Here is a 72,089-nt window from a genome sequence, read left to right on the forward strand (position 1 = left end):
CACTTAGCATGACAGTGCCTTATTATTCCTCCTCCATTCATGGGGTGAGATCGATTATTTTTCCTCCCTCTCTGGTTTACCAGTTGAGGTTGTAGATCGGATGAGTATTCATTAGCTAGCTAGCCACCTCCCTCATTGATTTCGATTAGTGGGGTTGTAGATTGCTTTGTCGTGTTGTACAACACGGCATTGATCGGAAATTTTGTGTCATGGCTTAAGTTGTGTATGAATGGGCAATACTGTGTTTATTAAATTATTTGACCCAAAAATTTAGCTGTAATGAGTTTTGATAATTGGTGAAATATAATTGTGCAACATTTAAATTGTGTTTTGTCAACGAATGATTTATGTACTGCATTTTAATTTTTATTGTGCACCACTGAGTTTTTTTATACTCAGCGATAGCTTATTTTGCTGTCGTAGATAAGAGCAAGGAGAAAGTAGCAGAGTGAGCTGCTATTGATACTGAAGACTACACTAATCTTTTTGTATAGGTATTGCTTTATACCCTTGTAGTTATTTTGATGTAAATATTGTAATGTTTTATGTATCAATGTAAAGTTGAGCAGTTGTATAATAAATTGTAATAATATTATTTTTGGATTTTCTTTTTGTAAATTAAGATTTGTATTTATGAATTTCATACTATATACACTGTGAATGAAGTTATGAAATGTTTTGAGTTGATAAAATTTTGGTTGAATTGTGGAATGAATTGAATTGTGTTGGCTTGAGATTATTTAGAGGTTGGGAGTTGTGGAAAATTTATTGGAAGTGTTTTTCTTAGGTATTTGAAGAACTGTTTTCTCAAAATACAGACGACACTCTGTCAAAATTTTTATAAAATTTATGGAAAAATAAAAATAGACAAAAATTTTTACTAGTTTTTAAGCTTTGAATAAATGATTTTAATTCCTACCAAAACGCTCACCACTTCCAAATTGTAAGAAAATGATTTTAAAATCCCTTGTTGTGTACTTAATGAATTATCGGTAGGTGAAGTTCGGTAGTTCATTAGGTATTCTATGGAATCATGTCATGCCTTACAGAGGGATAAGGTGTGACAGTTGTAATTTTGAATTCCCAGCCCAAAATCATTATTTCTCTTCTTCTAATCAATTTATATCAAATATAAATCAATTAATTAATCTCCATTAATTAATTTCTCACAATTAGATTCATATTTAAACACTTTAAATATAAATTTAATTTATACTATACATCCAATAACCTAGATTTGGTTTCAAGCCATGCTAGGGATCTTACAATCTTATTGCAAACCAAACCTATTTAATTAATCAATTAAACTCTTTAATTAATCAATTAAATCACATTTTACTTGGTGATTAACTTGTGTATGTGTGTGACTTACTAAGCTCATAACTAATTGGCAATGAGATATGATATTAACTCTTAATATCATCAGAACTCTTTCTTACCATAAATGATTTCTCTAAATCATTTTAGGCATCTCATAGACCATGGTTGACACCTGGCATAGCATGCCATGGCCACCCAATCAGTAACAAGGAATTCCTTTAAATGAACCTATAATCATATGTTACCATGCACTTGAATCTCTCTGTTACAAAATCTCAATTTGAGCTAGAGTCATGGTTTATGTCAAACCCCATTTGCTATGAATATTTTATTTTCTTTTAATTCCAGTTCTTGATTAATTAGATTTTCTTATCATAAACTCTTTTCTGACTAAATCTGTCTATCCTGGCCAGGAACTTGAAACATCAAGAACAATTAAATGAATATAGGACTTTATCCCTATTTACTTAGAGTAACAGATTCCATCTTGATAAACACCTACCTCCATATATAACTAGTAGGAGCCAACACATGTCTATATACCCATACACAGTACAAGTATGAAAGCAGTATCAAACTCAAAACACCTATATACAAGATAACTGTGTTATCTCAGGTCTAAAGATTATATACACTGATATGATATATGACAATGCATTGACAAGAGTAAACTCCATGTGCTTGTCATATGCGTCACTGGTTCGGCCTACTTATCATGTATAAGTGCCTATCATATTTGTTATATGGCATGAGACTCACCATTCCATCTTATTTATATCTCATATAAATACCTTGGGAACAAACATGATTACAATCTTTCTGGATAAGTCATATCCTTATTGTGAAGTATCCTCGATTCTGAACCAATTTATGATACTTTGTGCAAAAAAATACTGTCACTCATATTCTTAATAACTTAAGAATAGAATTTCTAACAAAATATCAATAGACCTTTTCTATTACACATAAATACATCATGTAAATGGAAAAGTGAAATTGCCTTTTATTAATAAATTATGTATAAGATACATACTAAATGATATGCTCTAGGGCATAATACTAACAATCTCCCACTAGAACTAAAGCCATTTATTACAATATCTTAGACCCATCTTATCAAGATGTCAGTCTAATTGAGCTTGTGACATAGGCTTAGTGAATGGATCAGCTGCATTTTCAGCTGATGCTATTTTTTGCATGGCTAAATTGCCTTGCCCAACTATCTCTCCGATAATGTGGTAGCGCCTTTTTATATGTTTAGATTTCTGGTGAGACCGGGGTTCCTTATATCCAAATAGCCTCTTTTGGAACATCTAATGCAGTAATATACTCAGCCTCTATAGTGGAATCAACAGTCGTACTCTGTTTGGAACTCTTCCAACTAACTGCACCTCTATTACAAATGAACACAAACCCAGAGGTAGACTTTCTATCATTGATATCTGATTGAAAATCAGAATCAGTATAACCATCCAATTGTAAGTCACCACCTCTATAAATTAAGAATAAATCCTTAGTTCTTCTCAAGTACTTAAGGATGTTCTTGATAGCTATCCAGTGTTCCAAACCTGGATTGGATTGAAACCTGCTAGTCAAACTAACAGCATGTGTGATATCCGGCCTAGTACACATCATTGCATACATCAAACTTCCAATAGCAGAAGCATATGGAATCCTAGCCATTTTATCTCTTTCTTCAGGTGTCTTTGGAGACATCTCTTTAGAAAGGTGGATACCATGTCTCACTGGTAACAATCCTCTCTTAGAATGAAGCATGTTAAACCTGTTTAACACCTTTTCCAAGTATAGACTTTGGGATAAACTAATTATTCTTTTCGCTCTATCTCTATAATGCGAATTCCAAGATTATAGGTTGCCTCCCCTATGTCTTTTATGGAGAATGTATTTGACAACCATACCTTTATAGCTGTCAACATACCTATGTCATTACCTATTAACAGAATATAATCCACATATAAGACAAGGAAAGTGATAGCACTATCACTAACCTTCTTATATACACATGGTTCATCCACATTTTTGATAAAACTAAATGACTTAATGGCTTCATCAAAACGAATATTCCAACTCCTTGAAGCTTGTTTCAACCCATAAATAGATCACTTTAGCTTGCATACCTTAGAACCATATTGGGATTCAAAACCTCTAGGTTGTTCCATGAAAATGTTTTCTTTAATGTATCCATTGAGAAAAGCTGTTTTGACATCCATATGCCAAATCTCATAATCATAGTATGCAGCTATTGCTAATAGAATTCTAATTGATTTAAGCATGGCAACAGGTGAGAAAGTCTCCTCATAGTCGATTCCTTGCCTTTGGCGAAACCCTTTCGCTACTAGCCTTGCTTTATAGGTCTCTACCTTTCCATCAGAACCAACTTTCTTCTTGAAAACCCATTTATTCCCTATAGGTACAATACCTTTAGGTGGGTCAACAAGATCCCAAACTTGATTCTTATACATGGAATCAATTTTGGATTTCATAGCTTCAATCCATTTTGAAGAGTCTATATTTGATATAGCTTCTTCATAGGTAAGTGGATCATCTCCATTATCTACTTTTTCATTTGTAAAAAACTCGTGTTCATCTTCATAAAGGAAACCATATCTCACTGGTGGGTGAGATATCCTGGTTGATCTGCGAGGAATTACTGTAGATATTTCATCAATAAGTGTAGGTTGACTAGATGGATCTATATCCATTTGATCTGTTGGTTGGTCAGAATTCTCTAATTCCAACTCTATTTGCCTTCCTTTGCCTCCTTCTTGAACAAACTATTGTTCAAGAAATGTGGCATCTCTACTTATCACAATCTTTTGTGATGTAGGCAAATAAAAATAATGTCCAAAACTCTTTTTTGAATATCCAACAAATCGATATTTTTCTGATTTGGTTTCCAATTTATCAATGTTCAGCTTTTTGATATAAGCTGGACAACCCCAAATCTTAACATGTTTATGACTTGATTTTCTTCCATGCCATATCTCATAAGGTTTGGAAGAAACTGATTTTGATGGAATCCTATTCAGAATATGCAAAGCTGATTCTAATGCAAATCTCCAAAAGGAGATTGGCATATCAGTATAGCTCATCGTATTACGTACCATATCTAATAGGGTGCGATTTCTCCTTTCAGATACACCATTCAGCTGTGGCATTCCTAGAGAAGTCAGCTGGGAAACAATGTCATGCTCTTTCAAGTATTCATCAAATTCAGTACTTAAGTATTCACCTCCACGATCTGATCGAAGAATTTTAATACTTTTTCTTGTTTGATTTCTACTTTAGATTTAAATTCTTTGAACTTTTCAAAAGATTCATGTTTGTATTTCATCAAATACAAATACACAAACCTTGATTTATCATCAGTAAAGGTAATAAAGTAATGAAAACCTCCTCTAGCCATTTCCTCAAATAGACCACATACATCACTATGTATTAGCTCTAAAATATTTTCAGCTCTTAGTCCTTATCCAACAAAGGGTATCTAGTCATTTTTCCTAGAAGGCAGGATTCACAAGTTGGAGTAGGTTCAGAATCCAATGAGGATAAAATCCCCATTTTCTCCAGTTTTGCAATCCTATCTTCTGCAACATGACCTAATCATAAGTGCCAAATATATTTTGAACTTGAGTTGATTTTCATCATGGCATTACATTCATTTAGATTGCTTGTATTAGATTTGTATTTAACATTATTATCTAAATAATAAAGTCCATCATGCATAAAACCCGAACCAACATATTTATTTCTAAAATAAATATTGCAAACATCATTTATGATCTGAAATTCATAACCATCTCTAGTCAAACTGGATATAGAAATGATGTTCTTAAAAGTATTAGGTACATGCAAAACCTTATTTAAATACAAAACATGTCCATACATATATAAAGATTTAGATCCTATGGCCAAAGCTTTAACAGTTGAGCCATTGCCAACCCAGAGTCTAATATCTCGTTACTGCAAGCTGCTACTACTAGCTATACTCTAGGCAGTTCCTATTCCAGTGCCCATCCTTCTGGCAGTGGAAACACTTTCCTTTGCCTCCATCAGCTTTGGTCTTCCCTTTCTATTTGGCTATCTTCTTGGAAGGTCCTGGAACTTGAGGTTTCCTCTTCTTATCATCCTTCTTCTTATTGGACTTTCCAGCAGAAGAAGATGCAGTCAAAGCTACCTCTTTTCCTTTATTGCCTGGCATATTCTTTTAGGCAATAACAAGCATGTTAAGTAAACCAGCTAAGGTGTATTCCTGCTTAGTCATATGGAAATTTGTCACCATATTCCCAAATAACTCAGGTAGGGACTGAAGGATCAAATCCATCTGCAGTTGGAAATCCATGTTAAAGTCAAGATGTTCCAGCTGCTTTATAAGCTGAATCATCTTGTGGACATAATCCCCAACATTCTGTCCCTCAGACATCCTCATGCGGAATAGTTGCCTAGATATCTCATACCTAGTATTCCTGCTATGCTCACCATACAACTCTTGTATGTCACACCTTACCCCTCTGTAAGGCATAACATGATCCCGTAGAATACCTAATGAACTACCGAACTTCACCTATCGATAATTCATTAAGTACACTACAAGGGATTTTAAAACTATTTTCTTGCATTTTGGAAGTGGTGAGTATTTTGGCAGGAATTAAAATCATTTATTCAAAGCTTATAAACTAGTAAAAATTTTGTCCATTTTTTTTTCTCCATAAATTTTATAAAAATTTCAGCAGAGTGCCGTCTGTATTTTGAGAAAACAGTTCTTCAAAAACCTGTAAAAAGCACTTCTAATAAATTTTTCATAACTCTCAACCTCCAAATATTCTCAAGTCAACACATCTCAAATCAATTCCATAATTTAATCCAAAATTTGTCATCTCAAAATTCTCAAAACAAACTATTTCATATCATTCCATCAATATTGTATGCACAATTTAAATTTACAGATATACAATTCAAAAATAAAATTATTACAATTTCTTATACAACTGCTCACTTTACATTGATACATACAACATCACAATATTTACATCAAAATAACTTCAAGGGTATAAAACAATACCCGTACAAAAAGATTTTAAATACAATACATAAATCATCCATTGCCAAAACTCAATTTAAATACAATACAAGCAAAAATAAATTGCCTTCAAGGTGTTTCCATGGCTGCCAAAAGTACACATCCCCATTCAACATCAAACCTCAAAAATTTCTCCATAAATCAAACACCCATAACGTCCTTACAAACTTTAATGAAGCAATAACCCAAAAATACAAACTTACCACTTTGGAAATTCTTCAAAACCTCTCCAAAACTTGGTCTTCTTGCTGCCTATCTACTGCCCATGGTGTGGTGGTTACTTTTAGTGAAGAAAGGTGCCAAGAACGAAGCTTAAATCAAGCTTGCATGAAGCTTTCAAGTGGACAACAATGGTGGATCTTCTTTTCACCACTTTTGGCTGAATTTGGGAGCTTGAAGATGAAGTTCAATCTGTTGTCCAAAGGGTGAGTTAGTGGTCCACTTAAATGACTTAGTGGAGCATTATGTCAAAATTAACTATTATTTTAATCTTAACTTTCATTTTCCCACATTTAACTCTCCATTTTTACTATTTAGATTAGGTACCACTAAATTAATTTTTTATTATATTTTCCAAGTGTAATATTATTTATTTTTAATGGAAATTTAGGTCAAAAGACAACTCGGGATGTCAAATGACCACAATGCCCCTGTTCGGGTTGCATTCCCGATTTTTCGGTAACACCGGATTTTGTCCGTTTTTCGATTTCTCACTTTTCTTTGTACTAATTATTTAATTTTTCTTTGATATTTCTAATGATATTTATACTTCAATAAATATTTATTTGAGTCCTAAAAATATTTTTCAGGGTTCCCCGCAGTCCAGGGCTAGTCAATGGTCCGCGCCGTGACTTCCCGGTGCGGTCACCCATCGCTAGGGTTCTCGGCTCGCTTAACTTGGTTACATTTCTTTGCTGTTATTTTTCCTTTGTTTTTCTTGTATTTTCTTTTCTTGCATTTTATTATTTTATATCTCCTCACTCATATCGAAGTGTAGTTCTAGGCATCCTAGCTGTCCGGACAACACTGGTCACCGGAACAGTAGAACGCACTACCGAACATAGGGGTGTTACAGGTCGCATATGCTTCCAGGCAGTTAAGGCCACATGAAAAGAATTACCCTACTCATGATTTGGAGTTAGCAGCAATTATCTTCGCATTGAAGATATGGAGGCATTACTTGTATGGAGAAAAATGCTACATGTACACAGACCATAAGAGTCTGAAGTATCTGCCAACCCAGAAGGAACTTAATTTGAGACAGAGGCGATGGATTGAATTCCTGAAAGATTATGATTGTGTGATTGACTACCACCCTAGGAAGGCAAATGTAGTCGCTGCTGCTTTAAGCAGAAAATCTATTGTAGCATTAAGATCTCTGAATGCCCAACTATCCTTAACTCATGATGGAGTTATTTTGGCTGAGTTGCAAGTGAAGCCGAATCATACAAATGTATACAGGATGGGCAGAAGACAGATGGGAAATTAATGGCTGCTATGGGCAAAATCACTGAGGGGAAGGAAACTGAATATGAAGTGAAAGAAAATGGGTGCCTGTACTATAAAGAAAGAGTATGTGTACCAGATGATAAAGAGTTGAAAACCAGTATTATGAAAGAAGCACATAACAGTGTGTATGCTATGCACCCAGGAAGCACAAAAATGTACCATGATCTGAAACTCCGATACTGGTGGCTAGGTATGAAGAAGGATATAGTTGACTATGTAACTAGATGCTTGACATGTCAGCAAGTCAAAGCAGAACATCAAGTTCCATCAAGTTTGTTACAGCCCATAAACATACCTGAATGGAAATGGGACTGAGTCACTATGGACTTTGTCAGTGGTCTACCTCTCACTCAGAAGAAGCATGATGCAGTATGGGTGATTGTGGATAGGTTAACCAAATCAGCACATTTTCTGCCAGTTAGAACTGACTACTCACTGGAACATCAGTGAGATGGTTAGACTATATGGAATTCCACTTTCCATTATATCTAATAGAGACCCGAGGTTTACATCTAGATTTTGGAAGAAATTACAAGAATCCTTGGGCACACAACTCCATTTTAGTACGGCTTTTCATCCTCAGACGGATGGACAGTCGGAAAGAATAATCCAAGTAAATTTTGAAACTCATTGAGTTATTGTAAACAATAATTGAACTGATAATGATAATAATAACCGAATATATGTGATAGGTCCTCGAGGATATGCTGAGAAGTTGTGTTATTGAGTTTGAAGGAAGTTGGGACAGATACCTTCCACTGGCAGAATTTGCATATAATAATAGCTATCAAGCTAGCATACAAATGGCACCCTATGAAGCAATCAGATGGGAGAAAATGCAGAACACCTGTATGTTGGACTGAGTTGGGTGAAGATAAGCTAGTGGGGCCAGACCTGATAAAACAGACAGAGGAAAAGGTGAAACTGATAAAGGCCAATTTGAAAGTTGCCTCAGACCGATAGAAATCTTATGCTGACTTGAAAAGAAAGGACATTGAGTATGAAGTTGGCGAGAAAGTATTTCTCAGAGTATCACCGTGGAAGAAAGTGTTGAGATTCGGGAAAAAGAGAAAATTAAGCCCTAGGTTTATTGGCCCATATGAAGTTATTGAACGTGTGGGACCAGTAGCCTACAGATTAGCCTTACCACCTGAGCTGGACAAGATACATAATGTATTCCATGTCTCGATGCTCAGAAGATACAGATCAGATCCTTCACATGTCATCTCAGCAGAAGAAATTGTGGTATGACCTGACCTGACATATGAAGAAAAACCAATTAAAATCTTGGCACGAGAGGTAAAAGAGCTAAGAAATAAGACAATTCCACTAGTGAAAATCCTATGGAGACACCACAACACGGAAGAGGCAACATGGGAGAGCGAGGAGACAATGAGACAACAGTTCCCTCAGCTCTTCACATCAGGTAAATTTCGAGGACGAAATTTTTATTTAGAGGGGAAGAGTTGTAACATCCCCATTGCACGTGTTCTGTACGTTCTGTTGCTCCAGTGGTGAAATAACAATCCAGGCAAGTCAGGATGTCTGGAACTACACTTCGGTGATGGTGAATAGACATATAATGATGAAATAAATAAAAAGAAAATACAAGAAAAATCAAACAAAAATGAAAGAGAGAAAATGAAGCTAAGTTAAACGAGCCGGCACCACAGCAATGGGTGACCGCACCGGGAAGGCCGTTGCTAACCCCAGGGCAGCAGGGAACCCTCTGAATTTAATTTTAAGACATAAATAAAGGTTTATTGAAATGTAATTGACACTAGAAATATCAAAGAAAAATTAATAGATTAGTACAAAGAAAAATGAAAAATCGAGAAACAGACAAAAATCGGTGTTACCAAAAAATCGGGAATATAACCTGAAGTGGGATATTTTGGTCATTTGACACCTAGTGTTGCCTTTGGACCTCAATGTCCATTAAAAATAAATGATATTACACTTTAGAAATGTCATGAAAAATTAAATGGTGATACATTATGTAAATAGTGAAATAATTGAGCTAAAGGTGCAATTAATGAAAGTTTAACTAATTAAACAATTAGTTTAGAGTTAGTGCTCCACTAACTCAATCCTTGGGACATTATCTAAGCCATTAGTGAGCAGAAACCACTTCTTCTTCACCAAAACACAAACCAGCCGAATTTCCACCATGGGAGGACTCCATTGCCGCACCTTGCTCCACCTCCATGCAAGCATGTTCTAGCCATCCTTTCCACTTCCTTCCTTCATTAAAGCTTGCATACTCACCTTGGGGAAGATATTGGCAGCAAGAAAAACAAGATTTGGTGAAGTTTGAAGGAAGCTTTCAAGTGGTAAGTGTCCAAAACCTGTCCCTTGCTTTAGTAAACCTTGTGTTTAGGTTGAGGTGAGTGTTTTGGTGAAGAGAAATGAAAGAAATAGTGAGAAATGGACTTGTCCATTTTTGGCAGCCATGAACCTTTGTTGAGCTTGAGTTATTTTTACTTCTAATGAATGAAAATGAAGGTTGATTGATTCAAATAAAAGTTGTAGTACATTTGTGCATAAGTATGTGCATATAGTGTTTAGATTAAAGGTGTGAAATGGAACCTTGATGCCTTGAGCAAACTTCCATGTTTGGCAGCCCCTAATAGCATGAAATTGTGTGTGAACATGTGGTTATTAATGATATATGTTATTGCTAAATTGTGGGCAGCAAGTGTAAGTAATATTGAAGTATGAATATGTTGAAGTATATGTGTAATATTAACATTGAAGTATGTTGAATTTGGGTGGATGTAAATATTGAAGTTTAATGGTGTATTGTGTGCCTTGTGTGAAGGAACGGAAGCGTGAAAAACACAAGATTATACCATTGAATTCAAAAATTTTCACCTAGGGTCACATGCACCATGCAAGATTTATTTTTATCTATTTGATTTCAATGATAAACAACATATTAAAACTCTTTTAATATGTTTTTGGATCTGTATTTGCCATTTAAGATTTTAAAATTAATCAGATTAATTTTAGAACCCTAGATTAAATCAAGAACGATTACACTAACCTCTTGATGTCTTTGCAGATATGCGCCTTTGAGATTCGTCTTCAGGACACCAGATGTTGTCCCTCTAGCTTGTCCACACCAAGAACACCTATGGCGGCCCTTGAACAGCTTCTAAAGCCTTTTCTATTAATTAGAAATTCAAGTTCTGCCATTTAAGAGATTAGAGATGTAAATAGGACACTAGAAACAATTTCTAGTGTTCTTAATTCAAGAGATTGATGGCTAATCTCTTTGAATTGATGAGAGATGAAGAGAAATAGCTGGAGAGGCTCAAAGTGGCGTGACAATTGAGAGGAGAGGCTGCTGGTTATGTTTTCTTTTCATAACCACACTTAAATAGCTAGGTTAACACATTAAAACCTAGCCACATGTCACCTTTTGATTAGCTCTAGGTTTAAGTGACCCAATCACATTGTGCCAAGTGTCAAACCTATATTTAATCTTGATTTTAATCATCTTACATGATTAAAAAAAACATTTGGCAAGCTTATGTGTTATGCCATGTGTCACCATCTCATGGTGCCACGTGTTACACTGTGAAATGACCAAAATGCCCCTGTGTCTTAATTTTGAGTTCTTAACCCAAAATAATTATTTTCTTCTTCTAATTAATTTATATCAAATATAAATTAATTAATTAAACTCTATTAATTAATTTCTCATCAATTAAATTCATATTTAAACACTTTAAATATAAATTTAATTTATACTACATACAATAATCTAGATTTGGTTTCAAGTCATGCTAGGGACTTTGCAATTTAATTGCAAACCAAATCTATTTAATTAATCAATTAAACTCTTTAATTAATTAATTAAATCATATTTAAATAGGTGATAACTTGTGTATGTGTGTGACTTACTAGGCTCATCACTAATTAGCAATGAGACATGATATCAACTCTTAATATCATCAGAACTCTTTCTTACCATAAATGATTTCTCTAAATCATTTTATGACCCTCATAGACCATGGTTAACACCTAGCATAGCATGCCATGGCCACCCAATTAGTAATAAGATTTACCTTAAATGAACCTATAATCATATGTTACCATGCACTAGAATCTCTCTGTTACAAAATCCCAACTCAAGCTGGAGTCATGGTTTATGTCAAACTTCATTTGCTATGAATATTATGTTCTCTTTTAATTCCAGTTCTTGATTAAAAGATTTTTCTCATCAGAAACTCTTTTCTGAATAAATCTATCTGTCCTGGCCAGGAACTTGAAACATCAAGAACAATTAAATGAACATAGGATTTTATCTCTATTTACTTAGAGGAACAGATTCCATCTTGATCAACACCTACCTCCATATATAACTAGAGGAGCCAACACATGCCCATATACCCATACATAGTACAAGTATGAAAGCGATATCAAACTCAAACTACCTATATACAAGATAATCGTGCTATCTCAGGTCTAAAGATTATATGCATTGATATTATTTATGACAAAACATTGACAAGAGTAAACTCCATGTGCTTGTCATAAGTGTCACGGTTCGACCTACTTATCATTTATAAGTGCCTATCATGTTTGTTATATGGCATGAGACTCACCATTCCATCTTATTTATATCTCACATAAATAACTTGGGAACAAACATGAATACAATCTTTACGGATAAGTCATGTCCTTATTATGAAGTATCCTCGATTGTGAACCTATTTATGATACTTTGTGCTAGAAATATTGTCACTCATATTCTTAACAACTTAAGAATAATATTTCTAACAAATTATCAATGGACCTTTTCTATTACACATAAATATATTATGTAAACGGAAAAGTGGAAATGCCTTTTATTATTAAAAATATGTACAAGATACATACTAAATGATATGCTCTAGGGCATACTACTAACAATCTCCCACTAGCACTAGAGCCATTCATTACAATATCTTAGACCTATCTTCTCAAGATGTCGGTCTAACTGAGTCTGTGACATAGGCTTAGTGAATAGATCAGCTGGATTTTCAGCTGATGCTATTTTCTGCATGGCTACATCGCCTCGCCCAACTATTTCTCTGATAATGTGGTAGCGCCTTTCTATGTGTTTGGATTTCTGGTGAGACCTTGGTTCCTTAGCCTGTATGACTGCTCCATTGTTGTCACAGTGTAATGGAACTGCTAACTCAATGGAAGGAACTATTGTAAGTTCTGTCACGAACTTCTTTATCCAAACAGCTTCCTTTGCAGCATCTGATGCAGCAATATACTCAGCCTCAGTAGTGGAATCTGCAGTCGTGCTCTGTTTGGAACTCTTCCAACTGACTGCACCTCCATTACAAATGAACACATATCCAGAGGTAGACTTTCTATCATCGATATCTGATTGGAAATTAGAATCAGTATAACCATCCAATTACAAGTCTCCACCTCCATAAATCAAGAATAAATCCTTAGTTCTTCTTAAGTACTTAAGAATATTCTTGACAGCTATCCAGTGTTCCAAACCTGGATTGGATTGATACCTGCTAGTCAAACTAACAGCATATGCGATATCCGGCCTAGTACACAACATTGCATACATTAAACTTCCAATAGCCGAAGCATATGGAATCCTGGCCATCTTATCTCTTTCTTCAGGTGTCTTTGGAGACATCTCTTTAGAAAGATGGATACCATGTCTCACTGGTAACAATCCTCTCTTGGAATCAAGCATGTTAAACCTCTTTAACACCTTTTCCAAGTATAGACTTTGGGATAAACCAATTATTCTTTTCGCTCTATCTCTATAGATGCGAATCCCAAGAATATAGGTTGCCTCCCCTAAGTCTTTCATGGAGAATGTATTTGACAACCATATCTTTATAGTCGTCAACATACCTGTATCATTACCCATCAACAGTATGTCATCCACATATAAGACAAGGAAAGTGATAGCACTGTCACTAACCTTCTTATATACACATGGCTCATCCTCATTTTTGATAAAACCAAAAGATTTAATGGCTTCATCAAAACCGATGTTCCAACTCCTCGAAGCTTGTTTCAACCCATAAATGGATCACTTTAGCTTGCATACCTTGGAACCATCTTGGGATTCAAATCCCCTAGGTTGTTCCATGAAAATGTTTTCTTCAATGTATCCATTGAGAAAATTGTTTGACATCCATCCGCCAAATCTCATAATCTTATTATGAATTTATTGCTAATAAAATCCTAATTGATTTAAGCATGGCAACAGGCGAGAAAGTCTCCTCATAGTCTATTCCTTGCCTTTGGTGAAACCCTTTCGCTACTAGCCTTGCCTTATAGGTCTCTACCTTTCCATCAGAACCAATTTTCTTCTTGAAAACCCATTTGTTCCCTATAGGTATAATACCTTCAGGTGGGTCAACAAGATCCCAAACTTGATTCTTATACATGGAATCAATCTCGGATTTCATAGCATCAATCCATTTTGAAGAGTCTATATCTGATATAGCTTCTTCATAGGTAAGTGGATCATCTCCATGATCTACTTCTTCATGAGTAGACAACTCTTGTTCTTCTTCATGAAGAAAACCATATCTCACTGGTGGGTGAGATACCTCGGTTGTTCTACGAGGAACAGTGTAGATGTTTCATCAATGGGTATAGGTTGACTAGATGGATCTATATCCATCGATGCATTGGTTGGTCAGAATTCTCCAATTCTAACTCTATTTGCCTTCCTTTGCCTCCTTCTTGAACAAACTGTTGTTCAAGAAATGTGGCATCTCTACTTATCACAACCTTTTGTGAAGTAGGCAAATAAAAATAATATCCAAAACTATCTTTTGGATATCCAACAAATCGACCTTTTACGATCCGGTCTCCAATTTATCGGTGTTCACTTTTTGATATAAGTGGACAACCCCAAATCTTAACATGCTTAAGACTTGGTTTTCTTCCATGCCATATCTCATAAGGTATGGAAGAAACGATTTTGATGGAATCCTATTCAGAATATATAAAGTGATTCTAATGCAAATCCCCAAAAGGAGATTGGCATATCAAGATAGCTCATCATACTATGTACCATATCCAATAGGGTACGATTTCTCCTTCAGATACACCATTCACCGTATGCGTTCTGGAGGAGTCGGTGAGAAACAATGCCATGCTCTCTCAAGTATTCATCAAATTCAGATTTCAAATATTCACCTCCACGATCTGATCGAAGAGCTTTAATATTTTTTCCTGTTTGATTTTCTACTTCAGATTTAAATTCTTTGAACTTTTCAAAGGATTCATGTTTGTATTTCATCAAATACAAATACCCAAACCTTGATGTATCATCAAGAAGGTAATAAAATAATTAAAGCCCCCTCTAGCCATTTCAATAAACGGAACACATACATCACTAGGTATAAGTTCAAAAATATTTTCAGCTCATAGCACTAGTCCAAAAAATGGTGAACTAGTCATTTAGCCTTGAAGTAAAGATTCACAAGTTGGAGTAGGCTCGAGCCCAATGAGGATAGAATCCCCATTTTCTCCAATTTTGCAATCCTATCTTCGCAACATGACATAACCTTAAGTGCCAAATATATTTTGAACTTGATTTGGTTTTCACCATGGAATTTTATTCTTTTAGATCAGTTGCATTAAATTTGTGTTTTTAATTATTATCCAAATAATAAAGACCATCATTCATATAACTAACCAACATATTTATTTCCAAAATAAATATTGCAAACATCATTTGTGAATGAAATTCATAGCCATTTCTAGTCAAACTAGATATAGAAATGATGTTCTTAAAAGCATCAGGTACATATAAAATATTATCCAAACACAAAACATGTCCAAACATGTAAAAAGATTTAGATCCTATGGCTAAAGCTTCAACAGTTGAGCCATTGCCAATCCGGACTCTAATATCTTGAGAACGCAAGTCGCCATTGTTTGCTAGTTCTGCATATCATTAGAAATGTGAAAACCGCACCAGATCTAAAACCCAAGTTGTAGATGAACTATAAGTATCATCGAATCTAAATAACAATATATGGACATACCTTCCGAAGGTGTATCCTTCTTGTCATTCAGAGAACAAAGATACTCTTGGCAGTTCCTTTTCCAGTGCGTCCTTTGGCGGTGGAAACACTTTCCTTTGCCTTCATCAGCTTTAGTCTTCCTTTTCTGCTTAGCTATTTTCTTGGAAGGACCAGGAATCTGAGGTTTCTTTTTCTTATTGCCCTTCTTCTTGTTGGACTTTCCAATAGAAGAAGATGCAACCAAAGCTACCTCTTTTCCTTTATTGCCTGGCATATTCTTTTGGGCAATAACCAGCATGTTGAGTAATTCAGCTAAGGTGCATTCCTGTTTAGTCATATGGAAATTTGTCACAAAATTCCCAAAAGACTCAGGAAGGGACTGAAGGATCAAATCCGTTTGTAGTTGGAAATCCATGTTGAAGTCAAGATGTTCCAACTGCTCAATCAGCCGAATCATCTTGTGGACATGATCCCCAACATTCATCCCTCAAACATCCTCATACGGAATAGCTGTCTAGATATCTCATACCTAGCATTCCTGCTGTGCTCACCATACAACTCTTTTAGGTGAAGGAGGATCTCACTCGCACTCTGCATGTTCTCATGTTGCTTCTGTAACTCATTACTCATAGAAGCAAGCATGTAACACTTAGCTCTCATATCATGCTCCTTCCACTTGTCCAAAGTTTCATGTTCCTCTTATGTGGCCTCTGGAGGTAAGGGACCAGGAACATTTGAATCTAGAACATATCCTATATGTTCAAGGTTCAGGACAAGTTTCAAATTTCTTAGCCAATCGCATGATTAGGTCCTGTCAACCTGTTGTGATCAAGTATGCTTGCAAGGATATTAGATGGTGGTGGTTGTTTTGTGCTCATTTTTATCAGAAAATTAACTGCAAAAAATAACCAGATTAATTAGTAAATGTATCATGTAATTAACCAAAATGATTATGGTCTTTTAATCAAATTGGTCCTCCCGCTAACTTAGCGAATCCTACACTTCCAAAGTAGAAAACGGAAATCCTAGTTGGATGGATTTCTAGTGGGTGATTGAATTCTTATAATTCTATTGATCATCCTCAGGTACATCCATTATTGGAATTACAATAAACTATAAGTGAGCAACTCCTTGCCCATCACATCTCATGTGAGGTTCAATCCTTTTGCTAGCCCCTAATGCTCAAAATCTCAGGTACATCCAATATTGACTTATCTTGCATTAGTTAAGTTGATCCCATTGAGCCAATAATTATGCAAATAATTTTAATGTCCTCAGGTACATCCAATATTGGCCACCAAACCATTTACATATTTACAACATCTCATGCTTAACAATTATTCTTAAGAAAATCTCTTAAATTAATTGCATCTCATGCAACTATTTAAAATTTCTTAAAATAATTGCCCCAATGGAGGGCTTATGTTATAATTACTTTAATTATAGCATTTCCAACTTAATCATTTGTTTGGAAGATTTTATAGCCATCCTAATTACTATTAAGGTCTCACTTTGCACATTATCCATTTAGCATGCATATATCATATAATTGTATACATACCCATACATCTCATGCATTCATGGATAAGCAGTAAATATGGTATGATCGTGGACTTTCTAAGGGATTCAATTCTGAGCCACCAAGAATTGAATCAGGGCATTCCTAGGTGCATTTCATTCATTCATTTTACAAGAGTTGCTGAAGGAGTACATAATCAACACTTGATATTGAATTCCTCCCACTGGTCCCACCAATGCTCTTGACCTCCTTGAACTTCTTGCAATCCAATATTACATAGTAATCCTTGGCATACCAAGGCGAATTTACAAGAACTTAAATAAATGAAATTACAACCCAAAAATATTACAAACTTAATAATACATGCCCAAAATAAATTAAAATAAATAAATTAATTTACAATCCCAAAGAAACATAAAAGAAATAAATCCAATCACATTGGTCTTTTATAGTCCATGATCATCCATCATGCATATCACTATTTAACAATTAAATAAAACATACATACTTAAATTAAATTGAATATCTCATATTCAACTTAAAAATCCAAATTTGAATATGATTCAAATAAATTTAAAAATTCAGATTTGAATCTCATTCAAACAAATTTAAAAATTCAGATTTGAATCACATTCAAACAACTTCAAAAATTCAGATTTGAATCACATTCAAACATTTTTTAAAAAAATCAGATTTGAATCCCATTCAAATATTTTTTAAAAAATCAGATCTGAATTTTATTGAATCAATTTTAAAAAATCAGATTTAAATATGATTCAAACAACTTTAAAAATTCATATTTGAATCACATTCAAACAACTTTTAAAATTCAGATTTGAATCACATTCAAACAATTTTTAAAATTCTGATTTGAATCATAATTTAATTGTGTGATTAAAACAACTAATTAAACACTTTAATTAGTCAAAGAATAGGCCTTAGATCATACAACAATTGCAGAATTAAAAGCCAAACCTTGAACCACCCATGGAACCATTGTTGCCGCCACCAATGGTGGCTTCACCATGTGTGCCGCCACACCTCATGATCCAACCAGCAATGAATCTCTTGATCTCATGATCAAACGCACAATTAAATTATATAATCAACAATCTAAATGGCAAATATAGTGGCTCTGATACCAATTGAAGGAACGGAAGCGTGAAAAACACAAGATTATACCATTAAATTCAAAAATTTTCACCTAGGGTCACATGCACCATGCAAGATTTATTTTTATCTATTTGATTTCAATGATAAACAACATATTAAAAGTCTTTTAATATGTTTTTGGATCTGTATTTGCCATTTAAGATTTTAAAATTAATCAGATTAATTTTAGAACCCTAGATTAAATCAAGAACGATTACACTAACCTCTTGATGTGCTGCAGCTGTCTGCGCTTTGAGATTCGTCTTGGACACCGGATGTTGTCCTCTAGCTTGTCCACACCAAGAACACCTATGGCGGCCCTTGAACAGCTTCTAAAGCCTTTTCTATTAATTAGAAATTCAAGTTCTGCCTTTTAAGAGATTAGAGATGTAAGTGACACTAGAAACAATTTCTAGTGTTCTTAATTCAAGAGATTGATGGCTAATCTCTTTGAATTGATGAGAGATGAAGAGAAATAGCTGGAGAGGCTCAAAGTGGCGTGAAAATTGATAGGAGAGGCTGCTGGTTATGTTTTCTTTTCATAACCACACTTAAATAGCTAGGTTAACACATTAAACCCTAGCCACATGTCACCTTTTGATTAGCTCTAGGTTTAAGTGACCCAATCACATTGTGCCAAGTGTCAAACCTATATTTAATCTTGATTTTAATCATCTTACATGATTAAAAAAAACATTTGGCAAGCTTATGTGTTATGCCATGTATCACCATCTCATGGTGCCACGTGTTACACTGTGAAATGACCAAAATGGCCCTGTGTCTTAATTTTGAGTTCTTAACCCAAAATAATTATTTTCTTCTTCTAATTAATTTATATCAAATATAAATTAATTAATTAATCTCTATTAATTAATTTCTCATCAATTAAATTCATATTTAAACACTTTAAATATAAATTTAATTTATACTACACATCCAATAATCTAGATTTGGTTTCAAGTCATGCTAGGGACTTTGCAATTTAATTGCAAACCAAATCTATTTAATTAATCAATTAAACTCTTTAATTAATTAATTAAATCATATTTAAATAGGTGATAACTTGTGTATGTGTGTGACTTACTAGGCTCATCACTAATTGGCAATGAGACATGATATAAACTCTTAATATCATCAGAACTCTTTCTTACCATAAATGATTTCTCTAAATCATTTTATGACCCTCATAGACCATGGTTAACACCTAGCATAGCATGCCATGGCCACCCAATTAGTAATAAGATTTACCTTAAATGAACCTATAATCATATGTTACCATGCACTAGAATCTATCTGATACAAAATCCCAACTCAAGCCGAGTCATGGTTTATGTCAAACTTCATTTGCTATGAATATTATGTTCTCTTTTAATTCCAGTTCTTGATTAAAAGATTTTTCTCATCAGAAACTCTTTTCTGAATAAATCTATCTGTCCTGGCCAGGAACTTGAAACATCAAGAACAATTAAATGAACATAGGATTTTATCTCTATTTACTTAGAGGAACAGATTCCATCTTGATCAACACCTACCTCCATATATAACTAGCAGAGCCAACACATGCCCATATACCCATACATAGTACAAGTATGAAAGCGTTATCAAACTCAAACTACCTATATACAAGATAACTGTGCTATCTCAGTCTAAAGATTATATGCATCGATATGATTTATGACAAAACATTGACAAGAGTAAACTCCATGTGCTTGTCATAAGTGTCACTGGTTCGGCCTACTTATCATTTATAAGTGCCTATCATGTTTGTTATATGGCATGAGACTCACCATTCCATCTTATTTATATCTCACATAAATAACTTGGGAACAAACATGAATACAATCTTTCTGGATAAGTCATGCCCTTATTATGAAGTATCCTCGATTGTGAACCTATTTATGATACTTTGTGCTAGAAATATTGTCACTCATATTCTTAACAACTTAAGAATAATATTTCTAACAAAATATCAATGGACCTTTTCTATTACACATAAATATATTATGTAAACGGAAAAGTGGAAATGCCTTTTATTATTAAAAATATGTACAAGATACATACTAAATGATATGCTCTAGGGCATACTACTAACATTGTGGACTTGAGTATTCTGCCTAGAATTTTTGCTGGAATTGTGTACAATATATGTATGGAAGTGTTGTTGATTGAATATTGTAGTAATGAGGAGGAGAAGGAACATCAAATTGGGAGTGTATGTGCTTTGTGCAGGTTGTGTATTGGAGACAGCACATAATTTAGGCCATAAGTGCCAAACTGTGAACCCAATTGGTATGAGGCCAATATGGGGTGAAACTAGACACCAAATAGGCCAACTTTCATGTAGAAATGTTTCCAAAATTCTGCCTAGAAACTGACCTTAAAAATGACCAAATCCAGATTAGTGCATTTAAGGCCTGAAAACTGACCATTTGGGCAGCAGTTAGTTTTTAGGCCATAACTCTCTCAAAACAGGTCCAATTGACCTGAAATTTTTACCATGAATAGTTAAGACCTATATCTACAAGTTTTATGAGGACACCCAAGCCTAGAAATCGCCAGAACCAAGTCAAATGGCTTGCACAAGTTCGGGTACAAAATCTGCCGAACCAAAAGTGACCTTAAAATTGACCAAATTTGCACTAAAAGTGCAATCTGTCCAGCTTTAGTAAATTGACCATATCTTAGTCTATACAACTCAGAATGACTTGAAATTTTGCCCCGCGTGCAATAAGACATAGAGCTACAATTTTGCTTCTTTGACCATAAGCTAAAAACCAAGGAAAATAGGACTTTAAGCTAGACCAATCTAGCACACAAAAATTGAGAATTTGACATTTTGCATACAATGATGCTTGAAGCATTTTGGCAATGAATGTCAACTTGTAAAAATGGTAAATTGCACTATATTGGAAGCATATTGAGACATAAATTGTGACATATTGATGCTAGAAACAACTTATCCATATTACCTAAAAAGGTCAACATATGTATTGACTTGTGAATTGTATAATAGTTAGTAAACTCCAAAAATTGAAGAATTAAACAATTAATTAATAATGTGCCCTAGTTTGCCTAGTTGACTAGTATGGATAGGTTGGCATGCCAATAGGATTTTGACAGCTGTTCTGTAAATGGCTTTATGCCATACTGTGTTTTTACGGCTTATTATGCCGCATTGTGACTTTAATAGCCTACGGCTATACATATTGTGTATTTATTTTTGGCTTATCGCCAGATTGACTATATGGCTTTTTAGCCACGCTATTTGCACATTAGGAGACACTTTGTGACTGATGGTGTGACGGCCCGAGGTACTAGGTACCCAGTGCCAGTATATCCGTTTATCCAGTCTGGTCAGTATATAGGCTACACGGGCAGTAATTCAAGTACTATTAAATTCAAATACCTAAATCCAGTCTACTGACATACAGCACCACCAAAAATTTGTAAACACTTTATTTACTTTATTTTAGTATATATTTCTTTATATTTGGCACCACTAAGCAAAATTTCTTAGCGCGTTGCTTTTGTAACGCGTAGGTATTAGAGATACAGCTGGGGAGCCCAGCTGACCTACGACCGGGTGAGACATCAGATCTGCACAGGAGTCCAGAGTCATCTGCTCTGCATTGCATACATGGTAGGACTTAGGATATCTTATATTTTGTACTTTTGTTGTATATTTGAAATTCAACCCTATATTTTATAATGTTATGAAAGCTCTAAGGTTTGTAATATTTTGTACATATTAAATAACATGGAAATTTTCTGTATATATTTAAATTATTATGGACTGTATTATGGAACTGTTTAATGACTGTAAAAGTCTATTGACTTTACTGAGAAATAGAGACTGTGAAATATTTGAGATTTTGATATCATAATATTAAACTGTTTTCAACAGGTTTGGAAGGACAGTTTGTCCTAAATATAGACGGCACCTTGCCAAATTTTTATTACCAGTCTTGAAACACTGATTTTAACAGAGTATGACAATAGTATCAACATGATATGAATATTACATAAATGACTTCTTAAAATCAAATTGAGTTTAAGAAATGAGATAATCACAGACTAGGTGTTCCGGCATGCCGTGTAGCATGCCTTGCTCGGCTATACTGTAGACGGGTAAGAGGTGTTACATTTAGTGGTATCAGAGCACGGTTTAGGCGTTTCTGGACCTAGATAGATTGCACATTATGCATTGCATTGTAAGTGTTAAGATAACTCTAATGCAGATCTTTTGATTTGTTTTGTTATTTTGATCAGAATATAGACTCCACATCACAGAGAGCGGTCGATGAGGAAGTGGAAAGTCATGCTCCATCTATGACTGAACCAGGAGAGAGGAGGGAACCTGCTCCACTAGTACCAAATGCACCAGCCACATTTCAGCAAATGGCTGAGTTCTTTAGACAGATGGCAGGAGTTATGCCACCACCACCACCTCCACATCAAAAATCTCATATGGAGAGACTCAGGAAGTTTGGAGCTGTGGATTTTATGGGCAAAAGGGAAGATGATTCTGTCACAGCTGAAAACTAGTTGGACAGAACTGGAAGAGTCTTAAAACAACTTCATTGTACTCCAGAGCAGAATTTGGAAGTCACAGATTACCATCAGAGGATGATGCATACCAGTGGTGGGATACAGTAACTAGTGAGGTGCCACCAGAACAGATAACTTGGGATTTCTTTCTCACTGAGTTTAGAAAGAAGTATGTGGGCAGTGTATACTTGGAAGAGAAGAGAAGAGAGTTTATTACCCTACGCCAGAGACAGCTGGCAGTGGCTGAATATGAAAGAGAATTTGTCAGACTGAGCCGCTATGGGCGGGAAATAGTCCCTAATGAGGCAGAGAGATGCAAGAGATTTGAGGAAGGACTCAATGATAACATTAAAGTAATGATTACAGCCTTGGGGATTACAGAGTTTGCCAAGTTAGTGAAAGCTGCACTGAAGGTTGAAAAAGTTAGAATGAATGAGCAGAACAGAAGGGACAGATAAAGAGAAAGAGGTCGTGGTCGACGGTACATCTTACGCCCCTAGTAAGAAATTTAGAGGTTCACCTACTCGAGTTTTAGTAGAGCACCAAGTCGTGGTCACCACGAGGCCCAAATCTCGGTTGCACCAAGGAGAGGCCACCCACCTTCAATGGCTAGCTCTCCGGGGGACAGTGCAGGGACCAGCCCCAACGGTATCTGTTGCTTGCCCACATTGCCAAAAATGGCATAAGGGTGAATGTTGGAGGATGACAGGTGCTTGTTTACGGTGTGGATCTACAGACCACCTAGTACAAGATTGTCCACACAGAACTGCTACATCCACTCCGGTATCAATCGATAGGCCCCCTCGGCTCCAAGGGTAGAAGGCGGGTAAGGCCGAGGCGGCGGTACTTCACGTAAACACGTGTCGAGTGCGTGGAGAGAGCAGAAGGCAGAAAACCAGCCAAAGCATATGCTATAAGGGCACAAGAGGAGCAGGATGCTCCAGATGTTATCTAGGGTACGTTCCTCCTTTATAATACTTCTGTGCATGTATTAGTGGATCCTGGATCTACTCATTCATATATTTGTATCAAGCTGCCCGTAGAAAAGGGAATACCAGTGGAGGAAAGTGACTAAGACATCCTGGTCACAAATCCGCTAAGCCACAGTGTGGTAGTAAACAAGGTGTATAAGGGCTATCCATTAAAGATTCAAGGGAAAGAGTTCTCAGCAGACTTAATCGAATTGCCCTTCCATGAGTTTGATGTGATTTTGGGAATGGACTGGTTATCCGATCATCAGGCAATAGTAGATTGTAAATTGAAGAGAATCTCTCTGAAAACTGCTGAGAACGAAGAAATAATAGTAGTGGGTGAAAAGACAGATTTCTTGTCCAATGTCATCTCAGCTACAGTTGCAAGGTGATGGCTGAGAAAGGGGTGTGAAGCCTATCTGGCACATGTGGTTGACACTAGGCAGGGTAAACTTGACTTGTTTGACATACCCACAGTAAGAGATTTCTTTGAGGTATTTCCTGAGGAATTGCCTAGTTTACCACCAGAAAGGGAAGTTGACTTTGCCATTGAGATTATGCCCGGTACAGAGCTCCGATTTCAATTGCTCCGTATAGGATGGCACCTGCTGAATTGAAAGAGTTAAAAATCCAGTTGCAAGAATTACTAGACAAGGGGTTTATACGCCCTAGTGTGTCACCTTGGGGAGCTCCGGTACTGTTTGTAAAGAAGAAAGATGGGACACTGAGGTTATGTGTTGACTACCGGCAGTTAAACAGAGTAACAGTGAAGAATAAGTATTCATTGCCTAGAATTGACGATCTGTTTGATCAGTTGAAGGGAGCCAGTGTGTTTTCTAAGATTTATCTCAGATCAGGGTATCATCAGCTAAGGGTTAAGGATGCAGATGTGCCTAAGACTGCATTTAGAACCCGGTATGGGCATTATGAATTCCTGGTGATGCCATTTGGGTTAACAAACGCTCCAGCAGCATTCATGGACCTTATGAACCGTATCTTCCATCCATACTTAGATCGGTTAGTAGTGGTCTTCATTCATGACATCCTGGTGTATTCCAAGGATAAAGCAGAACATGATGAGCATTTGAGAATTGTTTTGCAGACTCTAAAAGAGAAGAAACTATATGCTAAATTTTCCAAGTGTGAGTTCTGGTTAAATGAGATTTCATTCCTTGGACATGTAGTATCAGTTGAAGGGATTAGAGTGGATCCCAAGAAGATTGAAGCAATGATGGAATGGAAGCCTCCCAGAAATACAACTGAGATCAGAATTTTCTTGGGGTTAGCTGGATATTATAGAAGATTTGTAAAGGGATTTTCCCTGATAGCTGCTCGAATGACCAAATTACTACACAAGAATATGAAATTTGACTGGAATGACAAGTGTCAAGCCAGTTTTGAGAGGCTAAAGGCTATGTTGACAGAGGCACCAGTGTTAACACAGCCAATGTCTGGAAAAGACTTTGTAGTCTACAGTGATGCCTCACACAATGGGTTAGGGTGTGTACTCATGCAAGAAGGGAAAGTGGTCGTGTCACACCTTACCCCTCTGTAAGGCATAACATGATCCCGTAGTATACCTAATGAATTACCAACTTCGTGTACTGATAACCCATTAAATACACTACAAGGTATTTTAAAACTTTTCTTACTTCATTTTACAGTGGTGAGCACTATTTACAGGTGTTAAAAACTTTTTGTGAACTGACTTGAAACAGTTAACACATTAAGACTATTAGTAATTTCTGTAAAAATTTTGGCAGAGTGCCATCTGTATTTTGGATAAAATAGTTCTTCAGAAAACCTGTAAAAGCACTTCAATATAATTCTCAATCTCCACTTCAACAGTCAAACAACACAATTTCTTTTTCAACTCAAATCCACAATAATTTTTCAAAGACTGAGATAAAAGAAAGATAATACAATTTTTACAAGTCAAAATACTCATAATTTACTTTACAACTTCAATGTACAATTTTAATTTACAACTGCTCAAAACCAAGAACAATATATACATATAGTGAACATACATTACAGTACAAAATGCAAAATGTGGTATACTCAATATACCCAATAGTCTCTCGCTGGATGTACTAGCAGCCTAGTCACGCCTGCTTCGTCTGTCACTGTGATAAAGAATGGAAAGCTATCGCTGAGACAATGTCTCAGTGGTGCACAACATTAACAAATACAACTTTAAATCAAATTTCATAAATCATATAAATGATGGATACATAAAACCATAGTTAAATTCAAGACAATGAGTGTCATAAGGAATTTAACACAATATCACATTAAATCTCAGTAATCAAAACATAGTTAAATTCAAAAGACAGTGAATGTCAATAAGAATTTAAACTCTAATTCACAATATCACAATAAATCTCAATAGTCAAAACATGGTTAAATTCAAAAGACAGTGAATATCAATAAGAATTTAAACTCCAATTCACAATATCACAATAAATCTCAATAGTCAAAACATGGTTAAATTCAAAAGACAGTGAATGTCAATAAGAATTTAAACTCCAATTCACAATATCACAATAAATCTCAATAGTCAAAACATGGTTAAATTCAAAAGACAGTGAATGTCAATAAGAATTTAAACTCCATTTCACAAATTATCAAATCACATAATAATACAATTTAGTCGAATAATTTAAGAATACAGTGTTGCCAATTCATTCACAACTTAAGCCATGACACAAAATTTCCGATCAATGCCGCGTTGTACACCACGACAAAGCAATCACAACCCCACTAATCGAAATCTATGAGGAAGGGAGCTAGCTATATAATGAGTACTCATCCGATCACCTCAACTGGTAAACTAGAGAGGGAGAAAAATAAACGATCACGACTCCATAAATGGAGAAGGAAAATAAACGATCACAACCCCATAAATGGAGAAGGAATGATATGATACTGTCATGCTAAGTGTGAACACAAAATCAATTCCAAACATTTTATTCAAATGATTCGTGAGAATCCAATAAATTTCTAAAGTCATAAATTCATTCACAAAATGGCAACACAATTCATAAGTAACTTCAATTTTCACAAATCACACTAAATAATTTTTTCCACAGTTTCAAACCATTTACAATGCTTTTCAAGCAATAAGTATCCATTCAAACACATTTCCATAATTAAAAACAATAATATACAAATAGTCATAATTTATTTCAATTGAAAAATTCAAAAGAAATAACTGTTGTGCACAAACCTTTGATATCTGTCTCCTGGTCTTGACTCAGTGTTTCCTTCCCTTTCCCTGAGTCTTTGCTAACTGAGAAACACAATTTGAAGTGTTTCAGTACTTAATTAAATTGTCTCTAACGATAGCTTGATAATTAATTTACTGAATTCTATTATTTGCTTAGTCAACCTAATATGTCGACCCTCGATGCATTCTAGGTGAATTAGGTTTTAAGGTTACCAATATGTCACATTCGATAGTCTTTTAGGGTTGGTACATGTTACCAAATTCATTTCCATGTATCTTGCATTTTCTTGCAATTTGTTGGATTCCGGGATACGAGTTTGACCTAGCCGGACGACCTAGTTCCCTTGGTTTTTGGGTTTCGGTCAAAACTACAAACTTGTAGATCTATGTCTTATGGAATGCGGAGCAAAATTTCAGGTCATTCTGAGTTATTTAGACCAAGTTATGGTCATTTTACTATTGCTGGTCAAATTGCATCAAAATTGGTCACTTTAGGTCACTTTAGGTCATTTTAGATTCGGCCAGTTTTTGGACCCGAACTTGTGCAAGCTGTTTGACTTGCTTATGGTCATTTCTGGGCTTTGGTTTCTTCATAAGACATGTAGAGATGGGTCTTAACTATTCATGGTCAAAATTTGAGGTCAATTGGACTTGTTGTGAGTGAGTTATGGCCTAAACGCTAACTGCTGCCCAAATGGTCAATTTTCAGGCCTCAATTGCACTTAATCCGGATTTGGTCATTTTTCAAGCTACCTTGCAAGCAGAATTTTGGCAAGCTTTCTTCATGAAAGTTGGCACACTTTGCGCCTAGTTTCACCTCCAATTGGTCTCCTACCAATTGGAGCCACACACTTAAAGTTATAGGCCTAAAACACAAACTACCTTATTGCATTTTTTGCATACACATCAAGGATCACTTTTAACACTTACCAAACTCAACATTCAAACCAATTCTGGTTGTACCACAACTTAAACATAATTTACAACATATTATAGGTCATTTTGGCAGCTTACAATAACATTCAATGTGCACCAACAAGTGCAGAATTTGCCCAACTCAATTTACAACAATTCAATTACCAATTCATGCTCATTTCCATGTCCAACTTCACACCATCATACATGCACTCAAACTGCCATAACCCCTATCACAAATTAACATCATTATTCCATAAACCAAGCATGAATTCCAGCATTCTTCAAGAGCTAACAAACTGCCACAATGGTACATTTACATTCCATTAATTTCCAAGCTTTAAATTTCATTTCACATTTACATATACTAAGTATACATCACCCAAACAATTTCCTACACAATATACATTTAATCAATCATTTAATTCACCATTTACAAGCAAAAATAAACTGCCTTCAAGGTGTTTCCATGGTTGCCAAAAGTACACATCCCCATTCAGCATCAAACCTTAAAAATTTCTCCATAAATCAAACAGCCATAACATCCTTACAAACTTTAATGAAGCAACAACCCAAAAATACAAACTTACCACTTTGGAAATTCTTCAAAACCTCTCCAAAACTTGGTCTTCTTGCTGCCTATCAACTGCCCATGGTGTGGTGGTTACTTTTAGTGAAGAAAGGTGCCAAGAACGAAGCTTAAATCAAGCTTGCATGAAGCTTTCAAGTGGACAACAATGGTGGATATTCTTTTCACCACTTTTGGCTAAATTTGGGAGCTTGAAGATGAAGTTCAATCTGCTGTCCAAAGGGTGAGTTAGTGGTCCACTTAAATGACTTAGCAGAGCACTATGTCAAAATTAATTATTATTTTAATCTTAACTTTCATTTTCCCACATTTAACTCTCCATTTTTACTATTTACATTAGGTACCACTAAATTAACTTTTCATTATATTTTCTGTAACACCCCTATTGGTATAGCCTGGTATATTTCACTGTTCCGGTGACCGGTGTCGGTCCGGACAATTAATGGGATTAGGGCCACACTTAAGACAACTTGAGAAGCCATAAACACAAATAATTAGAAATGTTTAATTAGTTAAGTATAAGCAAGAAAAACAGAACATAAGAAGTTAAACGAGCCGAGAGTCACAGCGATGGGTGACCTCCTCGGGAACGACTGCGAAGTCATTTTAAACTCAAATTTCGAACCGTAAAAAGTGACGTTGCTGTCCTTAGGACCCTTATGAACACAGTGAAAAAGAGAAAATCATGAAAAAGAACTGTTAAGCCAGTCAAATAATTAGGTCAGGGAGCTAGAAGAAATATGGAATTAATGGCAAACTGGGATGAACCGGCGAGGGGCAATTTGGTCAATTGACCCTGAGAGCTGACTCCTGACCTAACTGTCAAATAAAAATGGAGAAAAGAAAATTTCATAATCGAGAATTAAATTAAAGAACTAATAGAAAAATAAATAGAAAAAAAAGAGAGAAAGAAGTTAGAAAAGTCAAAGGTGATGACATCATGAATGATGTCATAAAAGATTAATTAAATTATTTTATTAATTAGGGAATTTTGGTCTTCAAAAAGGGATAAGACTAAAGAAAATAAAACAAAAAAAAAAAATTAGAAAAGTCTCTACTTCCTTCCATATTGCCGCCCCATCTTCCCCAAATTCCCTCCATGAAAATTTCTTCCTTTAAGCTTACATTTAAGCTTAATTCTCTTCATTTAACCTACATAACTCCCTTAAATACCTCACTAGACCTTGCAATCTCAACTTAAACACAAGAAAGAAAGAGGAAAGAAAGAGAACAATTGAAGGCTTGGCATTTAAATTGAGGTTAGTATGCTAAACTCTTTATTTATCCATTCAAATGCATATGTGATGGTTGAAAGTGAGCTTAGAACTTGATTAAATGAAACAAACATGGGAGAAGGACTAAACTGATATTTTGACCTAGTTTAAGGGAGTATGAATTTCATAAATTAAATGAGATAGAATGAGTTTAAAAGTCTTAATTAGTTGATTGATTATAGTTTAAAGTTTTGAATTTAGTTAATTGCACAATTTAAGTGAATTAGGGTTTTGAATGCTAGGGTTTGGAACCAAATTTTGGAGAAATTCATAAATGATAACTTTGGTCTATTGTGAGATGAAAAATGGTCAATAATGACCAAAAGAGGTGTGTAGGAATTATTGGAATGAAAACCAAATTCGTAGGTCCAATGGTCATGCTGCTGACAGCATGACCAAACCCACTTTGAAGGACCAAAACTCAAATTTTACAAGTCCAATTGATATGCCACAAATTGAGGATGAAAATAGACATAAAAGAGCACAATTTTCATTAAGGAACCATGCCCAAAAACTGACCAAAACTGGGTGAACAAATTGACCAAAGTGAAATGAGAGCAGGCTGCCACTGCACCAAACTGACCAAATGAACAGTAACTGTTCATTTGGTCATAACTCGAGCTAGGAAGGTCAAATTGACCTGAAATTTTACCAGAAATTAGATAAGGTATAGATCTAAAACTGTTATGAAGAACACCACCCAAAATTATGCCATTAACCCATTCAAATTATTGAGCAAAGTTGAGTTACCAAACCTGCAACTCTGCAGAATTTATATTGAGCAGTAAGGTTTGAAGGGTTATAACTCTCTCTACAAAACTCCGATTTAGGCGATTCTTGAACCGATGGAAACCTAAGACATAGTAGAACATTTCATATGAAGAAATTTAGACCAAATTATGAACTTAACTTAATCAAATTACTGACCAAAGTTGGATCAAAATCTGCCAGAACCCAAAATCTCAGCATGAACAGTGTACGTGAACAGTAATTTTATTTTGGCCATAACTTGAGCTACAAAACTCCGATTGAGGTGATCCAAAAATGAGAATACACTTAAGACAACAAGGAACATTTTCTATGAAGGAAGTTTTATCAAATTTTAACAGTAGATTGACCAATGAAATAGTGCAACTTAGAACTCCAAAACCGAAAATTGGCAATTTTGCCAAAATGACCTAAGCTTTGAGAAAACGACCAAAACCAACAAGTTTAATGACCAAAATGTGGTATGTGGGTGAATTTGGAGTTCTCATACCTATTAAGCCTTAGAAAGTCAACTATTTGACTTGAATAGTGCAGTGAATAGTAACTCAAAACACAAAATTTCAAGAACGTCGAATTTAACACGTTAGAGCTAGGTATAAGTGAAGCTAAATTTATTTTGGATTTATGTTAAGTTCTAGTGCTGAAACATTGTAAAATTGTGTGTTTCAGTTGAAAAGAATATCGGGAAGGAACCCGAGGAACCGAGTCGAGGCTAAAGGCGACTCATTTGAGGTTTGTGCACAACACTACTATGCCTTAAAAGTTATTGATAAAGTGAATGAAATATGCATTTTTACTCTTGCTTTGAATTGTTGAAAGTTTATTGTGATCTTATTCAGGATGTTTGATTTAAATTGTGAAAGTTATTGTGTATATTTGAAATGGCAATGTTTAGCAAATTATTAAGATAAGTTTTGAAACCACAGTGTCATGACCATATATTTGAACACCTCACTAGCACGACTAGTAGGGGTAATTAGTTTCGAATTTTGATTCCTTCTCTGGAGAAGTGTTGAGGTGTGCCAGTAGAAGAGGATGTGAATGGATATCCATATATTTGAGCTAGCTAGCCTTGTGATGTGATTTCTCTTTAGCCTCTGGCTATTGAGATTTTATTTGTTTCGAATGGCATGATCTAACTGTGGGTTTTACGAAATGTGTTTTGATACTTCGAAATGAACGTGGTTTGCATTAAAATCTCATAATTCATGTTTTGTGTTTAATGCTCATGTTTAGTCAAATTTTTTGAATAAATGTGATTTTATTTTTGCATAAAGATTATTTTAGTATGTTGTGCACCACTGAGTCCTAGTACTCAGCGATGGCTTCTATTGCTGTCGCAGATACAAAGACTAGAGGAGCAGCAGACTGAGCTGCTGAAGTGTGAAGAGCTATCAGCCTAAAGTCATCGGGTATAATTTATACCCTAATTGTAAATATTTCTTTTGATGTATATATTGCACATAAATGTATGGACATGTAAAAATGGGTCTTGAGCAGCTGGTACAAAATCTGTATAAAATTTGTAATAAACTTTAGTTTGGATTTTCTTAATGTAAATTTTTATATGATGTATACATAAGTTGTTTATCTTGAAAGAAATATGAATGTATGAAATTGATTGACTGTACCTTGAGGACTATTGAATTTTGAACTTGAGAAATTTATTGAAATGATTGAGTTTGATTGTGAAACCGAAGTAGTGGTTGAGAAAAACTTTTAGAAGTGCTTTTTACAGGTATTTGAAGAACGGTTTTCTCAAAATACAGAGGAAACTCTGTCAAAATTTTTATAAAATTTGCGGAAAAATAAAATGGGCCAAAATTTTCAACTAGCTTTTCACTTAAGTACATGTTTTAAATACTTATTAGAAATGCTCACCACTTACCAAAAGTAAGAAATTGTTTTAAAATCCCTTGTAGGGTGCTTAATGAGTTAGCGGTAGGTGAAGTTCGGTAGTTCATTAAGTATTCTACGGGATCATGTTATGCCTTACAGAGGGTTAAGGTGTGACATGTTTTAGTGGTCAAGTATGCTTGCAAGGATATTGGATGGTGGTGGTTGTTTTGTGCTCATTTTTATCAGAAAATTAACTGCAGAAAATAACCAGATTAATTAGTAAATGTATCATGTAATTAACCAAAATGATTATGGTCTTTTAATCAAATTGGTCCTCCCACTAACTTAGCGAATCCTACACTTCCAGAGTAGAAAACGGAAATCCTAGTTGGATGGATTTCTAGTGGGTGATTGAATTCTTATAATTCTATTGATCATCCTCAGGTACATCCATTATTGGAATTACAATAAACTATAAGTGAGCAACTCCTTGCCCATCACATCTCATGTGAGGTTCAATCCTTTACCGAGCCCCTAATGCTCAAAATCTCAGGTACATCCATTATTGACTTATCTTGCATTAGTTAAGTTGATCCCATTGAGTCAGTAATTATGCAAATAATTTTAATGTCCTCAGGTACATCCAATATTGACCACCAAACCATTTACATATTTACAACATCTCATGCTTAACAATTATTCTTAAGAAAATCTCTTAAATTAATTGCATCTCATGCAACTATTTAAAATTTCTTAAAATAATTGCCCCAATGGAGGGCTTATGTTATAATTACTTTAATTATAGCATTTCCAACTTAATCATTTGTTTGGAAGATTTTATAGCCATCCTAATTACTATTAAGGTCTCACTTTGCACATTATCCTTTTAGCATGCATATATCATATAATTGCATACATTCCCATACATCTCATGCATTCATGGATAAGCAGTAAATATGGTATGATCATGGACTTTCTAAGGGATTCAATTCTGAGCCACCAAGAATTGAATCAGGGCATTCCTAGGTGCATTTCATTCATTCATTTTACAAGAGTTGCTGAAGGAGTACATAATCAACACTTGATATTGAATTCCTCCCACTGGTCCTACCAATGCTCTTGACCTCCTTGAACTTTTTGCAATTCAATATTACATAGTAATCCTTGGCATACCAAGGCGAATTTACAAGAACTTAAATAAATGAAATTACAACCCAAAAATATTACAAACTTAATAATACATGCCCAAAATAAATTAAAATAAATTAATTAATTTACAATCCCAAAGAAACATAAAAGAAATAAATCAAATCACATTGGTCTTTTATAGTCCATGATCATCCATCATGCATATCACTATTTAACAATTAAATAAAACATACATAATTAAATTAAATTGAATATCTCATATTCAACTTAAAAATCCAGATTTGAATATGATTCAAATAAATTTAAAAATTCAGATTTGAATCTCATTCAAACAAATTTAAAAATTCAGATTTGAATCACATTCAAACAACTTCAAAAATTCAGATTTGAATCACATTCAAACATTTTTTAAAAAATCAGATTTGAATCACATTCAAACATTTTTTTAAAAAATCAGATCTGAATTTTATTCAATCAATTTTAAAAAATCAGATTTAAATATGATTCAAACAACTTAAAAAATTCAGATTTGAATCACATTCAAACAACTTTTAAAATTCAGATTTGAATCACATTCAAACAATTTTTAAAATTCTGATTTGAATCATAATTTAATTGTGTGATTAAAACTACTAATTAAACACTTTAATTAGTCAAAGAATAGGCCTTAGATCATACAACAATTGCAGAATTAAAAGCCAAACCTTGAACCACCTATGGAACCATTGTTGCCGCCATGTGTGCCGCCACACCTCTTGATCCAACCAGCAATGAATCAATCATCTCATGATCAAATCACACAATTAAATCATATAATCAACAATCTAAATGGCAAATATAGTGGCTCTGATACCAATTGAAGGAACGGAAGCGTGAAAAACACAAGATTATACCATTGAATTCAAAAAAATTTCGCCTAGGGTCACATGCACCATGCAAGATTTATTTTTATCTAATTGATTTCAATGATAAACAACATATTAAAACTCTTTTAATATGTTTTTGGATCTGTATTTGCCATTTAAGATTTTAAAATTAATCAGATTAATTTTAGAACCCTAGATTAAATCAAGAACGATTACACTAACCTCTTGATGCAATCGCAGGTGTCTGCGCTTTGAGATTCGTCTTGTGACACAAAATGTTGTCACTCTAGCTTGTACTCACCAAGATATCCTATGGCAGCCCTTGAACAACCTCTAAAGCTTTTTCTATTAATTATAAATTCAAGTTCTGCCTTTTAAGAGATTAGAGATGTAAACAGGACACTAGAAACAATTTCTAGTGTTATTAATTCAAGAGATTGATGGCTAATCTCTTTGAATTGATGAGAGATGAAGAGAAATAGCTGGAGAGGCTCAAAGTGGCGTGACAAATGAGAGGAGAGGCTGCTGTTTATTTTTTCTTTTCATAACCACACTTAAATAGCTAGGTTAACACATTAAACCCTAGCCACATGTCACCTTTTGATTAGCTCTAGGTTTAAGTGACCCAATCACATTGTGCCAAGTGTCAAACCTATATTTAATCTTGAATTTAATCATCTTACATGATTAAAAAACATTTGGCAAGCTTATGTGTAATCCCATGTGTCACCATCTCATGGTGCCACGTGTCACACTGTGAAATGACCAAAATGCCCATGTGTCTTAATTTTGAGTTCTTAACCCAAAATAATTATTTTCTTCTTCTAATTAATTTATATCAAATATAAATTAATTAATTAATCTCTATTAATTAATTTCTCATCAATTAAATTCATATTTAAACACTTTAAATATAAATTTAATTTATACTACACATCCAATAATGTAGATTTGGTTTCAAGTCATGCTAGGGACTTTGCAATTTAATTGCAAACCAAACCTATTTAATTAATCAATTAAACTCTTTAATTAATTAATTAAATCATATTTAAATAGGTGATAACTTGTGTATGTGTGTGACTTACTAGGCTCATCACTAATTGGCAATGAGACATGATATAAACTCTTAATATCATCAGAACTCTTTCTTACCATAAATGATTTCTCTAAATCATTTTATGAACCTCATAGACCATGGTTAACACCTAGCATAGCATTCCATGGCCACCCAATTAGTAATAAGATTTACCTTAAATGAACCTATAATCATATGTTACCATGCGCTAGAATCTCTCTGTTACAAAATCCCAACTCAAGCTGGAGTTATGGTTAATGTCAAACTCCATTTGCTATGAATATTATATTCTCTTTTAATTCCAGTTCTTGATTAAAAAGATTTTCTCATCAGAAACTCTTTTCTGAATAAATCTATCTGTCCTGGCCAGGAACTTGAAACATCAAGAACAATTAAATGAACATAGGATTTTATCTCTATTTACTTAGAGGAACAGATTCCATCTTGATCAACACCTACCTCCATATATAACTAGTAGGAGCCAACACATGCCCATATACCCATACACAGTACAAGTATGAAAGCAGTATCAAACTCAAACTACCTATATACAAGATAACTGTGCTATCTCAGGTCTAAAGATTATATGCACTGATATGATTTATGACAAAACATTGACAAGAGTAAACTCCATGTGCTTGTCATAAGTGTCACTGGTTCGGCCTACTTATCATTTATAAGTGCCTATCATGTTTGTTATATGGCATGAGACTCACCATTCCGTCTTATTTATATCTCATATAAATAACTTGGGAACAAACATGAATACAATCTTTCTGGATAAGTCATGTCTTTATTATGAAGTATCATCAATTGTGAACCTATTTATGATACTTCGTGCTAAAAATATTGTCACTCATATTCTTAACAACTTAAGAATAATATTTCTAACAAAATATCAATGGACCTTTTCTATTACACATAAATATATTATGTAAACTGAAAAGTGGAAATGCCTTTTATTAATAAAAATATGTACAAGATACATACTAAATGATATGCTCTAGGGCATACTACTAACAATCTCTCACTAGCACTAGAGCCATTCATTACAATATCTTAGACCTATCTTCTTAAGATGTCGGTCTAACTGAGTCTGTGACATAGGCTTAGTGAATGGATCAGCTGGATTTTTAGCTGATGCTATTTTCTGCATGGCTACATCGCCTCGCCCAACTATTTCTCTGATAATGTGGTAGCGCCTTTCTATGTGTTTGGATTTCTGGTGAGACCTTAATTCCTTAGCCTGTATGACTGCTCCATTGTTGTCACAGTGTAGTGGAACTGTTGACTCAAAGGAAGGAACTACTGTAAGTTCTGTCACGAACTTCTTTATCCAAACAGCTTCTTTTGCAACATCTGATGCAGCAATATACTACCTCGATGAGTGGAATCTGCGTGCTCGCTTTGGAACTCTTCCAACCGATCGCACCTCCATTACAAATGAACACATATCCAGAGGTAGACTTTCTATCATCGATATCCGATTGGAAATCGTAATCGGTATAACCATCTAATTGCAAGTCTCCACTCCATAAATCAAGAATAAATCCTTAGTTCTTCTCAAGTACTTAAGGATATTCTTGATCGCTATCGATGTTCTAAACACGATAGGATTGATACCGCTAGTCAAACTAACAAAGATATGCGATATCCGCCTAGTATACAACATTGCATACATTAAACTTCCAATAGCCAAGCATATGGAATCTGCCATCTTATCTCTTTCTTCGGGTGTCTTTGGAGACATCTCTTTAGAAAGATGGATACCATGTCTTACTGGTAACAATCCTCTCTTGGAATCAAGCATGTTAAACCTCTTTAACACCTTTTCCAAGTATAGACTTTGGGATAAACCTATTATTCTTTTCGCTCTATCTCTATAGATGCGAATCCCAAGAATATATGTTGCCTCCCCTAAGTCTTTCATGGAGAATGTATTTGACAACCATACCTTTATAGTCATCAACATACCTGTGTCATTACCCATCAACAGTATGTCATCTACATATAAGACAAGGAAAGTGATAGCGCTGTCACTAACCTTCTTATATACACATGGCTCATCCTCATTTTTGATAAAACCAAAGGATTTAATGGCTTCATCAAAACGGATGTTCCAACTCCTCGAAGTTTGTTTCAACCCATAAATGGATCGCTTTAGCTTCCATACCTTGGAACCATCTTGGGATTCAAATCCCTTAGGTTGTTCCATGAAAATGTTTTCTTCAATGTATCCTTTGAGAAAAGCTGTTTTGACATACATCTGCCAAATCTCATAATCATAGTATGCAACTATTGCTAATAAAATCCTAATTGATTTAAGCATGGCAACAGGCGAGAAAGTCTCCTCATAGTCTATTCCTTGCCTTTGGCGAAACCCTTTCGCTACTAGCCTTGCCTTATAGGTCTCTACCTTTCCATCAGAACCAATTTTCTTCTTGAAAACCCATTTGTTCCCTATAGGTATAATACCTTCAGGTGGGTCAACAAGATCCCAAACTTGATTCTTATACATGGAATCAATCTCGGATTTCATAGCATCAATCCATTTTGAAGAGTCTATATCTGATATAGCTTCTTCATAGGTAAGTGGATCATCTCCATGATCTACTTCTTCATGAGTAGACAACTCTTATTCTTCTTCATGAAGAAAACCATATCTCACTTGTGGGTGAGATACCCTGGTTGTTCTACGAGGAACAGCTGTAGATGTTTCATTAATGGGTATAGGTTGACTAGATGGATCTATATCCATCCGATCATTGGTTGGTCGAATTCTCCAATTCTAACTCTATTTGCCTTCCTTTGCCTCCTTCTTGAACAAACTGTTGTTTAAGAAATGTGGCATCTCTACTTATCACAACCTTTTGTGAAGTAGGCAAATAAAAATAATATCCAAAACTATCTTTTGGATATCCAACAAATCGACTTTTACGATCCGGTCTCCAATTTATCGGTGTTGACTTTTTGATATGTGGACAACCCCAAATCTTAACATGCTTTAGACTTGGTTTTCTTCCATGCCATATCTCATAAGGTGTGGAAGAAACTGATTTTGATGGAATCCTATTCAGAATATACAAAGTCGATTCTAATGCAAATCCCCAAAGGAGATTGGCATATCAAGATAGCTCATCATACTACGCATACATCCAATAGGGTACAATTTCTCCTTTCAGATACACCATTCAGCTGTGGCGTTCCTGGAGGAGTCAGCTGAGAAACAATGCCATGCTCTCTCAAGTATTCATCAAATTCAGTACTCAAATATTCACCTCCACGATCTGATCGAAGAGCTTTAATACTTTTTCCTGTTTGATTTTCTACTTCAGATTTAAATTCCTTAATCTTTTCAAAGGATTCATGTTTGTATTTCATCAAATACAAATACCCAAACCTTGATTTATCATCAGTAAAGGTAATATAATAATGAAAGCCCCCTCTAACCATTTCTTTTAACGGACCACATACTTCACTTTGTATTAATTCCAAAATATTTTCATCTCTTAGCCCTTGTACAACAAAGGGTGATCTAGTCATTTTGCCTTGAAGGCAAGATTCACAAGTTTGAGTAGGCTCAGAGCCCAATGAGGATAGAATCCCCATTTTCTCCAATTTTGCAATCCTATCTTCTGCAACATGACATAACCTTAAGTGCCAAATATATTTTGAACTTGAGTTGGTTTTCACCATGGCATTGCATTCTTTTAGATCACTTGCATTCAATTTGTGTTTGTCATTATTATCCAAATAATAAAGACCATCATTCATATAACCCGAACCAACATATTTATTTCCAAAATAAATATTGCAAACATCATCTGTGAACTGAAATTCATAGCCATTTCTAGTCAAACTAGATATAAAAATGATGTTCTTAAAAGCATCAGGTACATATAAAATATTATCCAAACACAAAACATGTCCAAACATGTAAAAAGATTTAGATCCTATGGCTAAAGCTTCAACAGTTGAGCCATTGCCAATCCAGACTCTAATATCTTGAGAACGCAAGCTGCTACTATTTGCTAGTTCCTGCATATCATTAGAAATGTGAGAATTGGCACCAGTATCTAAAACCCAAGCTGTAGATGAACTATGAGTATCATCACAATCTAAATAACAATATATGGACATACCTTCCGAAGGTGTATCCTTCTTGTCCTTCAGAGAAGCAAGATACTCTGGGCAGTTCCTTTTCCAGTGCCCATCCTTTTGGCAGTGGAAACACTTTCCTTTGCCTCCATCAGCTTTAGTCTTCCTTTTCTGTTTAGCTATTTTCTTGGAAGGACCAAGAATCTGAGGTTTCTTTTTCTTATTGCCCTTCTTCTTGTTGGACTTTCCAGCAGAAGAAGATGCAATCAAAGCTACCTCTTTTCCTTTATTGCCTAGCATATTCTTTTGGGCAATAACCAGCATGTTGAGTAAACCAGCTAAGGTGCATTCCTGTTTAGTCATATGGAAATTTGTCACAAAATTCCCAAAAGACTCAGGAAGGGACTGAAGGATCAAATCCGTTTGTAGTTGGAAATCCATGTTGAAGTCAAGATGTTCCAACTGTTCAATCAGCCGAATCATCTTGTGGACATGATCCCCAACATTCTGTCCCTCAGACATCCTCATACGGAATAGCTTTCTAGATATCTCATACCTAGCATTCCTGCTGTGCTCACCATACAACTCTTGTAGGTGAAGGAGGATCTCACTCGCACTCTGCATGTTCTCATGTTGCTTCTGTAACTCATTACTCATGGAAGCAAGCATGTAACACTTAGCTCTCATATCATGCTCCTTCCACTTGTCCAAAGTTTCATGTTCCTCTTGTGTGGCCTCTGGAGGTAAGGGACCAGGAACATTTGAATCTAGAACATATCCTATATGTTCAAGGTTCAAGACAAGTTTCAAATTTCTTAGCCAATCAGACAGATTAGGTCCTGTCAACCTGTTGTGATCAAGTATGCTTGCAAGGATATTGGATGGTGGTGGTTGTTTTGTGCTCATTTTTATCAGAAAATAACCAGATTAATTAGTAAATGTATCATGTAATTAACCAAAATGATTATGGTCTTTTAATCAAATTGGTCCTCCCACTAACTTAGCGAATCCTACACTTCCAGAGTAGAAAACAGAAATCTAGTTGGATGGATTTCTAGTGGGTGATTGAATTCTTATAATTCTATTGATCATCCTCAGGTACATCCATTATTGGAATTACAATAAACTATAAGTGAGCAAGTCCTTGCCCATCACATCTCATGTGAGGTTCAAACCTTTACCTAGCCCCTAATGCTCAAAATCTCAGGTACATCCATTATTGACTTATCTTGCATTAGTTAAGTTGATCCCATTGAGTCAGTAATTATGCAAATAATTTTAATGTCCTCAGGTACATCCAATATTGGCCACCAAACCATTTACATATTTACAACATCTCATGCTTAACAATTATTCTTAAGAAAATCTCTTAAATTAATTGCATCTCATGCAACTATTTAAAATTTCTTAAAATAATTGCCCCAATGGAGGGCTTATGTTATAATTACTTTAATTATAGCATTTCCAACTTAATCATTTGTTTGGAAGATTTTATAGCCATCCTAATTACTATTAAGGTCTCACTTTGCACATTATCCATTTAGCATGCATATATCATATAATTGCATACATTCCCATACATCTCATGCATTCATGGATAAGCAGTAAATATGGTATGATCATGGACTTTCTAAGGGATTCAATTGAGCCACCAAGAATTGAATCAGGCATTCCTAGGTGCATTTCATTCATTCATTTTACAAGAGTTGCTGAAGGAGTACATAATCAACACTTGATATTGAATTCCTCCCACTGGTCCTACCAATGCTCTTGACCTCCTTGAACTTCTTGCAATCCAATATTACATAGTAATCCTTGGCATACCAAGGCGAATTTACAAGAACTTAAATAAATGAAATTACAACCCAAAAATATTACAAACTTAATAATACATGCCCAAAATAAATTAAAATAAATTAATTAATTTACAATCCCAAAGAAACATAAAAGAAATAAATCCAATCACATTGGTCTTTTATAGTCCATGATCATCCATCATGCATATCACTATTTAACAATTAAATAAAACATACATAATTAAATTAAATTGAATATCTCATATTCAACTTAAAAATCCAGATTTGAATATGATTCAAATAAATTTAAAAATTCAGATTTGAATCTCATTCAAACAAATTTAAAAATTCAGATTTGAATCACATTCAAACAACTTCAAAAATTCAGATTTGAATCACATTCAAACATTTTTTAAAAAATCAGATTTGAATCACATTCAAACATTTTTTTTTAAAAAATCAGATCTGAATTTTATTCAATCAATTTTAAAAAATCAGATTTAAATATGATTCAAACAACTTAAAAAATTCAGATTTGAATCACATTTAAACAACTTTTAAAATTCAGATTTGAATCACATTCAAACAATTTTTAAAATTCTGATTTGAATCATAATTTAATTGTGTGATTAAAACTACTAATTAAACACTTTAATTAGTCAAAGAATAGGCCTTAGATCATACAACAATTGCAGAATTAAAAGCCAAACCTTGAACCACCCATGGAACCATTGTTGCCGCCACCAATGGTGGCTTCAACATGTGTGCCGCCACACCTCTTGATCCAACCAGCAATGAATCAATCATCTCATGATCAAATCACACAATTAAATCATATAATCAACAATCTAAATGGAAAATATAGTGGCTCTGATACCAATTGAAGGAACGGAAGCGTGAAAAATACAAGATTATACCATTGAATTCAAAAAAATTTCGCCTAGGGTCACATGTACCATGCAAGATTTATTTTTATCTATTTGATTTCAATGATAAACAACATATTAAAACTCTTTTAATATGTTTTTGGATCTGTATTTGCCATTTAAGATTTTAAAATTAATCAGATTAATTTTAGAACCCTAGATTAAATCAAGAACGATTACACTAACCTCTTGATGCACTGCAGCGTGTTTGCGCCTTTGAGATTCGTCTTCAGGATACCAAATGTTGTCCCTTTAGCTTGTCCACACCAAGAATCATATTTAAACACTTTAAATATAAATTTAATTTATACTACACATCCAATAATCTAGATTTGGTTTCAAGTCATGCTAGGGACTTTACAATTTAATTGCAAACCAAACCTATTTAATTAATCAATTAAACTCTTTAATTAATTAATTAAATCATATTTAAATAGGTGATAACTTGTGTATGTGTGTGACTTACTAGGCTCATCACTAATTGGCAATGAGACATGATATCAACTCTTAATATCATCAGAACTCTTTCTTACCATAAATGATTTCTCTAAATCATTTTATGAACCTCATAGACCATGGTTAACACCTAGCATAGCATGCCATGGCCACCCAATTAGTAATAAGATTTACCTTAAATGAACCTATAATCATATGTTACCATGCACTAGAATCTCTCTGTTACAAAATCCCAACTCAAGCTGGAGTCATGGTTAATGTCAAACTCCATTTGCTATGAATATTATGTTCTCTTTTAATTCCAGTTCTTGATTAAAAAGATTTTCTCATCAGAAACTCTATTCTGAATAAATCTATATGTCTGGCAGAACTTGAAACATCAAGAACAATTAAATGAACATAGGATTTTATCTCTATTTACTTAGAGAGCAGATTCCATCTTGATCAACACCTACCTCCATATATAACTAGTAGGAGCCAACACATGCCCATATACCCATACACAGTACAAGTATGAAAGCGATATCAAACTCAAACTACCTATATACAAGATAAGCTGCTATCTCAGGTCTAAAGATTATATGCACTGATATGATTTATGACAAAACATTGACAAGAGTAAACTCCATGTGCTTGTCATAAGTGTCACTGGTTCGGCCTACTTATCATTTATAAGTGCCTATCATGTTTGTTATATGGCATAAGACTCACCATTCCGTCTTATTTATATCTCATATAAATAACTTGGGAACAAACATGAATACAATCTTTCTGGATAAGTCATGTCCTTATTATGAAGTATCCTCGATTGTGAACTTATTTATGATACTTCGTGCTAAAAATATTGTCACTCATATTCTTAACAACTTAAGAATAATATTTCTAACAAAATATCAATGGACCTTTTCTATTACACATAAATATATTATGTAAACGGAAAAGTGGAAATGCCTTTTATTAATAAAAATATATACAAGATACATACTAAATGATATGCTCTAGGGCATACTACTAACATATAGAGGGCTAAAGGAGCATTACTGGTGGATGGGTATGAAAAGAGATATGGCAGAGTTTGTATCTAAATGCCTAACTTGTCAGCAAGTGAAAGCAGAGCATCAAGTACCTACTGGGTTATTACATCCACTACCAGTACCAGAATGGAAATGGGAAAGAATAACAATGGATTTTGTGATGGGACTTTCGAGGACACAGAGGAGTTATGATGCAGTATGGGTCATTGTCGACAGACTAACCAAGTCTGCTCATTTTCTGCCAGTCCGGATGGACTACAGTTTAGAAAGATTGGCCAAGTTATACATCGATGAGATTGTGAGACTGCATGGAGTGCCAGTATCCATTGTATCAGAGAGAGATCCTAGGTTCACTTCTAGATTCTGGGGTAGTCTTCAGAGAGCCCTAGGAACTAGATTGAACTTTAGTACTGCATTCCACCCACAGACAGATGGCCAGTCTGAGAGGGTAATTCAGATATTGGAGGACATGCTACGGGCATGTGTGATTGAGTTTGAGGGCAGTTGGGATATACACTTGCCTTTGATTGAGTTTGCTTACAACAACAGCTACCAATCAAGCATTGGGATGCCTCCATATGAAGCTTTGTATGGCAGAAAATGTAGAACCCCGTTGTGTTGGGATGACGTGGGTGAAAGAAAGATGATTGGACCCAAAATTGTTCAGCAAACTGAAGAGAAGATCTGGGTGATCCGAGATCGACTTAAGACTGCACCGGACCGTCAGAAGTCCTACATTGATTTGAAAAGAAGGGATATTCAGTATGCAGTGGGTGAGAAAGTTTTCCTCAAGATTTCTCCTTGGAAGAGGATTATGAGATTCGGCAGAAAGGGAAAACTAAGTCCTCGTTTTATTGGGCCATATGAGGTATTGGAAAGAGTGGGTCCTTTGGCATATCGGTTGGCACTACCTCCAGAGTTGGAGAAGATACATAATGTCTTCCATGTGTCTATGTTGAGGAGGTATCGATCAGACCCATCTCATATACTACCAGTAGAAGAAATTGAAGTGAATCCAGACCTCACATATGAGGAAGAACCCATAAAGATTCTGGCTTATGAGGTGAAGCAGCTACGGAACAAGCAAATACCTTTGGTAAAAGTGCTGTGGAACTATCATTCGGGCCAGGAGGCTACTTGGGAACGAGAAGAGGACATGAGGAGACAACACCCACAGCTGTTCAGAGATTGATACCAGATAAAATTTCGAGACGAAATTTATTTAAGGGGAGGAGAATTGTAACACCCCTATTGGTATAGCCTGGTATATTTCACTGTTCCGGTGACCGGTGTCGGTCCGGACAATTAATGGGATTAGGGCCACACTTAAGACAACTTGAGAAGCCATAAACACAAATAATTAGTAATGTTTAATTAGTTAAGTATAAACAAGAAAAACAGAACATAAGAAGTTAAACGAGCCGAGAGTCACATCGATGGGTGACCTCCTCGGGAATGACTGCGAAGTCATTTTAAACTCAAATTTCGAACCATAAAAAGTGACGTTGCGGTCCTTAGGACCCTTGTGAACACAGTGGAAAAGAGAAAATCATGAAAAAGAACTGTTAAGCCAGTCAAATAATTAGGTCAGGGAGCCAGAAGAAATATGGAATTAATTGCAAACCGGGATGAATCGGCGAGGGGAAATTTGGTCAATTGACCCCGAGAGCTGACTCTTGACCTAACTGTCAAATAAAAATGGAGAAAAGAAAATTTCTGAATCGAGGATTAAATTAAAGAACTAATAGAAAAAAAAAAAAGAAAGAAGTTAGAAAAGTCAAAGGTGATGACATCATGAATGATGTCATAAAAGATTAATTAAATTATTTTATTAATTAGGGAATTTTGGTCTTCAAAAAGGGATAAGACTAAAGAAAATAAAACAAAAAAAAAAATTAGAAAAGTCTCTACTTCCTTCCATATTGCCGCCCCATCTTCCCCAAATTCCCTCCATGAAAATTTCTTCCTTTAAGCTTACATTTAAGCTTAATTCTCTTCATTTAACCTACATAACTCCCTTAAATACCTCACTAGACCTTGCAATCTCAACTTAAACACAAGAAAGAAAGAGGAAAGAAAGAGAACAATTGAAGGCTTGGCATTTAAATTGAGGTTAGTATGCTAAACTCTTTATTTATCCATTCAAATGCATATGTGATGGTTGAAAGTGAGCTTAGAACTTGATTAAATGAAACAAACATGGGAGAAGGACTAAACTGAAATTTTGACCTAGTTTAAGGGAGTATGAATTTCATAAATTAAATGAGATAGAATGAGTTTAAAAGTCTTAATTAGTTGATTGATTATAGTTTAAAGTTTTGAATTTAGTTAATTGCACAATTTAAGTGAATTAGGGTTTTGAATGCTAGGGTTTGGAACCAAATTTTGGAGAAATGCATAAATGATAACTTTGGTCTATTGTGAGATGAAAAATGCTCAATAATGACCAAAAGAGGTGTGTAGGAATTATTGGAATGAAAACCAAATTCGTAGGTCCAATGGTCATGCTGCTAGCAGCATGACCAAACCCACTTTGAAGGACCAAAACTCAAATTTTACAAGTCCAATTGATATGCCACAAATTGGGGATGAAAATAGACATAAAAGAGCACAATTTTCATTAAGGAACCATGCCCAAAAACTGACCAAAACTGGGTGAACAAATTGACCAAAGTGAAATGAGAGCAGGCTGCCACTGCACCAAACTGACCAAATGAACAGTAACTGTTCATTTGGTCATAACTCGAGCTAGGAAGGTCAAATTGACCTGAAATTTTACCAGCAATTAGATAAGGTATAGATCTAAAACTGTTATGAAGAACACCACCCAAAATTATGCCATTAACCCATTCAAATTATTGAGCAAAGTTGAGTTACCAAACCTGCAACTCTGCAGAATTTATATTGAGCAGTAATGTTTGAAGGGTTATAACTCTCTCTACAAAACTCCGATTTAGGCGATTCTTGAACCGATGGAAACCTAAGACATAGTAGAACATTTCATATGAAGAAATTTAGACCAAATTATGAACTTAACTTAATCAAATTACTGACCAAAGTTGGATCAAAATCTGCCAGAACCCAAAATCTTAGCATGAACAGTGTACGTGAACAGTAATTTTATTTTGGCCATAACTTGAGCTACAAAACTCCGATTGAGGTGATCCAAAAATGAGAATACACTTAAGACAACAAGGAACATTTTCTATGAAGGAAGTTTTATCAAATTTTAACAGTAGATTGACCAATGAAATAGTGCAACTTAGAACTCCAAAACAGAAAATTGGCAATTTTTTTCCAAAATGACCTAAGCTTTGAGAAAACGACCAAAACCAACAAGTTTAATGACCAAAATGTGGTATGTGGGTGAATTTGGAGTTCCCATACCTATTAAGCCTTAGAAAGTCAACTATTTGACTTGAATAGTGCAGTGAATAGTAACTCGAAACACAAAATTTCAAGAACGTCGAATTTAACACGTTAGAGCTAGGTATAAGTGAAGCTAAATTTATTTTGGATTTATGTTAAGTTCTAGTGCTGAAACATTGTAAAATTGTGTGTTTCAGTTGAAAAGAATATCGGGAAGGAACCCGAGGAACCGAGTCGAGGCTAAAGGCGACTCATTTGAGGTTTGTGCACAACACTACTATGCCTTAAAAGTTATTGATAAAGTGAATGAAATATGCATTTTTACTCTTGCTTTGAATTGTTGAAAGTTTATTGTGATCTTATTCAGGATGTTTGATTTAAATTGTGAAAGTTATTGTGTATATTTGAAATGGCAATGTTTAGCAAATTATTAAGATAAGTTTTGAAACCACAGTGTCATGACCATATATTTGAACACCTCACTAGCACGACTAGTAGGGGTAATTAGTTTCGAATTTTGATTCCTTCTCTGGAGAAGTGTTGAGGTGTACCAGTAGAAGAGGATGTGAATGGATATCCATATATTTGAGCTAGCTAGCCTTGTGATGTGATTTCTCTTTAGCCTCTGGCTATTGAGATTTTATTTGTTTCGAATGGCATGATCTAACTGTGGGTTTCTGAAATGTGTTTTGATACTTGAAATGAGCGTGGTTTGCATTAAAATCTCATAATTCATGTTTTGTGTTTAATGCTCATGTTTAGTCAAATTTTTGAATAAATGTGATTTTATTTTGCATAAAGATTATTTTAGTATGTTGTGCACCACTGAGTCCTAGTACTCAGCGATGGCTTCTATTCTTTGTCATGATACAAAGACTAGAGGAAGCGTGAAATTTCTTGAAGTGTGAAGAGCTATCACCTAAAGTCATCGGGTATAATTTATACCCTAATTGTAAATATTTCTTTTGATGTATATATTGCACATAAATGTATGGACATGTAAAAATGGGTCTTGAGCAGCTGGTACAAAATCTGTATAAAATTTGTAATAAACTTTAGTTTGGATTTTCTTAATGTAAATTTTTGTATGATGTATACATAAGTTGTTTATCTTGAAAGAAATATGAATGTATGAAATTGATTGACTGTACCTTGAGGACTATTGAATTTTGAACTTGAGAAATTTATTGAAATGATTGAGTTTGATTGTGAAACCGAAGTAGTGGTTGAGAAAAACTTTTAGAAGTGCTTTTTACAGGTATTTGAAGAACGGTTTTCTCAAAATACAGAGGAAACTCTGTCAAAATTTTTATAAAATTTGCGGAAAAATAAAATGGGCCAAAATTTTCAACTAGCTTTTCACTTAAGTACATGTTTTAAATACTTATTAGAAATGCTCACCACATACCAAAAGTAAGAAATTGTTTTAAAATCCCTAGTAGGGTGCTTAATGAGTTATCGGTAGGTGAAGTTCGGTAGTTCATTAAGTATTCTACGGGATCATGTTATGCTTTATAGAGGGGTAAGGTGTGACATTTTCCAAGTGTAATATTATTTATTTTTAATGGACTTTTAGGTCAAAAGACAACTCGGGATGTCAAATGACCACAATGCCCTTGTTCAGGTTGCATTCCCGATTTTTTCGGTAACACTGGATTTTGTCCATTTTTCGATTTCTCACTTTTCTTTGTACTAATTATTTAATTTTTCTTTGATATTTCTAATGATATTTATATTTCAATAAATATTTATTTGAGTCCTAAAAATATTTTCCAGGGTTCCATGATCCAGGAGCTAGTCAACGGTCATGTAGTGACTTCGGTCTGATCACCATTGCTAGGGTTCTCGGCTCGCTTAACTTGGTTACATTTCTTTGCTATTATTTTTCCTTTTTTTTTCTTGTATTTTCTTTTTTTGTATTTCATTATTTTATGTCTCCTCACTCATATTGAAGTGTAGTTCTAGGCATCCTAGCTTTCCGGACAACACTGGTCACCGGAACAGTAGAACGCACTACCGAACATAGGGGTGTTACAATTCTCCCCCCCTTAAAATAAATTTCGTTCCCGAAATTTTAACCAATAGCCATCTTACAGTAGTCATACGTTTATTTTCTCTTTTCTATATGATCGTATAATCTTCTTTTCCTCAAATTTGTATAAGATTTTTAACAATCTAGTACAATATTTTTTTTGTTTATATAACACCAATCTTCTCTTACTATTGTGCTGTCTAATATTTCGGTTCATGTTCCTTCTTGAATGACCTTTGAGGTCATGTTAGAATCATTTATCTAGTCATTGGTCCTCTGACCATTCTAGTCCATAGTCTTCCTCACATTCGTAATATTTCTTTGTTATATATGAATCAACTGTTTAAATTTCTACTTCCACAACTCTTTTTATCTATTAATATTCTATAACTTACTTCCTTTTGTACTGAACTATAACCTTTCAATATTCTAACTTTTGAGTTTTAGATCCTTAAGTAGGATTTTCAAACTTATTTCTAGCAATTAAATTCTGTCCTGGCATAACTATACCAAAACAGATGCCGTTGGCAACTATTCTCATCTAGGTGTGCTATCGAGTAGTATGTAGCTCTGCACAATAATCTCAAGTTAGTATTGTAATCTACAGCTTACAGTATAAACATCAAGAACATTGCATAGTTACTACGATACATTCCAATAGATCAAACTTTCCTATCTTTTATCCTTTTCGAATTCACTGATATCCGAACTCATTCTGATTACAATGTCCATTAGCAATTACTAACAGTAACATCCTTGCCCTCATCTAGAGCAATTCCATTATTGCATCTTACTTTTACGTCCTCTTGCCTTACATTAAGTAGGCTCGCCAATTAGCTTCATAATTTATGGTGTGTCAGAAAATACTTTTCGCCGATAACCTCTTCCAAAACTAATTTCACTTATTATCACAATCCTTATCCTAAAGGACTAATCACTAATGCATCAAAATTTATTCCCCTGTAAAGGAATAACAACGGAACATATAATTCTAACACTAACATAAAAGTATTCAGACTCCTTCAACTCTGCTGGTGCCATTCTGTATGGTGTTATAGAGATTGGATCCACACCAGCCATGACATTAATTTCAAACTGCACCTCTCTTTCCGGAGGTAATCCTGGCAATTCATCAGGAAACACATCTGGAAAGTCATATACTATAGGGATGTCCCTCAATGCTGGACTCCCCACTTGGGTGTCTACCACATGTGCCAAGTATGCTTCACACCCCTTTCTAATCATTTTTCTGGCTAGTACAGCCGAAATGACGTTTGATGGCAATAACTGCCTCTCCCCATGTATTACCACATCAGCATCGAGGAGGCCAAAAGTGGTATCTTGACCTCTGATCAATCATGGCATGATGCCTAGCTAACCAATCCATGCCCAAGATGATATCATAATCTCTGAAGGGCATTTCAATGAAATCAGATAGAAAAGTGTGTCCTTGGATCACCAAAGGACAATCCCTATACATTTTATTAACCCTGACCTCCTGTCCTAGCGGACTTGTTACTAGCACCTCAAAGTCCATTTTTGTATATATGGAACAGCAATGCAATCAATGATGCTAGCACTCATATAAGAATGGGTAGAACTCGGATCAAATAATACAAACACATCCTGATTAAAAGTTAAGAAGGTACCAGCCACAACATCAGATGCCTCAGCTTCTTCTCTCTGTCTCATTGCATAGACTCTGACTAGAGCACTATCTTGCTCTGAATGTTTCACTGTGCCTTGGCTGCCTACTGGGTTACCTCTACCCCTGCCTCTACCTCTGCTAGGTAGTTGTGAACTTCTGGTGACAGGGCTCTGAACTGACCCTTATGCAGTAGTAGGAAGTGGTCCAACTCTGCGAGTACTAGTGCAGTCCTTGGCAAAGTGTCCTGTGCCTCCACAGTTATAACAGGCTCCAATAGCCTTATAGCATATCCCACCATGATATCTTCCACAAGTTTCACATTGGCGGGAATGGTAGGAACCTCTGGTACTCTGCTGATCAGATAGAGGAGGTTTCTGTCCTGAATGTCTTCCCCTATCAGACTTCTTGCCACCTCTGCTGTGTCCCCCATAGTTCTTCCTCTTTCCAGTAAGACCACTGGAACTCTGTTCTACTGATTTTCCCTCTTTCTCTGTCTTCTCTGATTGCTTTTTCTCAGGAGTTGCTTCAGACTCAATTCTTTCCAACTCTAGGGCTTCAGAAACAAGTTCAGAGAAGTTAGTGTGTTTGAATATGACCACTTGTAATCTGATACTGGGCTTCAAGCCAGTTTCAAACCTCTTGCATCTCTCCCTGCTGGTAGCAAGTAAACTTACTGCATAATGGCTCAGGCGGGAAAATTCTCTTTCATACTCAGCCGCTGATCTACTTCCCTATTTCAGACTTAGGAACTCTTGTAGCTTTTGGTCTACATAAGCATCAGGGACATATTTTTGTCTGAATTCCCTGAGAAAGTCATTCCATGTTAGCACTGAAGGTTCTACCAGACTATGGGGAATGGTTTTCCACTAGTCATAAGCATCCCCTTGTAGCAGAGATACTAAGTATTCAAATCTGAGCTCCTATATACAATGTAGCTTCTTGAACACCCTATCCATCATCTCTAACCATTGTTCTGCCTCTAGAAGATCTACTGTCCCCTTAAACTCTGTAGCCCCATATTTCATTAATTTTTCATACTGCCTAGCAGAAGACTGTGGTTGTACCACTGGTGTCTGTATTGGGACTTGAGTAGGCATATTACTAGCCATTTGTTAGAACATTGTAGCCATCTGCTGAGCGAACTGAGCAGCAAACTGCGGTACTGCGGGGGCTGGTACTGCTGAACCACTGACATTGTGTAGGGTTAGGGCATCCCCTTACACCTCAGCCTCAATAGATTGATCGACTGAACGATCACCCTCTTCCATGGTCAATGCGAGGATCTTAGATCTCCTATATAAATAACACAAGGAGATTTCCTCCCGTTAGTGCATATTTATAATGTAATGTACTGTATGTATCAAATAATGACATTGAGCAGTTGTACTATGAAGAAAGAATATTCAAATTATAGGTGAAAATAGAATTTAAAAACTTGCTTTGATACCACTAAAACATGTCACACCCTACCTCTCTGTAAGGCATAACATGATCCCATAGTATACCTAATGAATTACCAACTTCGTCTACTGATAACTCATTAAATACACTACAAGGGATTTTAAAACTTTTCTTACTTCATTTTACAGTGATGAGCACTATTTACAGGTGTTAAAAACTTTTTGTGAACTGACTTGAAACAGTTAACACATTTAGACTATTAGTAATTTCTGTAAAAATTTTGGCAGAGTGCCATCTGTATTTTGGATAAAACAGTTCTTCAGAAAACCTGTAAAAGCACTTCAATATAATTCTCAATCTCCACTTCAACAGTTAAACAACACAATTTCTTTTTCAACTCAAATCCACAATAATTTTTCAAAGACTGAGATAAAAGAAAGATAATACAATTTTTACAAGTCAAAATACTCATAATTTACTTTACAACTTCAATGTACAATTTTAATTTACAACTGCTCAAAACCAAGAACAATATATACATACAGTGAACATACATTACAGTATAAAAAGCAAAATGTGGTATACTCAATATACCCAATAGTCTCTCGCTGGATGTACTAGCAGCCTAGTCTGCTGCCCTGTCCGTCTGTCTACCTGCGACAGCAATGGAAAGCTATCGCTGAAACAATGTCTCAGTGGTGCACAACATTAACAAATACAACTTTAAATCAAATTTCATAAATCATATAAATGATGGATACATAAAACCATAGTTAAATTCAAGACAATGAGTGTCATAAGGAATTTAACACAATATCACATTAAATCTCAGTAATCAAAACATAGTTAAATTCAAAAGACAGTGAATGTCAATAAGAATTTAAACTCCAATTCACAATATCACAATAAATCTCAATAGTCAAAACATGGTTAAATTCAAAAGACAGTGAATGTCAATAAGAATTTAAACTCCAATTCACAATATCACAATAAATCTCAATAGTCAAAACATGGTTAAATTCAAAAGACGATGAATGTCAATAAGAATTTAAACTCCAATTCACAATATCACAATAAATCTCAATAGTCAAAACATGGTTAAATTCAAAAGACAGTGAATGTCAATAAGAATTTAAACTCCATTTCTAAATTATCAAATCGCATATTAACACAATTTAGTCGAATAATTTAAGAATACAGTGTTGCCAATTCATTCACAACTTAAGCCATGACACAAAATTTCCGATCAATGCCGCGTTGTACACCACGACAAAGCAATCACAACCCCACTAATCGAAATCAATGAGGAAGGGAGCTAGCTATATAATGAGTACTCATCCGATCACCTCAACTGGTAAACCAGAGAGGGAGAAAAATAAACGATCACGACTCCATAAATGGAGAAGGAAAATAAACGATCACAACCCCATAAATGGAGAAGGAATGATATGATACTGTCATGCTAAGTGTGAACACAAAATCAATTCCAAACATTTTATTCAAATGATTCGTGAGAATCCAATAAATTTCTAAAGTCATAAATTCATTCACAAAATGGCAACACAATTCATAAGTAACTTCAATTTTCACAAATCACACTAAATAATTTTTTCCACAGTTTCAAACCATTTACAATGCTTTTCAAGCAATAAGTATCCATTCAAACACATTTCCATAATTAAAAACAATAATATACAAATAGTCATAATTTATTTCAATTGAAAAATTCAAAAGAAATAACTGTTGTGCACAAACCTTTGATATCTGTCTCCTGGTCTTGAATCAGTGTTTCCTTCCCTTTCCCTGAGTCTTTGCTAACTGAGAAACACAATTTGAAGTGTTTGAGTACTTAATTAAATTGTCTCTAACGATAATGCTTGATAATTAATTTACTGAATTCTATTATTTGCTTAGTCAACCTAATATGTCGACCCTCGATGCATTCTAGGTGAATTAGGTTTTAAGGTTACCAATATGTCACATTCAATAGTCTTTTAGGGTTGGTACATGTTACCAAATTCATTTCCATGTATCTTGCATTTTCTTGCAATTTGCTGGATTCCGGGATACTAGTTTGACCTAGCCGGACGACCTAGTTCCCTCGGTTTTCGGGTTTCAGTCAAAACTACAAACTTGTAGATCTATGTCTTATGGAACGCGGGGAAAAATTTCAGGTCATTCTGAGTTATTTAGACCAAGTTATGGTCATTTTACTATTGCTGGTCAAATTGCATCAAAATTGGTCACTTTAGGTCACTTTAGGTCATTTTAGGTTCGGCCAGTTTTTGGACCCGAACTTGTGCAAGCTGTTTGACTTGCTTATGGTCATTTCTGGGCTTTGGTGTCTTCAAAACACATGTAGATATGGGTCTTAACTATTCATGGTCAAAATTTCAGGTCAATTGGACATATTTTGAGTGAGTTATGGCCTAAACGCTAACTGCTGCCCAAATGGTCAATTTTCAGGCCTCAATTGCACTTAATCCGGATTTGGTCATTTTTCAAGCTACCTTGCAAGCAGAATTTTGGCAATCTTTCTTCATGAAAGTTGGCACACTTTGTGCCTAGTTTCACCTCCAATTGGTCTCATACCAATTGGAGCCACACACTTAAAGTTATAGGCCTAAAACACAAACTGCTTATTGCATTTTTTGCATACACATCAAGGATCACTTTTAACACTTACCAAACTCAACATTCAAACCAATTCTGGTTGTACCACAACTTAAACATAATTTACAACATATTATAGGTCATTTTGGCAGCTTACAATAACATTCAATGTGCACCAACAAGTACAGAATTTGCCCAACTCAATTTATAATAATTCAATCACCAATTCATGCTCATTTCCATGTCCAACTTCACACCATCATACATGCACTCAAACTGCCATAACCCCTATCACAAATTAACATCATTATTCCATAAACCAAGCATGAATTCCAGCATTCTTCAAGAGCTAACAAACTGCCACAATGGTACATTTACATTCCATTAATTTCCAAGCTTTAAATTTCATTTCACATTTACATATACTAAGTATACATCACCCAAACAATTTCCTACACAATATACATTTAATCAATCATTTAATTCACCATTTATAAGCAAAAATAAACTGCCTTCAAGGTGTTTCCATGGCTGTCAAAAGTACACATCCCCATTCAACATCAAACCTCAAAAATTTCTCCATAAATCAAACAGTCATAACATCCTTACAAACTTTAATGAAGCAATAACCCAAAAATACAAACTTACCACTTTGGAAATTCTTCAAAACCTCTCCAAAACTTGGTCTTCTTGCTGCCTATCTACTGCCCATGGTGTGGTGGTTACTTTTAGTGAAGAAAGGTGCCAAGAACGAAGCTTAAATCAAGCTTGCATGAAGCTTTCAAGTGGACAATAATGGTGGATCTTCTTTTCACTATTTTTGGCTGAATTTGGGAGCTTGAAGATGAAGTTCAATCTGCTGTCCAAAGGGTGAGTTAGTGGTCCACTTAAATGACTTAGTGGAGCACTATGTCAAAATTAACTATTATTTTAATCTTAACTTTCATTTTCCCACATTTAACTCTCCATTTTTACTATTTACATTAGGTACCACTAAATTAATTTTTCATTATATTTTTCAAGTGTAATATTATTTATTTTTAGTAGACATTTAGGTCAAAAGACAACTCAGGATGTCAAATGGCCACAATGCCCCTGTTCGGGTTGCATTCCCGATTTTTCGGTAACACCGGGTTTTGTCCGTTTTTCGATTTCTCACTTTTCTTTGTACTAATTATTTAATTTTTCTTTGATATTTCTAATGATATTTATACTTCAATAAATATTTATTTGAGTCCTTAAAATATTTTTTAGGGTTTCCAGCAGTCCAGGGCTAGTCAACGGTCCACGCCGTGACTTCCCGGTGCGGTCACCCATCGCTAGGGTTCTCGGCTCGCTTAACTTGGTTACATTTCTTTGCTATTATTTTTCCTTTGTTTTTCTTGTATTTTCTTTTCTTGTATTTCATTATTTTATGTCTCCTCACTCATATCGAAGTGTAGTTCTAGGCATCCTAGCTGTCCGGACAACATTGGTCACCGGAACAGTAGAACGCACTACCGAACATAGGGGTGTTACAGGTCACATATGCTTCCAGGCAGTTAAGGCCACATGAAAAGAATTACCCTACTCATGATTTGGAGTTAGCAGCAATTATCTTCGTATTGAAGATATGGAGGCATTACTTGTAAGGAGAAAAATGCTACATGTACACAGACCATAAGAGTCTGAAATATCTGCCAACCCAGAAGGAACTTAATTTGAGACAGAGGCGATGGATTGAATTCCTGAAAGATTATGATTGTGTGATGGACTACCACCCTGGGAAGGCAAATGTAGTCGCTGATGCTTTAAGCAGAAAATCTATTGTAGCATTAAGATCTATGAATGCCCAACTATCCTTAACTCATTATGGAGTTATTTTGGCTGAGTTGCAAGTGAAGCCGAATCTGTTATAACAGATACAGGATGGGCAGAAGACATATGGGAAATTAATGGCTGTTATGGGCAAAATCACTGAGGGGAAGGAAACTGAATATGAAGTGAAAGAAAATGGGTGCCTGTACTATAAAGAAAGAGTATGTGTACCAGATGATAAAGAGTTGAAAACCAGTATTCTGAAAGAAGCACATAACAGTGTGTATGCTATGCACCCAGGAATCACAAAAATGTACCATGACCTGAAACTCCGATACTGGTGGCCAGGTATGAAGAAGGATATAGTTGACTATGTAACTAGATGCTTGACATGTCAGCAAGTCAAAGCAGAACATCAAGTTCCATTAGGTTTGTTACAGCCCATAAACATACCTGAATGGAAATGGGACCGAGTCACTATGGACTTTGTCAGTGGTCTACCTCTCACTCAGAAGAAGCATGATGTAGTATGGGTGATTGTGGATAGGTTAACCAAATCAGCACATTTTCTGCCAGTTAGAACTGACTACTCACTGGAAAAGCTAGCAGAATTGTACATTAGTAAGATAGTTAGACTACATAGAATTCCACTTTCCATTATATCTGATAGAGACCCGAGGTTTACATCTAGATTTTGGAAGAAATTACAAGAATCCTTGGGCACACAACTCCATTTTAGTACGGCTTTTCATCCTCAGACGGATGGACAGTTGGAAAGAATAATCCAAGTAGATTTTGAAACTCATTGAGTTATTGTAAACAATAATTGAACTGATAATGATAATAATAACCGAATATATGTGATAGGTCCTCGAGGATATGCTGAGAAGTTGTGTTATTGAGTTTGAAGGAAGTTGGGACAGATACCTTCCACTGGCAGAATTTGCATATAATAATAGCTATCAAGCTAGCATACAAATGACACCCTATGAAGCACTGTATGGGAGAAAATGCAGAACACTTGTATGTTGGACTGAGTTGGGTGAAGATAAGCTAGTGGGGCCAGACCTGATAAAACAGACAGAGGAAAAGGTGAAAATGATAAAGGCCAATTTGAAAGTTGCCTCAGACCGATAGAAATCTTATGCTGACTTGAAAAGAAAGGACATTGAGTATGAAGTTAGCGAGAAAGTATTTCTCAGAGTATCACCGTGGAAGAAAGTGTTGAGATTCAGGAAAAAGGGAAAATTAAGCCCTAGGTTTATTGGCCCATATGAAGTTATTGAACGTGTGGGACCAGTAGCCTACAGATTACCCTTACCACCTGAGCTGGACAAGATACATAATGTATTCCATGTCTCGATGCTCAGAAGATACATATCAGATCCTTCACATGTCATCTAAGCAGAAGAAATTGTGGTACGACCTGACCTGACATATGAAGAACCAATTAAAATCTTGGTACGAGAGGTAAAAGAGCCCAGCGATGGGTGAAGCTAAGTTAAACGAGCCGGCACCACAGCAATGGGTGACCGCACCGGGAAGGCCGTTGCTGACCCCAGGACCGCGGGGAACCCTCTAAATTTAATTTTAAGGCATAAATAAAGGTTTATTGAAATGTAATTGACACTAGAAATATCAAAGAAAAATTAATAGATTAGTACAAAGAAAAATGAAAAATCAAGAAACAGACAAAAATCGGTGTTACTGAAAAATCGGGAATATAACCCGAAGTGGGATATTTTGGTCATTTGACACCTAGTGTTGCCTTTGACCTCAATGTCCATTAAAAATAAATGATATTACACTTTAGAAATGTCATGAAAAATTAAATGGTGATACATTATGTAAATAGTGAAATAATTGAGCTAAAAGTGCAATTAATGAAAGTTTAACTAATTAAACAATTAGTTTAGAGTTAGTGCTCCACTAACTCAATCCTTGGGACATTATCTAAGCCATTAGTGGGCAGAAACCACTTCTTCTTCACCAAAACACAAACTAGCCGAATTTCCACCATGGGAGGACTCCATTGCCGCACCTTGCTCCACCTCCATGCAAGCATGTTCTAGCCATCCTTTCCACTTCCTTCCTTCATTAAAGCTTGCATACTCACCTTGGGGAAGATATTGGCAGCAAGAAAAACAAGATTTGGTGAAGTTTGAAGGAAGCTTTCAAGTGGTAAGTGTCCAAAACCTGTCCCTTGCTTTAGTAAACCTTGTGTTTAGGTTGAGGTGAGTATTTTGGTGAAGAGAAATGAAAGAAATAGTGAGAAATGGACTTGTCCATTTTTGGCAGCCATGAACCTTTGTTGAGCTTGAGTTATTTTCACTTCTAATGAATGAAAATGAAGGTTGATTGATTCAAATGAAAGTTGTAGTAAGTTTGTGCATAAGTATGTGCATGTAGTGTTTAGATTAAAGGTGTGAAATGGAACCTTGATGCCTTGAGCAAACTGCCATGTTTGGCAGCCCCTAATAGCATGAAATTGTGTGTGAACATGTGGTTATTAATGATATATGTTAATATTAAATTATGGGCAGCAAGTGTAAGTGATATTAAAGTATGAATATGTTTAAGTATATGTGTAATATTAACATTGAAGTATGTTGAATTTGGGTGGATGTAAATATTGAAGTTTAATGGTGTATTGTGTGCGTTGTGGACTTGAGTATTCTGCCCAGAATTTATGTTGGAATTGTGTACAATATATGTATGGAAGTGTTGTTGATTGAATATTGTAGTAATGAGGAGGAGAAGGAACATCAAATTGGGAGTGTATGTGCTTTGTGCAGGTTGTGTATTGGAGGCAGCACCTAATTTAGACCATAAGTGCCAAACTGTGAACCCAATTGGTATGTGGCCAATATGGGGTGAAACTAGACACCAAATAGGCCAACTTTCATGTAGAAATGTTGCCAAAATTCTGCCTAGAAACTGACCTTAAAAATGACCAAATCCGGATTAGTGCATTTAAGGCCTGAAAACTGACCATTTGGGCAGCAGTTAGTATTTAGGCCATAACTCACTCAAAACAGGTCCAATTGACCTGAAATTTTGACCATGAATAGTTAAGACCTATATCTACAAGTCTTATGAAGACACCCAAGCCCATAAATGGCCAGAACCAAGTCAAATGGCTTGCACAAGTTCGGGTATAAAATCTGCCGAACCAAAAGTGACCTTAAAATTGACCAAATTTGCACTAAAAGTGCAATCTGTCCAGCTTTAGTAAATTGACCATATCTTAGTCTATACAACTCAGAATGACCTGAAATTTTGCCCCGCGTGCAATAAGACATAGAGCTACAATTTTGCTTCTTTGACCAGAAGCTAAAACCCAAGGGAAATAGGACTTTAAGCTAGACCAATCAAGCACACAAAAATTGAGAATTTGACATTTTGCATACAATGATGCTTTAAGCATTTTGGCAATGAATGCCAACTTGTAAAAATGGTAAATTGCACTATATTGGAAGCATATTGAGATATAAATTGTGACATATTGATGCTAGAAACAACTTATCCATATTACCTAAAAAGGTCAACATATGTATTGACTTGTGAATTATATAATAGTTAGTAAACTCCAAAAATTGAAGAATTAAACAATTAATTAATAATGTGCCCTAGTTTACCTAGTTGACTAGTATGGATAGGTTGGCATGCCAATAGGATTCTGACAGCTGTTCTGTAAATGGCTTTATGCCATACTGTATTTTTACGGCTTATTATACCGCACTGTGACTTTAATAGCCTACGGTTATACATATTGTGTATTTATTTTTGGCTTATCGCCAGATTGACTATATGGCTTTTTAGCCACGCTATTTACACATCGGGAGACACTTTGTGACTGATGGTGTGACGGCCCGAGGTACTAGGTACCCAGTGCCAGTATATCCGTTTATCCAGTCTAGTCAGTATATAGGCTACACGGGCAGTAATTCAAGTACTATTAAATTCAAATACCTAAATCCAGTCTACTGACATACAGTACCACCAAAAATTTTTAAACACTTTATTTACTTTATTTTGGTATATATTTCTTTATATTTGGCACCACTAAGCAAAATTGCTTAGCGCGTTGCTTTTGTAACGCGTAGGTATTGGAGATACAGCTGGGGAGCCCAGCAGACCTACGACCGGGTGAGACATCAGATCTGCACAGGAGTCCAGAGTCATCTGCACTGCATTGCATACATGGTAGGACTTAGGATATCTTGTATTTTGTACTTTTGTTGTATATTTGAAATTCAGCCCTGTATTTTATAATGTTATGAAAGCTCTAAGGTTTGTAATATTTTGTACATATTAAATAACATGGAAATTTTCTGTATATATTTAAATTATTATGGACTGTATTATGGAATCTGTTAATGATCAGAAAAGTCTATTGACTTTACTGAGAAATAGAGACTGTGAAATATTTCAGATTTTGATATCATAATATTAAACTATTTTCAACAGGTTTGGAAGGACAGTTTTTCCTAAATGTAGACGGCACCTTGCCAAATTTTTATTACCAGTCTTGAAACACTGATTTTAACAAAGTATGACAATAGTATCAACATGATATGAATATTACATAAATGACTTCTTAAAATCAAATTGAGTTCAAGAAATGAGATAATCACAGACTAGGTGTTCCGGCACGCCGTGTAGCATGCCTTGCTCGGCTATACTGTAGACGGGTAAAGGGTGTTACATAGTGAGTACTCATCCGATCTACAATCTCAACTGGTAAACCAGAGAGGGAGGAAAGATAACCGATCTCACCCCATAAATGGAGGAGGAATAATAAGAAACTGTCATGCTAAGTGTGAATCAAAAATCAATTTCAAACATTTTATTCAAATGATTCGTGAGAAATCCAATAAATTTCCAAAGTCATAATTTCATTCACAAGATGGCAACACAATTCATAATTAACTTCAAATTTTCATAAATCACACTAAACCAATTTTTTAATGACAAAAGGCTTAAATAAGGTTTATTGTGCACAAACCTGACGTGAGTTGCCTCTAGGCCTTGACTCAGTCTCTCAGACCTTCCAAGTTTTTTTCAGCTGAAACACATAGTTTCACAGTGTTTTAGTACCATAACTTAGCATAAATCCAAAAATAAATTTAACTTCACTTTTACCTAGCTCTAATGTGCTAAACTCAACGTTCTTGAAATTTTTGTGTTTCGGGTTACTATTCACTATACTATTCAAGTCAAATTGTTGACTTTCTAAGGTTTAATAGGTATGGGAATTCCAACTTCACCCACATACCACAATTTGCTCACCAAACTTGTTGGTTTTGGTCATTTTCACAAAACTTAGGTCTTTTAGGCAAAATTGCCAAATTTTCAGTTTTGGTGTCTAAGGTTGCACTGTTCCATTGATCACTTTTCTGTTGGAATTTGGCAAAACTTCCTTCATAGAAAATGTTCCCTATTGTCTTAAGTTTATTATCCTTTTTGAATCACTCCAATTGGAGTTTTTTAGCTCAAGTTATATCGAAATTAGGGTTACTGTTCATGCTACAGATTTTAGTTCTAGTAGATTATTGATCCAACTTTGTTCAGCAATTTGATCAAGTTAAGTCCATAATTTGGTCTAATTTTCTTCATATGAAATGTTCTACTATGCCTTAGGTTTCTATCAGTTCAAGAATCACCTAAATCTGAGTTTTCTAGAGAGAGTTATAGCCATTGAAACTTTACTGTTTATATGGTAAATCTGCAGTTTTGCAGATTCAGTGATTCAAATTTGCTCAGTAATTTGATTGGGTTAATGGCATAATTTGGGTTTATGTTCTTCATAGAAGTTTTAGGTCTATATCTCATCTAGCCACTGGTAAAATTTCAGGTCATTTTGACCTGCCTAGCTCGAGTTATGACCAAATGAACAAACACTATTCATTTGGTCAGTTTGTATAGGGCAGCCTGCAATTTTCCAACTTTGGTCAATTTGTTCACTAGGTTTTAGTCACTTTTTAGGCATGCTTCCTCAATGAAAATTGTGTCATTTAGTGCCTATTTTCATTCCCAATTGGTCTCATACCAATTGAACTTGTAAAATTTCATTTTTGGTCCCTCAAAGTTGACTTGGTCATGCTGCAGCAGCATGACCACACTCCCTCCGAATTTGACTTTAATTCCAACACTTCTAACACACTTCATTGGGTCACAAATGACTATTTCTCACTTCAAATTAGGTCAAAGACACCATTTACAAGTTTCTCCCATTTTTTGTCTCTAAACCCTAATGCCCAAAACCCTAAGTTTGTCCAATCTTCACAATTCATGTAATCTAAATATACAATTCACATATATAACATCTATTCACCAAGATTTCATGTTTATCTTAACTAATTACCATCAAAACCTTAGAGTTCCATGGCCGCCACATTCTTTCTTCCCTTTTTAAGCATGATTTCCTTTATTTCTAATGCAATTTCATCACACATAAACTTAAATTCATGAATTCAATAAGAATCTAAACTTGAAATTGCACTTACCTCAATTTGTAGATTTCCTAATTCTTCAATTCTCCAAGTTTTCTTTTCCTTCTTGCTCCCAAAGTGTTTATCTAGGTCTAGGGGTAAGATTCACTTAAGGACTTTAGGGGAATTTATGGTTAAATTGGGGTGTATGAAGCTTAAATTGGGAGCTTCAATGGAGTTTGAGAGAGAGAGCTAAGGGAGAGAGAAGTGGGCGGCTTGTTTGGGATAAGGAAGAAAATGATTTTTATTTTTCTTTTCTTTTCTTTTATTTACTTATGGAAGGCCCAAAAATTCCAATTAAGTAAATATATTAAGTATCATTTTTATGGCATCATGCATGAGGTCATGCATGATGTCATCGCCTTTTGACTTTTCCAATTTTTTTTTTTTCTATTAGTTCTTTAATTTAATTCTCGATTCTGAAATTTTTTTTTCTCTGATTTTATTTGACAATTAGGTCAGGAGTCAGTTCTCGGGGTCAATTGACCAAACTGCCCCTCGCCGGTTCATCCCGGTTTGCAAATAATTCAGTATTTCTTCTAGCTCCCTGACCTAATTATTTGACTGGCTTAATAATTCTTTTTCGTGATTTTCTTTTTTCCACTATGTTCGTAATGGTCCTAAGGACCACAGCGTCACATTTTACGGTTCAAAATTTGAGTTTAAAATGGCTTCGCAGTCATTCCCGAGACGGTCACCCATCACTGTGACTCTTGGCTCGTTTAACTTCTTATCTTCTATTTTTCTTATTTATACTTAACTAATTGGCAATTACTAATTATTTGTATTTATGGCTTCTCTAGTTGTCTTAAGTGTGGTTCTAATCCCCTTAATTGTCCGGATCGACACCGGTCACCGAAACAGTGAAATATACCAGGCTATACAAATAGGGGTGTTACAATTCTCCCCCCTTTAAATAAATTTCATCTCGAAATTTTACTTGGTATTAATCTCTGAACAGCTGTGGGTGTTGTCTCCTTATGTCTTCCTCTCGTTCCAAAGTAGCCTCCTGGCCCGAATGATGGTTCCACAGCACTTTTACCAATGGTATCTGCTTGTTCCGTAGCTGCTTCACCTCATAAGCCAGAATCTCTATGGGTTCTTCTTCATATGTGAGGTATGGATTGACTTCAATTTCTTCTACTAGTAGTACATGAGATGGGTCTGATAGATACCTCCTCAACATAGACACATGGAAGATGTTATGTATCTTCTCCAACTCTGGAGGTAATGCCAATCGATATGCCAAAGGACCCACTCTTTCCAGAACCTCATATGGCCCAATGAAACAAGGACTCAGTTTCCCCTTTCCGCCGAATCTCATAATTCTCTTTCAAGGAGAAACCTAGAGGAAAACTTTCTCACCCACTGTATACTCAATATCCCTTCTCTTCAGATCAATGTAGGACTTCTGATGGTCTGATGCAGTGTTAAGTCGATCTCTGCTCACTCTGATTTTCTCTTCAGTTTGCTGAACAATTTCAGGTTCAATCATCTTTCTTTCACCCATGTCATCCCAACACAACGGGGTTCTACATTTTCTGCCATACAAAGCTTCATATGGAGGCATCCCAATGCTAGATTGGTAGCTGTTGTTATAAGCAAACTCAATCAAAGGCAAGTGTGTATCCCGACTGCCCTCAAACTCAATCACACAAGCCCGTAGCATATCTTCCAAGATCTGAATTACCCTCTCAGATTAGCCATCTGTCTGTGGGTGGAATGCAGTACTGAAGTTCAATTTAGTCCCTAAGGCTCTCTAAAGACTACCCCAGAATTTAGAAGTGAACCTAGGATCTCTGTCTGATACGATGGATACTAGCACTCCATGCAGTCTCACAATCTCATCGATGTACAACCTGGCCAATCTGTCTAAACTGTAGTCCATTCGGACTGGCAGAAAATGAGCAGATTTGGTTAATCTGTCAATAATGACCCATACTGCATCATGACTCTTCTGTGTCCTCGGAAGTTGTTAGTAGTATGCCCTAGAGCATATCATTTAGTATGTATCTTGTACATATTTTAATAATAAAAGGCATTTCCACTTTTCCGTTTACATAATATATTTATGTGTAATAGAAAAGGTCCATTGATATTTTGTTAGAAATATTATTCTTAAGTTGTTAAGAATATGAGTGACAATATTTCTAGCACAAAGTATCATAAATAGGTTCACAATCGAGGATACTTCATAATAAGGACATGACTTATCCAGAAAGATTGTATTCATGTTTGTTCCCAAGTTATTTATATGAGATATAAATAAGATGGAATGGTGAGTCTCATGCCATATAACAAACTTGATAGGCACTTATAAATGATAAGTAGGCCGAACCAGTGACACTTATGACAAGCACATGGAGTTTACTCTTGTCAATGTTTTGTCATAAATCATATCAGTGCATATAATCTTTAGACACGAGATAGCACAGCTTATCTTGTATATAGGTAGTTTGAGTTTGATCCGCTTTCATACTTGTACTATGTATGGGTATATGGGCATGTGTTGGCTCCTGCTAGTTATATATGGAGGTAGGTGTTGATCAAGAAGGAATCTGTTCCTCTAAGTAAATAGAGATAAAATCCTATGTTCATTTAATTGTTCTTGATGTTTCAAGTTCTGGCCAGACAGATAGATTTATTCGTAAAAGAGTTTCTGATGAGAAAATCTTTTAATCAAGAACTGGAATTAAAAGAGAACATAATATTCATAGCAAATGGAGTTTGACATAAACCATGACTCCAGCTTGAGTTGGGATTTTGTAACAGAGAGATTCTAGTGCATGGTAACATATGATTATAGGTTCATTTAAGGTAAACCTTATTACTAATTGGGTGGCCATGGCATGCTATGCTAGGTGTTAACCATGGTCTATGAGGTTCATAAAATGATTTAGAGAAATCATTTATGGTAAGAAAGAGTTCTGATGATATTAAGAGTTGATATCATGTCTCATTGCCAATTAGTGATGAGCCTAGTAAGTCACACACATACACAAGTTATCACCTATTTAAATATGATTTAATTAATTAATTAAGGAGTTTAATTGATTAATTAAATAGATTTGGTTTGCAATTAAATTGCAAAGTCCCTAGCATGACTTGAAACCAAATCTAGATTATTGGATGTGTAGTATAAATTAAATTTATATTTAAAGTGTTTAAATATGAATTTAATTGATGAGAAATTAATTAATAGAGATTAATTAATTAATTTATATTTGATATAAATTAATAATTATTTTGGGTTAAGAACTCAAAATTAAGACACAGGGGCATTTTGGTCATTTTGCAGTGTGACACGTGGCACCATGAGATGGTGACACATGGCATAACACATAAGCTTGCCAAATATTTTTAATCATGTAAGATGATTAAAATCAAGATTAAATATAGGTTTGACACTTGGCACAATGTGATTGGGTCACTTAAACCTAGAGCTAATCAAAAGGTGACATGTGGCTAGGGTTTAATGTGTTAACCTAGCTATTTAAGTGGGGTTATGAAAAGAAAACATAACCAGCAGCCTCTCCTCTCATATGTCACGCCACTTTGAGCCTCTCCAGCCATTCTTCTTCATCTCTCATCAATTCAAAGAGATTAGCCATCAATCTCTTGAATTAAGAACACTAGAAATTGTTTCTAGTGTCCTGTTTGCATCTCTAATCTCTTAAAAGGTAGAACTTGAATTTCTAATTAATAGAAAAGGCTTTAGAAGCTGTTCAAGGGCTGCCATAGGTGTTCTTGGTGTGGACAAGCTAGAGGGACAACATCTGGTGTCCTGAAGACGAATCTCAAAGGCGCAGACACGGCAAAGACATCAAGAGGTTAGTGTAATCGTTCTTGATTTAATCTAGGATTCTAAAATTAATCTGATTAATTTTAAAATCTTAAATGGCAAATACAGATCCAAAAACATATTAAAAGAGTTTTAATATGTTGTTTATCATTGAAATCAAATAGATAAAAATAAATCTTGCATGGTGCATGTGACCCTAGGTGAAAATTTTTGAATTCAATGGTATAATCTTGTGTTTTTCACGCTTCCGTTCCTTCAATTGGTATCAGAGCCACTATATTTGCCATTTAGATTGTTAATTATATAATTTAATTGTGTGTTTGATCATGAGATCAAGAGATTCATTGCTGGTTGGTTCATGAGATATGGCGTCACACATGGTGAAGCCACCATTGGTGTATGCAACAATGGTTCCTTGGGTGGTTCAAGGTTTGGCTTTTAATTCTGCAATTGTTGTATGATCTAAGGCCTATTCTTTGACTAATTAAAGTGTTTAATTAGTTGTTTTAATCACACAATTAAATTATGATTCAAATCAGAATTTTAAAAATTGTTTGAATGTGATTCAAATCTGAATTTTAAAAGTTGTTTGAATGTGATTCAAATCTGAATTTTTAAAGTTGTTTGAATCATATTTAAATCTGATTTTTTAAAATTGATTCAATAAAATTCAGATCTGATTTTTAAAAATATTTGAATGTGATTCAAATCTGATTTTTAAAAATGTTTGAATGTGATTCAAATCTGAATTTTTGAAGTTGTTTGAATGTGATTCAAATCTGAATTTTTAAATTTGTTAGAATGAGATTCAAATCTGAATTTTTAAATTTATTTGAATCATATTCAAATCTGGATTTTTAAGTTGAATATGAGATATTCAATTTAATTTAAGTATGTATGTTTTATTTAATTGTTAAATAGTGATATGCATGATGGATGATCATGGACTATAAAAGATCAATGTGATTGGATTTATTTCTTTTATGTTTCTTTGGGATTGTAAATTAATTAATTTATTTTAATTTATTTTGGGCATGTATTATTAAGTTTGTAATATTTTTGGGTTGTAATTTCATTTATTTAAGTTCTTGTAAATTCGCTTGGTATGCCAAGGATTACTATGTAATATTGGATTGCAAGAAGTTCAAGGGGTCAAGAGCATTGGTGGGACCAAAGGGAGGAATTCAATATCAAGTGTTGATTATGTACTCCTTCAGCAACTCTTGTAAAATGAATGAATGAAATGCACCTAGGAATGCCCTGATTCAATTCTTGGTGGCTCAGACTTGAATCCCTTAGAAAGTCCATGATCATACCATATTTACTGCTTATCCATGAATGCATGAGATGTATGGGAATGTATGCAATTATATGATATATGCATGCTAAATGGATAATGTGCAAAGTGAGACCTTAATAGTAATTAGGATGGCTATAAAATCTTCCAAACAAATGATTAAGTTGGAAATGCTATAATTAAAGTAATTATAACATAAGCCCTCCATTGGGGCAATTATTTTAAGAAATTTTAAATAGTTGCATGAGATGCAATTAATTTAAGAGATTTTCTTAAGAATAATTGTTAAGCATGAGATGTTGTAAATATGTAAATGGTTTGGTGGCCAATATTGGATGTACCTGAGGACATTAAAATTATTTGCATAATTACTGGCTCAATGGGATCAACTTAACTAATGCAAGATAAGTCAATATTGGATGTAACTGAGATTTTGAGAATTAGGGGCTATGTAAATGATTGATCCTCACATGAGATGTGATGGGCAAGGAGTTGCTCACTTATAGTTTATTGTAATTCCAATAATGGATGTAACTGAGGATGATCAATAGAATTATAAGAATTCAATCACCCACTAGAAATCCATCCAACTAGGATTTCCGTTTTCTACTTTGGAAGTGTAGGATTCGCTAAGTTAGTGGGAGGACCAATTTGATTAAAAGACCATAATCATTTTGGTTAATTACATGATACATTTACTAATTAATCTGGTTATTTTCTGCAGTTAATTTTACGATAATAATGAGCACAAAACAACCACCACCATCCAATATCCTTGCAAGCATACTTGATCACAATAGGTTGACAGACCTAACTGCTAGATTAGCTAAGAAATTTGAAACTTGTCTGAACCTTGAACATATAGGATATGTTCTAGATTCAAATGTTCTGGTCCCTTACCTCCAGAGGCCACACAAGAGGAACATGAAACTTTGGACAAGTGGAAGGAGCATAATATGAGAGCTAAGTGTTACATGCTTGCTTCCATGAGTAATGAGTTACAGAAGCAGCATGGAAACATACAGAGTGCAAGAGAGATCCTCCTTCACCTACAAGAGTTGTATGGTGAGCACAGCAGAAATGCTAGGTATGAGATATCTATTAAGCTATTCCGAATGAGGATGTCTGAGGGATGTAATATTGGAGATCATGTCTACAAGATGATTCGGCTGATTGAGCAGTTGGAACATCTTGACTTCCACATGGATTTCCAACTACTAACGGATTTGATCCTTCAGTCCCTTCCTGAGTCTTTTGGGAATTTTGTGACAAATTTCCATATGACTAAACAGGAATGCACCTTAGCTGAATTACTCAACATGCTGGTTATTGCCCAAAAGAATATGCCAGGCAATAAAGGAAAAGAGGTAGCTTTAGTTGCATCTTCTTTTGCTGGAAAGTCCAACAAGAAGAAGGGCAATAAGAAAAAGAAACCTCAGATTCCTGGTCCTTCCAAGAAAATAGCTAAACAGAAAAGGAAGACTAAAGCTGATAAAGGCAAAGGAAAGTGTTTCCACTGCCAGCAGGAAAGTGTTTCCATTGCCAATAGGAAAGTGTTTCCATTGCCAGTAAGAAAGTGTTTCCACTGACCAGAGTATAGCAATCTAAAAGAATACAATGCCATGGTGAAAACCAACTCAAGTTCAAAATATATTTGGCACTTAAGGTTAGGTCATGTTGCAGAAGATAGGATTGCAAAATTGGAGAAAATGGGGATTCTATCCTCATTGGGCTCTGAGCCTACTCCAACTTGTGAATCTTGCCTTCAGGGCAAAATGACTAGATCACCCTTTGTTGGACAAGGGCTAAGAGCTGAAAATATTTTTGAGCTAATACATAGTGATGTATGTGGTCCATTTAAAGAAATGGCTAGAAGGGGCTTTCATTATTTTATTACCTTTACTGATGATAAATCAAGGATTGGGTATTTGTATTTGATGAAATACAAACATGAATCCTTTGAAAAGTTTAAGGAATTTAAATCTGAAGTAGAAAATCAAACAGGAAAAAGTATTAAAGCTCTTCGATCAGATCGTGGAGGTGAATATTTGAGTACTGAATTTGATGAATACTTGAGAGAGCATGGCATTGTTTCTCAGCTGACTCCTCCAGAACGCAATTTGAATGGTGTATCCGAAGGAGAAATCGTACCTTATTGGATATGGTACGTAGTATGATGAGCTATACTGATATGCCAATCTCCTTTTGGGGATTTGCATTAGAATCAGCTTTATATATTCTGAATAGGATTCCATCAAAATTAGTTTCTTCCACACCTTATGAGATATGGCATGGAAGAAAACCAAGTCTTAAGCATGTTAAGATTTGAGGTTGTCCAGCTTATATCAAAAGTCGAACAACGATAAATTGGAGACCAAATCAGAAAAAGGTCGATTTGTTGGATATCCAAAAGATAGTTTTGGATATTATTTTTATTTGCCTACTTCACAAAAGGTTGTGATAAGTAGAGATGCCACATTTCTTGAACAACAGTTTGTTCAAGAAGGAGGCAAAGGAAGGCAAATAGAGTTAGAATTGGAGAATTCTGACCAACCAATGCATCGATGGATATAGATCCATCTAGTCAACCTATATCCATTGATGAAACATCTACATTGCTCCTCGTAGAACAACCGTGGTATCTCACCCACCCGTGAGATATGGTTTTCTTCATGAAGAAGAACAAGAGTTGTCTACTCATGAAGAAGTAGATCATGGAGATGATCCACTTACCTATGAAGAAGCTATATCAGATATAGACTCTTCAAAATGGATTGATGCTATGAAATCCGAGATTGATTCCATGTATAAGAATCAAGTTTGGGATCTTGTTGACCCACCTAAAGGTATTGTACCTATAGGGAACAAATGGGTTTTCAAGAAGAAAATTAGTTTTGATGGAAAGGTAGAGACCTATAAGGCAAGGCTAGTAGCGAAAGGGTTTCGCCAAAGGCAAGGAATAGACTATGAGGAGACTTTCTCGCCTGTTGCCATGCTTAAATCAATTAGGATTTTATTAGCAATAGCTGCATACTATGATTATGAGATTTGGCATATGGATGTCAAAACAGCTTTTCTCAATGGATACATTGAAGAAAACATTTTCATGGAACAACCTAGGGGATTTGAATCCCAAGATGGTTCCAAGGTATGCAAGCTAAAGCGATCCATTTATGGGTAGAAATAAGCTTTGAGGAGTTGGAACATCCGTTTTGATGAAGCCATTAAATCCTTTGGTTTTATCAAAAATGAGGATGAGCCATGTGTATATAAGAAGGTTAGTGACAGTGCTATCACTTTCCTTGTCTTATATGTGGATGACATGCTGTTGATGGGTAATGACACAGGTATGTTGACGACTATAAAGGTATGGTTGTCAAATACATTCTCCATGAAAGACTTAGGGGAGGCAACCTATATTCTTGGGATTCGCATCTATAGAGATAGAGCGAAAAGAATAATTGGTTTATCCCAAAGTCTATAC

The sequence above is a fragment of the Hevea brasiliensis genome, chromosome 17, assembly GCF_030052815.1.
Source record: "Hevea brasiliensis isolate MT/VB/25A 57/8 chromosome 17, ASM3005281v1, whole genome shotgun sequence".
Lineage (NCBI taxonomy): Eukaryota > Viridiplantae > Streptophyta > Magnoliopsida > Malpighiales > Euphorbiaceae > Hevea > Hevea brasiliensis.